The sequence below is a fragment of the Saccostrea echinata genome, unplaced genomic scaffold, assembly GCF_033153115.1.
Source record: "Saccostrea echinata isolate AGI-Se365-2 ecotype Australia unplaced genomic scaffold, CSIRO_AGI_Sech_v1 ptg000054l, whole genome shotgun sequence".
NCBI classification, from domain to species: Eukaryota; Metazoa; Mollusca; class Bivalvia; order Ostreida; family Ostreidae; genus Saccostrea; species Saccostrea echinata.
In genome coordinates, this window is record NW_026889803.1 from 65,231,405 (window position 1) to 65,303,493 (window position 72,089).

The 72,089-nt window shown below is 33.6% G+C and overlaps 4 protein-coding genes and 1 non-coding gene across 7 annotated transcripts in view; 2 read left to right on the forward strand and 3 right to left on the reverse strand.

The window, feature by feature from the left end:
• Nucleotides 1–1,938: 1,938 nt before the first annotated feature.
• Nucleotides 1,939–6,410, reverse strand: LOC133172657 (glyoxylate reductase/hydroxypyruvate reductase-like). The gene is made up of 3 exons (XM_061307596.1): nt 6,134–6,410; nt 2,792–2,962; nt 1,939–2,590 (listed from the first exon to the last, which is right to left on the reverse strand). Exons 1-3 carry the CDS (start codon nt 6,333–6,335, stop codon nt 1,980–1,982), a joined length of 984 nt encoding a protein of 327 aa, XP_061163580.1. The 5' UTR covers nt 6,336–6,410; the 3' UTR covers nt 1,939–1,979.
• A 3,129-nt stretch (nt 6,411–9,539) lies between these two features.
• Nucleotides 9,540–16,214, forward strand: LOC133205425 (gastrula zinc finger protein XlCGF49.1-like). Its single transcript, XM_061341244.1, is given in 3 exon segments — nt 9,540–9,625; nt 15,185–15,861; nt 15,863–16,214. Coding segments are annotated over 2 exon segments (750 nt in total). The 5' UTR covers nt 9,540–9,625; nt 15,185–15,198; the 3' UTR covers nt 15,950–16,214.
• A 4,471-nt stretch (nt 16,215–20,685) lies between these two features.
• LOC133205106 (lisH domain-containing protein ARMC9-like) lies at nt 20,686–40,702 on the forward strand. Its single transcript, XM_061340849.1, has 25 exons — nt 20,686–20,745; nt 21,391–21,516; nt 22,333–22,500; nt 22,678–22,827; nt 23,051–23,143; nt 23,331–23,358; nt 23,992–24,083; nt 25,873–25,947; nt 26,426–26,550; nt 26,795–26,909; nt 27,128–27,223; nt 27,526–27,616; nt 27,806–27,929; nt 29,315–29,454; nt 34,302–34,378; nt 34,514–34,588; nt 35,079–35,169; nt 35,552–35,604; nt 36,106–36,240; nt 36,381–36,466; nt 36,690–36,799; nt 37,120–37,177; nt 38,151–38,398; nt 38,507–38,524; nt 40,340–40,702. Exons 1-25 carry the CDS (start codon nt 20,686–20,688, stop codon nt 40,402–40,404), a joined length of 2,499 nt encoding a protein of 832 aa, XP_061196833.1. The 3' UTR covers nt 40,405–40,702.
• Nucleotides 34,643–34,771, reverse strand: LOC133172727 (U4atac minor spliceosomal RNA). Its single transcript, XR_009718963.1, has one exon. It is a non-coding gene; the product is annotated as a U4atac minor spliceosomal RNA (small nuclear RNA).
• Nucleotides 40,703–59,530: 18,828 nt separating the features above from the next.
• Nucleotides 59,531–72,089, reverse strand: part of LOC133205536 (centrosomal protein of 104 kDa-like) — a 32,788-nt gene continuing 20,229 nt past the window's right edge. For 2 of the 3 annotated variants that reach the window (XM_061341371.1, XM_061341369.1), the window contains 16 exons: nt 70,954–71,003; nt 70,507–70,589; nt 70,076–70,240; nt 69,636–69,697; nt 68,971–69,043; nt 67,565–67,630; nt 67,350–67,474; nt 66,957–67,191; nt 66,062–66,157; nt 64,875–64,919; nt 64,415–64,441; nt 63,368–63,450; nt 62,415–62,523; nt 60,980–61,118; nt 60,477–60,620; nt 59,531–60,366 (listed from right to left, as the gene is read on the reverse strand). In XM_061341371.1, coding sequence (XP_061197355.1) covers nt 60,323–60,366; nt 60,477–60,620; nt 60,980–61,118; nt 62,415–62,523; nt 63,368–63,450; nt 64,415–64,441; nt 64,875–64,919; nt 66,062–66,157; nt 66,957–67,191; nt 67,350–67,474; nt 67,565–67,630; nt 68,971–69,043; nt 69,636–69,697; nt 70,076–70,240; nt 70,507–70,589; nt 70,954–71,003 — 1,546 coding nt within the window. In that variant the 3' untranslated portion in view covers nt 59,531–60,322. The remainder of the gene's footprint in view (nt 60,367–60,476; nt 60,621–60,979; nt 61,119–62,414; nt 62,524–63,367; nt 63,451–64,414; nt 64,442–64,874; nt 64,920–66,061; nt 66,158–66,956; nt 67,192–67,349; nt 67,475–67,564; nt 67,631–68,970; nt 69,044–69,635; nt 69,698–70,075; nt 70,241–70,506; nt 70,590–70,953; nt 71,004–72,089) is intronic. The other variant, XM_061341370.1, reaches the window with a different exon arrangement.

Here is a 72,089-nt window from a genome sequence, read left to right on the forward strand (position 1 = left end):
AAAAAAAATTTAATCATTTTTTTCAAATGGAAGTAAACTGAAAGAAAATCCTAATTTTCAACCAGAACGTCACCATAGATAAAAATTTATACCAAAGGATGAAAAAAGCAAACTATATAACTTCAAATGCTTTTAGAACATACCACGCCAAAATTTAATTAAGTTGTGCCAATGGCAAACCTTATTATTCGGTAGTTTTCCGTATGTCAACTTTTGATGAAAGAAATACTTGGATGAAAGATGATATTAAATATTAAAATCACTATATTGATATCGAATATACATGTATATTACATGTATTTGGTAACTTTTTCTCCTGACTTGGCTAAGGCATACAGAAGTCATTTTTGTCGCGCCCGCGCCCAAGTATGAGACATCCATTCAGGTGGAGTACATTGAACTCTGAACAAAGCTGTCAGAGGCTTAGGCCTATTTATTTAGGGACTGGAAAACGACTTATATGGCGGACAAAGATAACTCTTCCTTTTACGAATCGTGTTCAGCTTTAAGACAAACCTTTTGATCTGAAAGTTTGTACATACATGTAGGTTCTCATGCGTACATTCATGTCTTCGTTGACTGTATTATGCATGGTGTTAGCCGAAGGCTCAAATGAGCTTTTCTGAACAAAATCTGTTCGTTGTCTGTGGCCGTTGTTGTTGTCGTAAATCTTTCACATTTTCAACTTCTTCTTAGCAACCACTGGGCCAATTTTAACCAATCTTGGCACAGAGTGTCCTTAGATGAAGGGATTAAAATTTCTCCAAACGAAGGACCGTGTCCTCTTTCAAGGGTAGATATATAAAGAAATAGTGAAAATTGGATGGGGCCATTTAAAAATCTTCTTCCCAAGAACTACTGGGCCAGAAAAGATGAAACTTAAATGAAAGCTTCCTTACATAGAGTAGATTCAAGTTTATTCAAATCATGACCCCTAAGGGTAGGGTGGGGCCACTATGGGCCATCAAAGTTTTATGTAGGAATACATAGAAAAAATCTTTAAACATCTTTTTCTCAAGGTAAGCAAACTGATAATGAGTCATATTTATATGGAAATATCCTCAGATAGCGTAGCTTCAAATTTGTTCAAATTATGACCCCCTGGGGGTAGGTGGGGCCACAATGGGTAATCAAAGTTTTACAGAGTGAATATACCAGAATTATTTTTAAAAATCCTCTTCTCAAGAGCAGCCATCATGGGTAACCCACTGGTGATTCATGTCGATTCTGTCTTTTGTGGACTCAAACTGTGGTTTGCGACGATGAAGAACAGCAAACCCATTAGTCATATTGATATGGAAGCATTCTCAGGTAGTGTAAATTCAAGTTTGTTCAAATCATGACCAATCATGGGGTAGGGTTGGGCCACAGTTTGTGATCTAAATTTTACATATTAAGAATATATAGGGAAAATAATCTTCTGATGAAGAACAGAAGGGTCAAAGTTATTCAGGTGAGCATTGTGACCCATGGGCCTCTTGTTTCTTATATTTTCTCTACAGATGAAAATTTTCACTTGTGATTCTTTCCTCTTTTCTAGACTAAACAATATCGTAAAAATAACAGAATAGAGCCATTTCCTTCATTTCTCACCGTATAATTTATTTCATGCTTAAAAGGCCTGTTTGTAACTTGAACATGTACTTGAACGGCAAAAGTAAACCCAGTAGGGGGACCATAAATTTCTACCGTAAATAGAGTTCGAAAGTAAATAAAACTGCCTCCCACCAAAGGCTTGTTTATTCAAACTCGAGTGAAAAGGAATAAAAAAGTTGATTTTACATTTTATTTTTTTGTGAAACTGCCTCGATGCTATATCAATAAAAGAATATATAATTGCTCTTTTGATATATAAATATAAGACATAGTATGCACGACATAACTATATACACTGTATATCTAAAAATTTAAAATAAAGCGATATAAAATAATCAGGTCTGTAATGTTCATTTGTTTAATTAACCAAGTTACTTATTTAGCTAAAATACAACTCTTCTAAGCACTTCCCCTTTAGGGTGGCCGTTGTTCAGTACAGTTATGACATTTTCTGCCGCAATTTCTGCCATCCGGTTTCTCGACTCCCACGTATTACTTCCCATGTGCGGAAGAATGACACAGTTATTTAGTGTGAGTAACGGGTGATCAACCGGAAGGGGTTCTGGATCCGTGACGTCAAGTCCCGCTGCTGCAATTTGGTTGGAAGTGAGAGCGTCAAAAAGATCAACATGGTTAATAACTCCGCCTCTTCCTGTATTGATAAGAATAGCGGAGTTTTTCATTATTTGAAACGTATCTTTGTTAAATAAATGCTTCGTTTGAGGATTTAGATTGCAACAAATACACAAAATGTCCGATTCTTTAGCTAAATCTTCAAATTCCACATACTCTCCTCCAAAGTCCGAGTCGTAGCTCAGTTTCTGAACATCGTGATAAACAATTCGTCCCACACCAAACGGTCTCATTCTCTTGGCCACCCCATAACCTATACGCCCCAGACCCATTATCCCCAGGGTTCTCTTCTTCATCTCCACGCCACATAACCACATAGGCCGCCACTTTCCCCAATTCCCATTCTTCACTGCGTACGCACCTGAGAAAATAATGTACTAGATGCCATTACAAAATAGTAAAAATGAGCCAGCCCATAGGTACCAAAATGTCAAAAAATTAAAACAGTTTGTCCATGTAAAGGAATAACTTTAGTTAGATGATTTAAAGAGTTTATACAGCTGCAACATCATCTCTTCTATATCCCATCATAATTATCATTATCCTCTTCCTCAGAAATTACCTTCTAAAAGTCGTCTAGCCGTGAGAAGGACTAACGCTACAGTCAGTTCCGCCACGCTGTCCGAGGACACATTAGGGGTATTGGTCACCGCTATCCCCTTGTCCTGGCAAGCCTTGAGGTCTATGTGCTCATACCCAACAGACATTGTGGACACCACTTGTAATTTTGGACCTGTTTCACAAAGACTTAAGAATGTAATCTTTAAGAGAAATCAAATAATTCCAGTTTTCCTATTCTGATTCCATGCATGTACAACAGCATTTTATATTTCGGGGATAATTTGCAATTAGAACCTCACAAGAAATTCAAATTATTAACGAATATTACCCCCTCAACCTCCCTTTCAAAAATCTGCTAGTACATGCAGAGGGTCTATTTAAGAAAAAATAATAAAATAAATAAATGAAAAATAATCAAAAGGAATTAGCTTCAATTTTACTTTAATGTTGATTGATTTAGCAATTTTAATTTAAAACTTGTTTGCAAACCCTCAAAGCTGCTGACCTTAGTTGATGGAAGAATTTCACATTTATCTAAATATTCATTTTATAAAAACTTAAGAAATATGTACAATTTATAAAGAAATATCTAAACTTAAAAGCTATTATTAGAAATGTTCTTAAATAACCTTACACATTACTTTTCAATGAGATATTTTATATTTTTAACATTCTTGTGTAAATGTAAAATGCAGTTTTCATGTTTATATATTAAAATCATAAAAGTCGACAATTATAGAGTAAAAACTGAACTGAGTGCAAGTTGCGCTTTCAGGCGCGTAGCCATCATGAAAGTAAAGTGTATTGTCCTCTACAAAAATTTAGAATTTTTCAATTTAAATTTGTATACAAATTTTAATCGAAAATTTTTTAATTTTTGTAGAGGACAAAACCATGTAGAAACTAGGAACGTCTTATTGCTCGCTTGAAGAACTTCTCTTTGAGTTCCCTTACGATGCCGCGCACGGATTCTGTCAGCCACGATTTGCGTTCCTTTCTAGCTATGAGTCTTATTAAACAGATACAAGACAAACTCCGACCGGCGTTTTAAACTTAACTGACAAATTTTGTTACAGGTCAGTGTACTTGGGACTACTGTCCGATTTCGACTGATCATCCAAACAAATTCAACAGTATATATAACAATTATGGTGTGACATGTGTAAAAATGACATTTGGAAATAAATAGATAAGATTTTGACACTTGAGTAAACCCTTAAAATAATTGAGGGCCAGATTATCGTCCTTTTGATGTTATTTTGCCTGAAGATGATTTAGCAATACCAAACGATGACAGGTGTTAAACCCAATTAACTTGGATTACCTGAAATCACCGATGTTTTAATTCAATAAAGACTAAGAGTCGTAAATGCAGTAAAGAAAATAATTTGAAAAGCTCAAGAATTTAGAAAGAGTTGTTCTAAAAACACAAAACAGAAACTTAATTTTAGAAACTAGAAAAACCTCTTATAACAGTAAAATTTTCATCGTGATAGTGTACCGACGAGAACGGGAGGCGGTCTAGCTGGACCGCCGTGTGCCCCCCCCCCCCCCCGAAGCTTCTGGGGTTTTACCAAATATTTTCCTGTCATTTTTCTACAAAAAATCATGCTTTCTCGGTTTTGTTTTGAACATATTTTATTGATTAAATCAAAAGGATTGGAAACAAGTTCTAAAATAACTTACTAGTTCCTCTCCTTATATAATACAATGTCATGCAAATTAAAGAAAAATAATACAAATGATACAAATAAAATTTAACATATCAACTAAGAAAATCTACATGTTTCATCAATAAATTTATGAACAGCAGCAAAAATACTGTTATTTATCTGTAAAGGCAAATTTTCATCACCACATAGAAATAGGTTTAAATCAATAGTGACCAATTCAAGCATGAACAAGCGATTGAAAAGAGTATTTCTAGCATTGGAATAATTTTTGCATGCAAAAAAGAAATGGTACACATCTTCGCGTTTTCCGCACGAACACGAAGGACTATTAATAATATTTCGTTTATATAAATCATAGTTTAGTATACAATAATGTCTTAGCTTAGTATGAATGATATTGGTATATCGCTTTCCATAAGAAAAGTATGATGGTGGATTTTTCAGTTTTCCTACCATGTTTTTTCGGAATGAATTAATTGAGATGGCTTCCCTAACCTCTATTTTTAGTAAATTCCATTGTTTTATAGCATCGGGTACGAAGGAATTCCTAAATAATTCTAATCTGCATCTTGGAACAACATAATCTTCTTTATTACGAGTATTGTACGTTGATACATGTTCGCGTTTATTGGGGACAATATTGTGCAAATATTCAGGTACTCTTCCCGTTTGGTTTTCGGTTTTCTTTAAAAAATTAAAGCCTTATAGTAATACATGTATTGTTTTAAACTAAAACTTCCATGGACACTTATTGTAGGTATATGTATATATTTAGTTAAGGCTGGACATTTTACTGATATTTTGGTATCGTTTTCTCTATCTTTAACGTTCAGAAACAAGTACATGTATAATAAATGTTATCAAAAAAAATAATATTGTATTTTAAATCATATATCATGTGCATATCATACCATTAACCAAAGTGATTGAAATTCATATTAATTACATAGAAATGAAAAATTTATTTGGATGCGGCAACTATTTAAGATTTGATAATATAGACATACATGTAATAATTATTATGGAATTTGAATAGAAAAATATTACATAAAATAAAATTGAAACTCAAATGTTGCTGTTTTTTTTTTTGGGGGGGGGGGGGGAATGACAGGGTAATGTGTATGCACTCACGTATTGGAATCTACATGCCTGGCTTTTATTTAATTCACCCCAAATCTCGACTGCTTGGGAATTCGTGGCATGTTATAGACTTAATAAACGAAATGTGTACAAATAATTGTGAAAATGAACTACTGCAATGCACAACTAGTCGTACTGTAGTGAGTAGTTTGTTTGAAGGGAATTCTGGAAATGTTGTTGACTGTGGCAAGACATCATTCTTTGTAATCCGGCCTGACTTACATCTGCTGACTATATGGATTGGAACTGCGGGATCGATCGAATTTAGAATATTGCGCTATATTTTACAATCGTCCTCTACGTGAACAAACAAGGTCAGAGCGTCTAGAACGGCTAAAGATGTTTAATACTTTGGAATTATTATTGATAAAATGTAGTTTATATGATTGTACTGGATAAATAAATACATTATTTTAAATAAATTCAGAGAAATTAATTGTATTCAAACTAATCCCAAACTTGTTCACGTTAGCACTGAGTACCTAAATTACAAGAGAAGCAACTCAGTTACATAAAAAAAAATTGTTTACCTGCATGTTCCAAAACTTCATCGTTAATTTTATCCGTCAGCATGCACAAGATTGCGTCCACTCCTTTCACGTTCTTCAAAAGCTCTTTTCGTGGAATCACGTCATCACTGTCCCAAAAAGTAACGTCACAGCAGGTGCCCAACAGCTTCGTCCCTGGGTCGGGGATTCGGCGTGTCACGTACACCTTGTATCTCTGGCTCATCTTGAAGCGCGGTGTAATGAGCAGGTCACGGAAGAGTGTGGATAACCTTGCTTCGCATAGAATTTTGCCACTCAGCTATTGGAAACTTCCAGGAACTTCAGCATTGATTATTTTGTCAAAGCATTCAACATATCGCTAATAAAATGTCGACTCTGTGGGAATTTTGTCAGGGGGCATGGGTTGGGAGGGCATAGACACTTGTTTCTGTATAAAAAAAAATATAGTCATTGTAGTGTAATTTTAACACTATGGAGGTAAACTTTTATTACATGTACAAAAACAAATGCCTGAAAGGGGGTGGGGATTAAACAAAGGATTTATGACCAGTCAGGAACTCTGAGGCAGTGTAGCCATAAAAAAATCAATGTTCTTAATTCATTCTACCCCCCCCCCCCCCCATATACACTCCGGGTCCAAGGATATTTAAATATTTATAAATAAAATTCTTCTAGCACATACTAGTATTTACAATGTATTCAACTTCCATTACTTATGTAGCAATATACCCTTATCATCTGCATGTTTTTTTTCTTCTCCCAGTTGATTCGATACACAAGAGCATGTTCTACGTACGAAAAATATCTATAACGAGACAAGCTATTGACAAACAAGTTGATGAAACAAGGATATCAACAGTCTCGTTTGAAGTCATCATTTTGCAAGTTTTATGGTCAATACAATGACCTTGTCAGCAAATACAATTTTTCATTAAGTCAAATGCTGACTGACGTTTTTCATACTTATTGTTAGGCCATTATTTACTGTACACACTGAATTGTCTACGGATTTTCCCGTTTTTTTCCCGATCATGACAAGAAGCACACGGCGGGTGTGACCGGTCTGCAGGGGATGCTCACTCCTCCATAGCACCTGATCCAACCTCTGCTGTTTTTGGAGGTCCGTGTTTGCTCTGCTCCCGATTTGCATTGTTTTAATGGACTTCGAGCTTGAATACTGTTTGTTATCTTCATATTTCATTCCATATGGAAATTCAAAATAATAACGTAGAATAAACTTTTATTTTAAAAAATCATACCCGCGGAATTATAATAATTTAATTTTTTTTAAATCCATTCTAACTCAACGTACAGTTATTGATACCATGCAGTATAATTAGTTTAAAACATCCGAAACCTGGGTGATCTGACCTGACCCGGCGAGCCAACGGCCTTAAATGAATAGATCTATATATACGTACACTGTACCTATATAGAAGATGAAATAATATTTTGTAGGCTTGATTGATTTCTATAATTATAGGTATTTCATTGTTTCTGTAATAAAAAAAAATTACTCCCATAATCAGATACATATTGTTATTCATGTCTCTGCTCATTGTTTAGTATATAACACAGGCATCTGACGTGTGGATAGTGTAACCCCCTCCCGCCCCCTTTTAAGACATTTTATTGGACACGAAAACTGATCAAAAATACCAAACCCAAATTCCTATACTTCTATACCTTATATCAATTTCCGATTTTGTTAAGTTTTAGAGATTAATTGTCCCTGTATAGTATATAATCAAATTAAGCACTGTTCATCATTGTTCTTTGATGTGTATGCATTGCAGTTTGGATTTCCTTATTGCTTGTGAAGCTCATATTTCATTGTGTGAATCATACCAATAATCTGTCAAGCTTAGAATATCTGCGATGCGAAGATCTGGACGTTTAATTGCTGAATGCAACCATTATTTGTTTGCTTCCTTAAATTGAAAGATTTTAGATGAATCACTGTTCATCTTAGGGGGAAAAATGATAAAAGTAAGTAAGTAAATTTTATTTAAAGTCGACACTTTGTACATAGTATGACAATGAACATATGAGCTCTGTAGAGCTGTTAAACCGACTATCACAGCTAAAAATATCACAGGAATAACATACAACATAATACGCTTTAAGCATGCATGCAAAAACAAATGCACATATATTACACACACGTGGTAAATAAAACAAAGAAGATGGGCGAACAAGCAAGCCAGGTGCCTATAGTGCAACAAACACGAAGGTAAAAAATTCATTCTCAATTATAACAAAATTTTCTTTGATATTTCATCTAACATTATATATAGTATACCACAATTTGCAAAAATCTCACAAAGATTGAATTATTTGTCTATGAAATAGCATACACACACTAAAGAGGGCAAAAGGGATCATTTTCGCATACTAGTACTATACATGTAACACAATATTTCGATATGAGTGGGTCTTCGCTCCATTTTTTTTTTTTTGTTTTTTGTTTTGAAAGTTTATCTTCAAAGTTTGCGTAAAAATATATATCTTTTGGTTGACAAAAAACATGGAGCAAAGACTTTCATGACACAGCATTGTTTTGCATCTTCCGAGAAATACTTGAAGTCCATTTAGTCAAGGGTCATATCACAAACTTAAAGTAAAATGATACTCAGGATTTTTATTGCTAGGGTTCGAACCCCACGAATACCACATTATTTTTTGATAATAGAATAATTTTTGCCGGGAAAATTTTCCTCGGAAAAGTTTTGTTTATCATAATTTCATGAATTTCAATAAAGAGAACTATACTCTAAATACTAAATTCACAAACTGAACATGATTTTCAAGTTACATGTACATATATCTGAAGCTATAGGGACTCTACACGCCTTGTTCATCCATCTCCACAAACCCAGTGATTAATAGAAAAGAAACGGAAAACTGTAATATAAAATGTTTCCATTAAAAGAGAAACAAAAATAAATAAAAAAAATTATCATAATAGCAAGTTAAATTAAGCACTACATTAAACACAAGAATCAGACTAAAAAGCACAAATTGTAGTAATAATGGAAAATAAAATAGATAGCTAACTGTAGAGATTATGTATTATATATACGAGTGGTACGATTTTTTAAACGTGGGTTTTCTTGTCTCAAAATGTCAGAATCTTTATTGTAACAACTTTTTAAGTGAATTTAAAGCAATTCAAAATTTTATTAATTTATTTTACATTTTACAATCCGGAAGACAAACCCTGACCTCTGACTCAAGGCGGCCTCGGTCCAGATCTCGCCCATTTGCTGATGCTGATCTTTTCAATGATTTATTCGGGAAAAAATGGGTTGCATTTGTTTTTTCGGATTTATAGTTTGAATACAACTTCCGGTATTACATAATCAGCTGTTTGATTCAATCTCTCTCGATTCATCACTGTCATGTAAGTGTAAAGTATGCTGTCAATCTGTCCATATTCTGAATAGAGGGTCTCGTAAGATAAGAAACCATAGTATTTTCTTTCTCAAGTGAAACCGAATTTCATAGATTGTTGTAAGTACAATCAAAGTTTATCAATGATATAAGCTGACTGGTCAGTTCATTGCAATTGACCAGTAATGGCTGTCGTGGGTGACAGCCAAACAGAGTGCATTCAATTTAACAGCTGTTCAAAGTGATAAACAATTCTTCTAAAAAATTTCCCTTCAAGAATGTGTTTTTGAACAGCTGTTGAACGGAATTATAAGCAGGTGTACGCTTGTTTATCAGGTGTAGTCAGTATTATATATATAGTTTGAATTAGCTATATAGCTTTCTTAAACTTAGTCTGTATCATACAGACGGAGGTAAACGCAAACGTCTGGATGATACAGACTTCTTCTTCTTCTTCCTTTAAATCACAAGCCACCTTCTGGTGTAATGTCGTGATTGTCACTATGTACACTTGCCCAAAGGGAAACAACGGTCTATTTACAGTACATAAAAACCATTCTGGTACTATTTACAATTAAAAATGTTGGAATTAGGTCATTCTGATTGCTCCAATGCTGTTCTTGAAACCCTCCAGGCTAGAGGAGTTGACAGCAGTAGATGGTAGATTGTTCCACAGTGTTATGGCAGATGGAAAGAAAGACTGCTGATGACCCTGAATTCTGGAATAAGGGAGCAGGAACCTGATATTATGACCCTGTGTTGTTAAGTTAGCTCCCCTTGGTACAAGGTAGTTTTGTGATGGTATTGCAACAAGATGGTGAACAATACTGTAAAGCATGATGACCTTTGCTTTATGTCTGCGCTCTTGTAGTGTTGGCCATTGCAGATCTTCGAGCATCCTGGTCACACTGCTAGTTGTTCTGTAATTTCCAGTAACAAAGCATGCTGCTCTCCTTTGCACCATTTCCAGTTCATAGATGTTTTTCTGTGTTACTGGGTCCCATATGATTGAAGTATACTCCACTATTGGTCTCACTAAGGTGGTGTAGCACTGCGCCTTGATAGTGCTAGGGCATGTGCTGATGTTGCGTCTCAGAAAAGCATTGATGTTGCTTGCTTTCTTTGTAATTGTTCCGATGTGCTGATTCCATGATAAGTTGCCACTGATGTTAAGACCTAGATATTTTGCAGACTTTACTGTGGCTAGGTTCTTTCCATGGATGGTGTAGTTTCTTATTATAGGTTTCTTTTGTTGGTCACATGCAGCACTTCACATTTATCTGGGTTGAATGACATTAACCAATCATTTTCCCATGACTGCAGTCTATCAAGGTTGGATGTAGTTGGTGTCTTCTTCTTTACTGATCTTTCTGTATAGTAAGCAGTCATCAGCAAAAAGACGGGCTGTTGATGTTACTCTTTCTGGAAGATCGTTGATGTAAATTAGGAAGAGAAGTGGGCCAAGCACCGTTCCCTGCGGCACCCCTGATGTGACTTCTGATGTTCTTGATGACTTCCCTTCTAGGATGACCTTCTGAGTACGACCATTCAGAAAATTATTAATCCACTCTAATGTCCTGCCTCTGATACCATAATAGTAGTATTTACTCAGGAGTCTTTGATGGGGCACCTTGTCAAAGGCTTTTGAGAAATCGAGTAGGATACAGTCCATTTGGTCTCCACTATTCAATCCATCGGCTAGCTCCTGGAGTGTTATGATGAGCTGGGATTCACAAGATCTTTGTTTATGAAACCCATGTTGGTAATCCGATAATATTCCATTTGCCTCAAGATGTGTGATGATATTGCTGTGTAATATATGTTCCATTAATTTGCAACAGATAGATGTTAGAGAGACTGGTCTATAATTAGAAGCCTTTCCTCTGTCTCCTTTCTTAAATAATGGTGTTATAAGTGCCTCTTTCCACTGATCAGGTATCTTTCCTTGCTGTATTGAAACATTGAATATGGTGGTGAGTATAGGTGACATTTCATTTGCTAGTTCTTTCAGTAATTTCCCTGGGATGTTGTCTGGACCAGTGGCCTTGTATGGGTTGATGTTGTGTAAGAGCTTCAGGACACCGGCCTGATGGACTGTGATGTCTGGGACAGGTGAGTAAGGACTCTTGGGTTTCTCAGGTAAGTTGGAGCTGTCCTCTTGCGTGAATACTGAAGTAAACTGTTCGTTCAAAATGTTGGCTTTTGTAGTGGTGTCACTATAAAGTATCCCCTCTTTACGTAATGGTGCCACTCCGGATGTTTCCATTCTCTTGCTTTTGATGAATCCCCAAAACCTTTTTGGATTGTTGGCATCATCCTCACTAAGCATATAAGAGATGTAGGAGTTGTATGTTTCTCTACATCTCCTCTGGGTTTCTTTCTTAATTTTCTTAAAGTCATCTCAATCCTGTTGTTTTCTGCTTCTCTTAGCTTTGTTGTAGCATCGCTTTTTCTTTTTTGATAGTCTTTTCATTTTCCTGTTGATCCATACTTGGTTGAACCTTTCACTAGTGAATTTTGATGGTATGTGTTTCTCCATTAAGGTAGCACACTTTTCTGTGAAGGTGTTCCATAGAATGTTTACATCTGTGGTTTCTAAGCAAACTGGCTCATAGCTGTTCGGAGGTTTGAGATATTTGCATTCTTCCAAATATATATCTTCCTGCGTGCTGGTTTCTGGTATTTAGCTTTACTGAGGGTTTCTATATATGTAATTGTGTCATGGTCACTTATACCTGGTATACCTACACACCTGTGAACTAGATTAGGACGATTTGTTAGAAAAATTTCTAAAGTTGCTTCGTCTCTAGTTGGAAAGTTGATAATTTGGTTCACTCACTGTCCTGTGTCCAATTTTGTGGCAATGAAATGCTCATTAATATCCTTTGGATATTTGTTACCAGTAATGGTGTCGTTTTCCCAGTTAATATCTGGTAGGTTTGCATCTCCACCTATCCATATTGTTGATGATTTGTATAAATCTGTAATCCGTCGGATATCATTGCAGATTATTTGAGTATGGGAATAGTCTCTGTTTGGTTGTCAATACAGTGAAGCAACCACAATGGATGATTTGTCTGTCCCTTCAATTTGCACTGCCACAATCTCACTGTTGAAGTCAATATCCACTTGGCTACTTATGTAAGTTGACTTAACAGCTATTAGTACCCCACCATATCCATCTGCTCTGTCATTTCGGAAGACTTCATATCCAGATGGGACAATTTCTTGGTTTGTGATAATTGGCTTTAACCAAGTCTCACATCCCAATACAATATCTGGTTGGCATGATTCCAGAAGGTTCCAGAATACCTCACGTTTGGCCTTTATGCTTTGAAAATTAATTGTAAGTATTTTCATTGGCTCTGCTTTAGCTTTTGATGTATTATGGTGACATTTTGGTGATGATGTAATGACAGGTTCGCCTATGTCACTATTCAATGAGGAAGTAGAAGTGTCAGATAATGAATCTTAGAAATTAGAAGTAGATATGTCCGCAGACTCAAAAAAGGAAGTACTAAAATTTGGAAGGCCGCATTGACAACAAATCCATGAAACGTCTGGCTTTGCAAAAGCTTGGTACATGTGGCTACCCATGTCTATGCACTTTATATGGTACCAACATTCACAATTATCACATGCTATTGCCTGTTGATTCCAACGGACTGCTTTAGTGCATACCATACATGGATATTTTGGAGTTTTAGGACCTGGATTTAGTTCACAATCTGCTGATTGTAGAAGTATAATAAAGCTAAGGTACAGTAAGTGATGATGTTTGCCAGTTTTCAGACATTGACTTAGAAGTTTAGGTCGTTTATATGCTGCTAATATGGCTTGATGGTAAACAGAATAATCAGAGTCATTAGGACATTTATCTGCTAGTACTGGTGTTAAGATCTCACTGCAATATAAACTGTTAATTTGAGATGACTCTCTATGATACATTGAGCATGTTGACAGGATCAAGTGTGCAACAATACATGGGAAAATAAACACATTTTGGTACATGCTGTTGGTTTTTGGGTGATTGGTTTTTGATATCGAACAGGGACGATTGTTTGTTTACTACCTGTACTCGGAACTTTTTCGGGACTATCTTAAACTATTCAAAATAACTTGATAAAGCTATTTATATGCAGTTTTTTTTTTCCACAAAAATGTTTTTTGTAAGAAATAGACAAAAAGTCGCAAGTATTTCCATCAATCCATGGCTGTAGGAACCAGGGGACCGTGACCCCCACCCCCCAATAATTTTGCCGATATATAGATTACTATAGGAAACATAGATACTATATGCTTGTGCCCCCTCAATAAAAACTTTTGGTAGTGCCCCCTCAACTGTCTACTGAAAATGTATGGCTCCCCCCCCCCCCCCCCCCAACTGAATTTGCTTCCTATGGGCCTGATTTCACTATTCATCATTTTATGTATGTACTATGGGGTATCAAGAAAGCAACCATAATCAAAGATTGTTTTAACATTGAAACTTTTGAATACTTTTATTAAGCAAAAGATGTATTTCCATTGTTTGGATAACTGTACTCCACCTTGTGTGCATTGAGACATGGATAAGTCTGATTGCTTCACATTGTGCTGAATTATCCAATCAATTTTCTTGTTGACCAGAATTGACCTCCTTTATAAATTCATTCAAGAGGTAACTGTGTGGTCACAAACCAAATACTTTACATTGCCCCAGAACTTTAAAACTGAATACAAAGTCTACGAAGGATATGCAGTTTGATGAAATTTTTTTTACATGCATTGTTTTCAGAACAGTTTAAGGTTGAACACTATCACTGCACCTAGGTGCAACTTTTTGTACATATATACCCAGGGATTTTTTTAAAAATAATGCATTGATTTCAGAATCATTGAACAAAATTGTCACAATTTGATAAATATTTAAATCAAGATAGAAATGTTAAAATACAAGTGTGATTGGGTTAAAATCTTTTAAGATCAGTAGAAGGATCATCTGCAACAGATGGTAATATAACAAGGAATTAGAACAATGGTGAAACATAACATATAAATGAATTAATGAATTCACGCTTCCCACAAAGTGATTTTCTTCTGTTAAGTTTTAAAACACATCATAAAATTCAGAAATAATTGTGTTTGCATTCAAAATTGTCACTTCACTACTGTGTGTTAATTTTACTGTGTATTAAAATATGACTAATAGGTTAAAATTAATAACAGCAATTCGTTTGTTATATAAATTGATGTCAAATTTAGGGTTGTATATCTCCTCCTTTTAAATCTGCTACAATCTAAATTTTCTTTTATAATATGGAAAAGGTCTAAATTGTGATGAGGTTTTGTTGTAAAAACTACAAACTATAGCATTAATGGGTTAATCCACTTGTTCACTTTCATGGTGAGTACCGGGTATTTCTAGATCACAAAAAATTAATTTGTATAAAATTATTTTAAAAAAAAAAAATATGGACTATATAGTTTACAGAGATACATGTAACTCTATTAAACCACTTGGAGAATAGTAAAAATAGGACTATTTAAATTAAAGTAACAGCGTTTGTGGGTTTTTTCTCCTAATTTTTATAATATCCCCCCACCCCACCCCAGATCACATTGATATGGGTTTTTTCTCCTAATTTTATAATGTTATATATAAAAAATAATTTTTTTTTCTGTTTTATATTGCTGCAGTAGCTTTTCTGAAGATGGAAGTTGCTGATCATGTGACCAAAGACATCCAAAAGGAACAAGATGAAAGAAGTAAGGAGACACCAATTCATGCTTGTGAAATCTGTGGGAAGACTTTTGTTTTACTACCTTCCTTAAGGGTCCACAGAAGAACCCACTCCGAAAACCGCCCATATAAATGTGAGGTTTGTGATAAAGCCTTCAAACAGCTGTGTGCCCTCCAACGACACAACAGAATTCACACTGGAGAAATGTTATATAAATGTGACTACTGCCAAAAAGAGTTTAATGATCAGTCGAGTATCCAGAGGCACATTAGAACACATACAGGAGAACGGCCCTTTGTCTGTGACCTGTGTGGAAGGGCCTTCGTAGAGAACCAGCAGTTAAGACGGCATGTACTCCGAATACATACAAATGAACGCCCGTATGTTTGTGAAACATGCGGAGCCCGATTTGCAGAGAAAGGAACACTGACCTGTCATTTGTTGATTCACACTGACGAGAAACCTCATGCCTGTGATAAATGCGACAAGGCTTACCGATCATCTAGCCATCTAAAACGACACAAAATGTGGGCACACGAAGGAGTCAAACGTATCCGCAATCCTCTGAATTTAACTTATACCTGTGAGGTGTGCTTAAAAGACTTTCACGACAAAAATGACTTCACAAGACACACAAGAACACACACGAAAGAAAAGCCTTACCAATGTTCTGTGTGTTCAAAGTGGTTCAGTGTTCAGTCAAACCGGAACAAACATATGAGATCAATGCATCCACAGGCATCAGCTTAATAAATTAAACAATTAATTATTTAAAATCTTTATTATTCCTTCTTATTTTCATTATGTAAGATACATCAGACATTTATCTAGAATTCCAATGATGCTGTCTTTAGATAAGTTCTAATGTGAATTAAACACAAAACACTGGACAGAGGTAATTGTAGTTGGCACTTCTATTCCCTCATTTAAAGACTCTGTTTTGAAGTGTAGATATATGGATGTTCTGATTGGTAAATTAGCTGAACATTTTTGGGGGGATTGGGTGGGGGGGTATATTTGCCCACCAAGTTATGACTTACTGAAATTGTTAAATTTGTTTATCCTCTCAAAATATGTGTAACTTTATCATCAGCAATACATAAGGTGAAAATGAGTATTATTTTTCTTTCTTTTTTTTTCACGTATGATTTAACAATATCAATGCTCTGTTACTGTAATGAAATGTAATAAGAAGGTGATACACTTACATTATTACAAGTTTATAGATGAAATGGGAATGTTTTGCTTACTGCTGTTGTATATTAAAGATGACCCTTTTGTTGGCCTTTATTTATACTTAGGTATTCAATGTATAACAAGCATATTTTGTACCTAATAAATGAATGGTCCGATATTTTAAATCAAGTTAGCATTTTGAAGATGTTATCAAATAAAAATACTCCACCAAAGGAATTTACAAAATTTTGATTATTGTCCAATTAATTGCACCTTGAATTTTACATTGAAGTCTATGGGCAGCGCATGTTTTATTTAGATATTGTAAATAAATACTAATATAAATAAAAATATGCATAAACTCTCTCTTTATCAAAATATGAAATAAAAAAAATCATCTACCACAGATATTTTGACAAAATTAAAATTTTCTACTTTTCACCAAGGGCAGATAACTCATGAAAAATGTTTAAGGTGCAAAATGGCCAGATTCTAAAATGTTATCAGTCTTGTGAATTGGCTCATTTTACCTTTATCATTATTTAGCAATACATATTTAACTAGTTTTGAATGATGTAAACTTGTTCAATATTCCTTCATTATACATTGAATACCTTAATTAATCAGTATTATTTACTTATCTAAGAAATAAATGTACATGTATTAATTCTTACATGGGCATTACATTTACCACAATTGCAGTGATATATTTATTTATTGTATTATTTATTCTCTTGTTTTAATTGTTGATCCTGTTTTCTCGTTTTGAAGTGTGTTACTGAGACTTTTATCAGACACTTTTATCTGTAGATTATAAGTGATGAAAATAAATTAAAAAAAAACAAACAAAAGCAACATCATTTTTCCTGTTTATAGATTGTATATAATTGCTTTAGGTCTATGATAAATGTTATAGTTCCTGGGGATGATTGTGACACTGCAACAGAGCCTTAATCACTTGTCAAAAAATGTATTCAATTCATTTCTGAAGGTTGGCAATCTATCTACACAAGTACTACTTTTTTCAATGGCAAAAGGTATATATATTATTATAGTTTATATAGTTAAAGGAATTTATTGTGGGAGGAAAGAGATCAGATCTCTCTCTTGAAGGAAGGAGATGATTGAAAGGGGAATCTCACTAACTTACAAGATGATATAGATCTAACGGTTCTATAAGCCAGAAACAAAAGTTAACCTTTGATCAAGACTCTGCCCACTTGTAACAATACTCCTTGAATGTTGAAAGCTGCATGTAGGATGGATATGACAGACAGTGCATTTTCTCTCTCTATCAGTTCATCCCACTTGCTACAATGTTGCATACTGACCATTTTCAAAGGTAGATCATATGTCATTGGAATAGTATTTTTTTTTTTTAAAAAGGGGGGGGGGGGTTGTTGTGTCAGAGTGACTTTTATAAAAGCTGAAGATAACTAACAGTAATCTCATAAATCCAGTAAAAACATGGACCCCTGGAAACACCAGAGATGGGATCAGGTGTCTAGAAGGAGTAAGCATCCCTTGTCAACTGGTTACACCTGCCGTGAGCCCTATGTATTCAGATCAGTTGATGGAGTATGCCATAGTCAAATTGAGTATAAAAGCAATGACCTTACAAATGGTATGAAACATGTCAGACAAATAGGACCCAATGAAAGGTTGAATTTACAAAACAACCATAGAATTGGCAAAAAGCTGACTTTCAATAGGGGTGTTTAAATCCTTGTTACATCTAATTATTTTTTAGTAGTTTGCCTCATTTTAAAAATTGATGGTATTCAGAGCATGCCCTTGTACAAGTAATGCTGGAATATTGCTACAGAAATAAGAGAAGTTGACAATGGAAAAGCTGAAGTCATATCCCTTCTGTCATAGAGTTTAGTTATTAGTAGGCCATTATCATCTTTGTACAATTAAACATCCGAATATGAAACAGATGTTTGCAGACTCTACAGTGTCTTTTATTTCAAGTTCACTGGGATCGATATTGAGTCGACATATGAATGAAAGTATACTGTAATTAATTGTTCATTGATAAAACGTTGTCAACATATCTAGTAGATGTTGAGTTGAAGACCACAGCAAGAGTTTTCTTCTCTTGAAGTGGTACTTGGATATATTCTGCTTCATAGGAATGTAAACAAAAAAAAAACAGGTGGCTAATAAAGGAGCACAATAAGTGCCCATCGAAATTCCAACAGAGTGTTGGAAGACCTTGCCCCGGGGCCATAAAACTTAGAAGAGCTCACTTTTGATCTCAGTCTCACTTTTCCTCTATTAATTCCTTTGGTAAAAGTGAGACTGAGATCAAAAGTAAGCTTTTCTAAGTTTTATGGCCCCGCAGCCTAGCTGGTCTCTGAAGACTATATAGAAATCTTATCAATGGGGAACATCGGCATCTTTTTTTAATATCAACTTCAGAGTACTTGTAAAATGTAGAATGAGAATAATTTTTAACAAAGTAATTATGTAGACGACAAATCACAAAGTATGAAAATTTATGGGTATACGTTCCATTTTTATTGAAGAAGCAGTTTTTTATGATCTCAAAAATTTATCGTGAGGGAATGGTCGTATAAAGTGTAGAAAAGTCATATATTTTGCATCCTCACAACGTCAGGGGTCCTGAGTCAACACGTTGACGTTGGACAACGGCAGCGTGTTGACTTAGGACCCCTGACATTGTGAGGGTGTATGTTTTGATGCTGAAAAGATTTTGATATTAATAATATTAATATAAATTTCCACAAGTTCTTTGGAGTTTTTCAGAATAAATCCACATCGGATTTATACACTTCTCAAATAGGTTGTCTGAAGTTTCTCCTTCACAGCAGAACTTTAATATTTTGGTGAGGAGAAAGGATTTAAAGGAATTTCAGCAAATGTTGATTTAAATTACAGACTAATAGAGGAAACATCTACAGAGGTCTCCTCTACTTCCCCAACAAAAAATATATTGATTATATTGGTAACGATGAAAACTAAAAAAAAAATGTTGGATTTAAAATTTGATTTCATGAAAATATATTGACTCTTAAAATTTATGCTTCAAATATTCTCAAGAAAGTCTGGGATGGGAAAATGCAAATTAGGATACTTCATTTAAAAAAAGCAAAAGAAAAGCCATAGGTATCTCCTTTCCGCAAAAGTTGTAGAAACTGAGGTGTAATAATGTTTGATGTACGAATTTTTTATGTACGACTTGTATTGTACCGATTTCTCAAACTTTTTTGTGACGTTGATTTATTTGTTTACTGCATGCCAATGGAGAAATTGATTAGTAAATGATATGATATATTCCCGAATGTATTTATCTTGAAGTAGCAGTTGTCTGGTAAATATCTTTCTTGTTCTATGTGGAATTATATATTGATATCTTAAGATAATGTTTGAAAATTGCAACAGTTCTTGATTACAATGTATTTGTTTGTAGAAAAACATATTTAATCCTTCCCGAATTTTCTCAAGTTTACAAATTGTACAATTATCTCCAAAAATTACGGAAGTCTGTTGAAAACACAAACTTTCATGAATTTCTTGAATAGTGAAATAAATATATTTTTTAATTAATGATATGTTTGATGATGGGACATTGGTGTACGGTGAGTGAAGTACACCTATTTGGCGCGACTGTTAGTGAGGGCAGAGGCATAAAGAGAGCATCTTTTTTCTACATTTTATTGTCTGATGCTGAAATATACATCAACACTGATCAACAGATCAATACAATACACATGGAACTGAGAATCTTATTGCAAATATCATGTTGGTGACAAGGTTCTGAGTTCCATAGGTATCATAGAGAAATATACTAAAGAATTCTATATATTTTATATTCATATGTGTTACCTAAAAGTATGAGAAAAGCTTCACTCTCACTGGCCCTTTGAGAGGGCTCTGCCCTCTATTACTATAGATAGTGGACCATGATATTTCAAACTTAGATCCACCTTTTCTAACCACACAATACATTTAGAAGGCTAAAGTCATTTGTATGTTATCTGTATTTCCATCTCACAGTCTACAAAGTGCAAATTTTTAACAAAGGGCATTTTATCTAACTGTTTGGGTAGCAAAAAATTTTATTGGATGAATGTGCAAACATTCTGACCAGGCATTGCTGTAAGAAATGCCTGTGTATGCCTGGCTTCTTGCTGCTTGATAGAGGCCTAGGGAAGAATGCTAGTACATGTACATGTATGTTATAAATTTATATTGATAAGTTAAAAAACTATTTCATTTCATTTTAGTGAACTTGGCTGAGTTAAATCATTGAGAATGTCTGGATCTCTTTCGGTGGTTTCCTTTGAAGGGGAACTGAATGCTGTTGTACAGGAGGCAAGTAGTTAAGAATCTATTAAAGAGTAGACCACAATTACCATGGAAGGTTACTGTGAAATGGCTTATTACAGAGAAGACTGCAGTTACCATGAAAGGTTACCGTGAAATGGCTTATTACAGAGTAGACCGCAGTTACCATGAAAAGTTACCGTGAAATGGCTTATTACAGAGTAGACCACAGTTACCATGAAAGGTTACCGTGAAATGGCTTATTACAGAGTAGACCGCAGTTACCATGAAAAGTTACCATGAAATGGCTAATTAATGGCGTGACAATAGGTCAATAAAAAAAGAATTTCAGATCATTTTCTTGGCATTAAAAGGCAAATGAGAATAAAATTACTTGACAAAATTCTGGGCATGTCAATAATTGTTTGGGCTAGTTTAATTAGCGAATACATATGCATGAAGGGCAACTGCTGGAAAAAAGATTTGGTGAAGACTGTATCATTTCCATGACAAATATTAAAAATATTGTAAACATGGTAAATGGAATGAATTTATCAGAATATTCATTTAGATTTTTTTTATGTGCTTATGTTTAGAGTAAAGATGCATTTTTGTGCTTAAATATTGATTAATATAAAGCATTGGTTAGTGTATTGTTTGAAAACTTAGTTTCAAAAGTATTGTTTTTTACAGTATCTAGAGTTTAGTGGCTTTGATAAATGTACCTCAGTATTCCTAAAGGAGTGCGAGCAGAAAAGCAAACCAATAGCAACTCACAGTATCAAGTCCAAATCCAACCAAAAATTAGTGGCAATACAGGTAATTTCTTACACAGTATCCAATCCAAGCTCCACCAAAAATGAATGACAGTACATGCAATTACTAACTATTTTTAAAAACCTACTGATTTACAGGTATGTATTGAATTGCAGGTATTTTGTGTATACTTGTATTGATTTACAGGTATTTTTTGTATACTTGTATTGATTTACAGGTATTTTGTATATACTTGTATTGATTTACAGGTATTTTGTGCTTGTATTGATTCTTTTGGTTTGCACAGTACACTTGCCTCTATTTCTGTTGGATACAGATAAAATCAATAAATGAAATGTGCTCCCTTCTTTAAAACTGTCTTTTGATAAATTTTATATTTGTCTGATTTTTTGATTGTGTGGTCTCATTACAAGAGTGATCAGCGTCTTCTACTAAAATAGAAGTTAGTCAGTGTTTACATCAAGATGCCAGGTTGAAAATTTTGCCAGAAACTGTTAATGAAGTTGTGTTTTTAGATTATTTTCTTGAATGAGAAAATTTGCTCATTTGGCAGTAAAGAAAATGTAACCAAATTTTGTAGTCTTCAAAGTTTTTTGTTTGTATTTGAATATTACAGATTTTATTATTGGTTATCTTCAGTTTTACCATCAGGAATCACCCACCTGAATATTAAAGCCAAAATTATCAACCATTCAAAATAACAAAATATACTTAAATGTTAAATTATTTTCATCAATTTGAATTGTTTTTGTAAACTTGATAGAAAAGTAGTCTTTTTGTGCAGAAATTAATGTACATTGACACTTATTTTCCCCAGTGTATATGTTATAGTGGAATTTTGTTTTCCTTGTTTGATAGAATGAATTAATGCAACACTTCCACAAAGGAAGGAGGGAAAAATTTTTCAAAGAATGGAATGACAGCCTCCATCCCTCTATCAGAGATGGGGATGCAGTGGCTAAAAAACTTGAGTTCTACCTGAACATTTACTTTGCAACCTTTCCCATAAAATTTGCCAGAGGACAGGTAAAACTTGCAACTTGTTTTCAGTCTTTTTTTTTTTTTTTTTAAATTTTTATCATATTAAAACATTTTGAATATTTAAGCATTTTTAAAGCTATAACAAAAGACAATTTTACATGAAAATCACTGACAATTTACTTTGGCTCAGTGAAATTTTAGATATTAGACTTGTTAATTCAGAGGGAAGCAGATAGAGCTATGGGAGACTTCAAGAAATATCTGGAGACCAGGGGTGCCTCCCTGAGTCAGACTACTGAGTTTCTGCCTTTTTATGCCTTACCATTTGTTCCAAATGCCAAAAGTCATCCATCTTACAAAGAAATCTTCACTGTAAGCCATTCATATCAGCACATAACACATTCAATTGATTTAATTAACATTTTATTTGGTATTCACTTTATTGGCCATTTGTTTTCCTTTCTGTGTGATTAAATTGTGGGACTATAAAGATGTTATGTACTAAGTACATGTACTCCCTAAATGAATGCAGTCTCATTTGTGGGGGAAAAATAGTTTTGTGATAATTCCTGATACTTAATGCATTTCTTTACAGGATTCTTGGGTAAAAGATCTGGAAGTTCGAGTGGAGAAATTTCTCACCCTGACACTAAAGTCAAGGCCACAGCCCAAACTGTTTGAACTTTATGTATCCTTGATTTAAAAAAAAGCTCAAGATTTGGCAATGTTCACACTCTTTCTCTCATAGGGCTCATCAAAATAATTTGATTTATGCTGTTGTAATATATGTTGTGTGTCACATTAATTCAAAAAGACAATCTAATTACCAGTATTGATTTGTTTAAAGGAAAAGTTCCCTTAACTCTTTATAATAGAGAGGAAGCAAAGATGGAGATGAAACAGGTAAGACTTGGACATGAACTGAAAGAAAAATCAATGTATCAATGGTCCAGATAAAAGTCAAGCAGAATGACTCATAATTAGGAGAAGCATGCACAAAGTTGAAAGTTAAGCATACTCTGTGTGGGTATACTTTAGAGGGACCCATAGTTTTGCCTTTTCTTGGCACAAGGATTACTGTACATTCCTAATTTTATGCGAGTACTTAATATCGCGAAATGGCCCAAGGGCATCAAATCGCGAGAACAATATTTCACGAATGGGTGATTTATCTATAGATTTTATATACATTTAAGCACCATAAAAATAAAAGCGAGTAATTTTATTTCGCGAGTTGTGCTTCTCGCGTAATTACGCGATAATTTATTCCTCGCGTATATTTAGGAATCCACAGTAATTGATGAAAACCAAGACTTGATTTCATATCAATTAAACATTAAAATACTGGTATTGCTAATGCACGATTGTGGAAAAGTACATTACCTACATTAAAATTGTGCTGAATTTTTAATAAAGCATTAAAAAAATTGCATACAAAATTATTGTATTTTTTAAACAATACTTCATTACCTCAATAGTATCACAGATTTAAAAAGCAATTGTTGATATCATTTTTGTTAATAATGATTTCTGCAGACCAGTTTCAACAAATATCTCGCCTGCAGCAACAACTGGTGGATTCGGAGCGTAAAACAATGTCTTATATAAAGCGACACAATCGAGTACAGGTAATGAAAAAAAATTGTCATTCACATGGCACAGAGCACTTTAGGCACCTGTTGTAAAAAGGAGGCATGTGAAGAAATCTGATGTTGGCCTGTCTCTGGATACTGTCTCTGTGCATTCACCCTGCATACTAATGTTTAGTTCAGAGTGGAGAAATTTAGCCCTTGTATGTTGTTATTTTGTTACTAACACGTTCTGTTCTTATTTCTGTCTGTCTGTGTTGGAAAACAGTCAGCTTTGGGGTAAGTAGACCATAGACAAGATATGCAAGAGTTCTTAATGTGTTTACTGAAAAAAAAAATATCCAGTTTCAAATACTGTCATGTGAAAAATATTTCTAAAATTCAGATTTTGTCTTTGGTGTCTATAGTTTGATCTTTAACTTTTTTGAACAGCACATTATTAGAGTGTTATAGAGTATTTTAGGCATATTCGCTATAATAGTTCCTAACTTCCTTCAATCCTTAGATACTCCATATAAAATTACAAACACAATTTTAAAGACAGACTTTATAGATGAAGTGTACTTTTTTCTTCTACTTATTTTATTATATTAAATCATATTTTTTTTATAGTTATTTTTATTTTATTTCATTATTTAATTTGACTTGGTTTTCTTGGGATAGACTTATTCCAAGTTTACTTAATATTGTACCTTGCCTAGATGTAGGATTTTTTTTAATCTTTGAATTTTGCTGACATTTCTTTATATCTAAAGGATTGTTTTAATGGTTGATCTGTCCATCATGTGCATTACAGGTTACAGTGGTTCACTGGGAATGATCAATTCTACAACAAATACTTAATTTTTTTTCATTACTAAAGCTATTTAAAGCTAAGATGATTGTAGAAACAGCAAATGCCCAAACCCTGAAAAAATTTCTCCAGCAGGACCCTAATGAGTTGAATTTATAAACAAATATCCCTATGTTAACAGTCAGGTTTGTTCAGATCATGGCTCCTGGAGCTAGGATGGGACCTCAGTAGGTGTCAGAATTTTTCAGTAGAAATATATAGAAAACTCCTCCTCTGCAGAACACCAGGACCACAATATTGGGCAAATTATCATGCAGGTATCCCCCATTGTAGATTTAATTTCATTCAAATCATATTCTTGGGCTAGGATAGGGCAACAATGAGGAGTCAAGTTTTACACAGAAATGGTTCTTTAAAAATCTAAGGAACAACCAAGCTGATGCAAATATCATATGATAATCACCATGTCTTCCTGTCTATCTGTCCATTCATCAACACTTTTATATATGTGATCAAATAACCTGAGTACTATTCAACCTGCAGACTTCATACTTAATATATGGATGAAGAGTAATATAGGAAGATGCCTATAATATTTGGGGTCTCTTGTTCAAAGGTCAAGGCTAAACTAAGGTCAAGATAATAATGCTATGGCTGTGACATTTATTTGACACAGTAAATGGTGTATTTTTAAACATGATACTCATATAATTATATTGAATTCACTGTTTGGATTGAGAATAGTGAGAGGAAGACATACATATTTAAGGTGACTTGGTCAAAGGTCAAGGTCAAAATGAAAATTATTGATATGACTGTGATGCAATAACTTTGGCATTTTGTATCACAGTCAGACTTATGTACATACATGTGGGTAGAGAATATCTTTCAAGAACTGAAAGCAAATTTGCAAATGATTACTATTGCTTCAACCAATTATCTTGATTAATGTTAAGCAAGTGACATATGCAGTAAATGCTATAGAATACTCTTGATGGTTCCTATACATTTTTTAATGGAGGAAAATATTTTCAGGCTGATTACCACAATTTGATTGGAATTACAGCAGATTTGGTTGATGCTCTAGAGTCCACCGTCCAAGGAAAGCCAGTAAGATTTCTTTATCATGTATAAAATGAGCTGATGTTCAATTACTTAATAAAGCTTCATCAGTACATGTATCTGATAGATTTTGTTGTTACAGATGTCTAATATCAAGATAATGTATTTATAGCACAATATTGGAAGCTTTGGCTTTTTTTGCACTGTGAACAGCTGTACATGTAATGTTAGTACAGACCCCTATTTCCTCATTAAATACTGTTATATATACAGTCAAACCTCATTATCTCGAACTCGATTGAACCGAGATAAAACTGAGAGATATCCAAGGGTTCAAAATATTGAGGGTAAAATACTTCAGAAATATGTGATTAGGACTTCCCAATCACTTCGACATATCCATGGTATTCGAGATATCGGTGTTCAAGATACCGAAGTTTAACTGTATATGATTACATGTATAAAATTTACCAGCTACTCAGTGGATAAGTTTAGGTAATTGTTTAAACCAATATGTATATTTCAGATAACTCCTGAGTATCTACAGGAGATTTGTTCACGTCTCTTTAGTCATCACGTCTCCGGTTCTGTTGATTTCACACGGCCAGGCACCGCTAGTCATTTTCTCAGGCAGTCCATTGCCCCACAAGTGTGAGTATAACTTATTGTTTTATGAAAAACATAAACATACTTCAAAGTAGCCTTGATAGTACACATACTTCTGAAATTCAGGCATCTGAAAAATTGAAAGATATGAATTGCTGATCTTGATATTTAAGAAACATTCTTCATTTGGCCTTTAATTCTCATGAAACTTGTTTCATTTAATGTACATGTACATGTATTTTTACACTATTTTCATTAATGAATTGAGATGATGATCTTTTGCTTACAGGCAGCCTCTACAGGAGCCAGATGCCTACCCACCCTTAGACTACACCAAGGTCAAGGATGATCTCGCTAACGGACAACATAAAAGAATAGCTCTACTCCTACAAGCCATCCGATGGGTAAGATTATCAGAAATAAAAGTGTATCAGTTGTTTATTTTGCGGAATCAGTACTCAATATTTTATGTTTGTGTAGTATAAATCAGAGGTATCTTTCAGCATAAACTCTCTAGAAAATGTCTTTCTGTTGAAAGCAAAAAGCAGATCTTATTAGAAAAGGGAAAAAAATATTTAAAAAGAAAGGGTAAAAAAATGGTTTGTTAAAAAAATCCTTACAGAGGCTGACCCAGTCCAATCCACAGCAGAGAGACACCACAATGACTGCGTACAGAGACAATGACCTGCTGGGGTGTGCTAAAGCTGGAGCTCATAGGGTAGGTCTGGCTACTCAGCTCTAATACAATGTACATGAATACTGTATACAGGGTTATTTTTGCCCCATGTTATTTTCGCCTTTTCACACTTGCTAACAATTTTGCCCTGTTTTAAATTTACCCAGTCAGAGTTCTGATTAAGAAATTATACTGTTTTCTTTGAATTCACCCCGTCTTAAATTCGCCCAGTTGTGTCTAGGGCAAAGGGGTGAAAATAAAACGGAGGCAAAAATTTCCCTGCATACAGTATCTTGTGAATAATCTCTAGAGAATTATAATTGATTGTGATATTGGAATTACAGACAGCAGTGCTGGGACTTCTTACTTCTTCTGATGAAATGGTAAAGCAGACAGCAGCTAGACTCTTCAATGCATTTGCTTCTCTCTGTGCAGGTCAGGAAATCACTTTATATTCTATCATACTTACCTACTAGTCAGGAATCATATTTTCTGCTTTGATTGTTAGCGGTATTTATTACATTATTAAGTAATATATCAGGTACAGGTTTCAGTATTTCGATCAGCAACTCTTTATTCTGTTAACACTGTCAGGATAAACATATATCGGTAAATACATTGCAGGAAGAACCTATCTTGCTCAGAACCAGGAATTGTTTAAGGCTTTGTTGGACAACCTCCATAGTGAGGAGAAGGAATCCATTACCAGGGAGATGGTGTTAGGGGCACTACAGAAACTCAGTCTCAGGTACATACATGTAATCATTAGATCTCAAGGTCATGTTAAAATTCAGTGTACAGTCAAACTTGTCATAGCGGTCACCTTTATCCAGCGGTCACCTGTCCTATGCGGTCATTTTATTTCCTCCCAATGAATTTTCCTATATAATGTAACTCTATTAAGCGGTCACCTGCGTAACGCGGTCAGCGGTCATCAAATTTCATGTAAAATCGCCTTTTTCCCTCGTATATAGCGGCCATTTTGTCCGATCACGTGACAAGATCTAAAGTCTGGTGACTGGCAATTTTTGTCACTAATGTAAATTGATCGTGTATAGCGAGATCATGAAAAAAATAATTGGCCTTATTAAAACCATTTAAAATATTGGATAATTTATTTATTCATTTAACAAAGCTAAACAAGGGTGCTAGTGGCCGAAAAGGTTATCGGGAAAACGGACTTACGAGAATCTTAATCTTATTGAATTGGAATCTGGTTAAAAAAAATTCTGAATGATACACAAGGCATCCTTATATTTATCTATTAATGGATACAATAATTAGGTGTTTCCTAATTATTAGTTCACCTTTGGCATGTCCATCTCCTATAGGTGTAATTGTGTACATGCATGACAGGCAGTTTTTAACACATAGGAAACGTATTATTTGTAGAAACCCTAATTAACTGTTTTGTTTACTCAAAGTGTCCTGATTATCTCGTGATTTTCAACTAGGTAAGACGACAGTTAGGATTAGTCACGCTTCATTGGTCACAACACCTGTGAATTTGATATCAATTTGTATTGTGCACTGCTTTGATAAACTGAGAATATTATGACTTGTCTGTTTATTACACTTCTATTTACATACAATTATCAGGACTAACTAAACTTGTATTTTTAGAGGCAGTTTAGATAAAAAAAATATATTGCATTTTATTCATGGCACAACATGATAATGTAATCTTATAATAAAAGAAAGTTTTGTTGTTGTTTGGAGGGAGGATAATGGCAGTGCCCTATTTTTGTTGGAGTCATCAAATTTATCTTGAACTTAATCTTGAGACTTTTTAAATTAAAAATACATCTGAGACCATCGATATCCAAAGCACATCTTTCTTTTATATTCTATGATGTAGTGTTTCAAAACACAGAACTTACATAAATTGGAAAAGAATTTTTCTTGAAAAAAGATGAACCTCTTTTCAAAGGTCACCTCTCTATAAAGGTCACTTTTAATGATTACCGCAGGTGACTGCTTAATACAGGTTTGACTGTATGTCAGCATATTCTGGGATTGATAGAAACAATTTGTGTAATTACTTTATGGCTCTTTCCAAACACATGGAGTCTGATTGAAAGAATCGGGATGTACAATCTCCGTGTAGTAGGATTTACAGCCATTCTCTTACAGACGTAACCTGCAGTCCTCTATGATTGATGCTGGGCTGATAGAGTGGCTTGTCAAAGTTCTGGAAGATAATGACAACCTGTCTGATTACACTTTAGAGTACTCTGTGGCTCTTCTCATGAACCTCTGTCTCAGAACTTCAGGTAAGTTATGCATTTATGTCTTTGTTGTAACATCCAGTAATGGTACTTATGAACCTCGGTCTCTGAACATTAAGCTGTTACTTTTGAACCCATGAACCTTTGACTCCAAAAATTTGTGTGCGTTACAAACCTCTGTCTCAGAATATCAGGTAATGTTACTTGAGAACCTTTGTCTCAAAGATTCAGATTATGAACCTATTCATCTATATATTAGAGGGACAAGGGATGGTCAGATAACTGAAAAAATAACTGATATTTCTAATTATCAGAAATTTTTAACTGACAAGAAAGATAGTAAGGTAAAATTTACTTTTGAATCATGGTTTAATTGAGGATAAAAGGGCAATTTATGATCAATCTTGCAAATAATCCTATGATTCATAAAATTAATGCAGAATAAAACTAGAAGTGGACACGATACTTAAACCTTGGAATATTATATTGTGTTAAAACCTAATTGTGATGTCACTCTTTTGTTTGAACACTCCATTACTTCTTAGAATGGAGAGTTGCAATTTACATTGAAAACAGTGTTTGTTATGTAAAAATTCTCCTTCCCATGCCTTTAATGGGGGAAGAACTAAGAAAATTTTATAAAGTTATATTTTCCTATTAAAGTTATATTTTCATAATAGAAAAAATGTAACACTTCTGGGAATCAAACTCGGTACCTTCCCTTTGGTAGTCGGACACTCATCTCACTACGCTAGCAAAGCTGTTGAAGAATTGGGGATTTAATAACTACATAACACTTTCTATGTCATACTCTCTCTCTATATAAATTAAAGCTGACATGAACTCTTAAAAATGTGATATTTTCATCCTTGTACGACTTATTTCATTCCCGTACTCCCTTTTCCGCCATATTTCTTTCAGATTCGCTCACTTATTTTACCGGCTATATAAACCCTGATGCCTTTTTTACACTTGAGTGATTTTCTAGCCTGGCTGTCGACATGTACACATCTCCGATAGCAAAGTTTTGGAACACGTCATGAACTGACCGAAAACGTAGGCCTGTACACATCTCCGATAAAGCAGTTTTGGAACACGCAATAAATCTAACAATCCTACCAAAACTAGGAATTTTACTGAAAACTGGAAAGGATATATAAATTTTGAATAATTTTGATGCATAGAAATCAAAACGGCAAATGCATGTTTGATATACATTACATATATATTTGAACAATAAAGAAGGTACCACATATATTTTTTTCCAAAAAAAACCACTGTACTGTTGAGCTTTATGCATGCTACATGGTATAAGCACATACTATGCAACTTACGCATTGAAGTTATACATGTACATGCATGCATGCATGCCGAGAAAACGCGTCGAACGCTTTATACTCATCTGCCTGAAATACAGAGCTCGCTACAAGGATGTGCACATGTTGAAAGAATTACTTCCTATTTTCCTTTTATTGAAATATGCATCACAGAAGAAATAACTCCATTTGTAACTCAACGGTAAACAAATTGTCACTAGCACTTGAACACACGTGGTCCCTGCCGATCAGCATTTTTGGTCAGGGAAAATATCGAAATGTGGAAATGACACTGATATTTGCCTGATTAGACAATGTAGTCACGCAAATAAAACATTTCAGAAATCGAACTAACTGTTGTCGGTACATGTAGTAAATATGTTCATGACTGTGGCTTTATTACAACAAATTTATTACATAAACATACATTCTTGTTACGGATCTTACATCTTTTAAAGAAAATGAAAGGGGGGGGGGTATGTAGAATACATTTTTCAATATATTTTAAACAAACGTCGAAAAAAGGTCGGATTTTCCTTGATCAAATATATTTAAATACTTGCAATGAACTGGCCTCAACTATTTCAGATATAAAACTGATATATCTTAAATTTACACACACTGAACAATTTTTTTGTGTAGACATTTTCAAATCAGGACCCTTTTAGGCGTCATAAATTACAAGCACGATTGATACACAGACATAATTATGTGTATATAAAATAATCTACAGTATATGTTTTTGTATATATTGAAGTTGAGTAAGTATTAAACTATTAGTATATGTCAAAGTAATATTGATAATTGAAATAGTTCTACCGTGTACCCAAATGTGAAGTGGTGTGATTCAACAATCTTCGCGCGCATTGCCAAAGATATCACGAGGCGATGCAAAAGTACTAATTATTACATTACATAAGTTTTTTTTAACAACTACACATATTTACACGTTTTAGATATTTAAAGAAATTTTGTGATGTGACTGAATGATTAAAATATGGTTGCGTGCATGTGTATTATTTCTTTAAATATTATATAATTTTAATTTTAAAATAGTCAAAGTTTATAGGAAAGGAAAACAATGTGCTCCTGACAGTGTCCACCCCCTCCACCCCCCCCCCCCCCACCCCCCCACACACAAAAGTTGTTTTTTTTTATTTTGATATTTTTTTTCTTGTCTAAAAAATTTCTGGTAGGAACCCTCTGTGCTCTTTGGAGGTATAAAGAAACAAAAAACTGAATTTGTTTCCTCTGGAAAGAACACGAGAAGGGTCCACATGTTTCCATTCCCGTGAAATATAGTTTTCACAATTGAATTGTTTTCTTCCCTTTTCGTTAGGGTATGTAGGTTTTTTTTTTCTTCTTTTCTTTTCCCTTTTTTGGGCTTGTCAAAAAAAGGAGACAATTTTTTTTCAGCAGGTTTGATCCACCCTGCCCCAGAAAAATTCCTCAATCTGCCCTTATAAAGACTATATCATTTCCCAAGATTTTTACTACATCGGATTTTATATGCATTATTACTCTTACATGTACATGTATGGATGCTTACACATAAAAAAGAGAGAGAGTATACTTGTATTGAAAATGCAAAAAATATTTATCTATAATCTTGCGGTTTAGATTTTAAGTAATCCTTAAACTATCTTTTAAGATTTTCTCAAAATACAAGAAATTGAATAGGTACCCAATTTTAGACTACCTGCGGAAACTCTCCAATCTGAAAAGACTTTCTATACATGCATATAAAACAGGCACGTAGCACCGTTTCTCAAAATGTGTGTATGCGAGGGGGAGCGGGGACAGTAAAATGATTGACAAGCAAAAGAAAAACTTTAGGCACTTAAAAACTGGGGGGAGTGAAGAAGGAAAACAGGCATTTAAAAAAATCGTAGTCAGGGGAGGGACAGATTCTCTTCATACTATCATTTTCGGCAGAAAAATATTTGAGTACAATGTACAATAATGTTGGATTAGAGTTGGGGGGGGGGGGGGGGCAGCCAGTCTTAAATTAAAAAAAATCCCTGTCGAACACGTGGGTGGGGGATGCCCCCCTTTTTCCGAGCATAATGTTTTACTGTTTAGTATGAAATACACACTCTAAGGCTGATCTCCTCCACTTTTTGTTGCACTATAGTCAAATCCTTGAAAAAGTTGCCCCCCCCCCCATTCTTAATTATTATTATTATTATTTTTATTATTAATTTTTTTTGCTTGTCAAAGATTTTTCAGGTAAAGTGTCAATTATTTCTTAGATATTACGTGCCTGAAAGACACTCTGAAAAAAGGGAGTACCCCTCCCCCCCCTCCCCCCCCCCCTCCACGTATGTGTATATTTGTTAATTTGTGTTCTGGTTAGCTCTCATGTCGTGTTCTAAATCATTTTTTACACCAAATTACTCAGTTTAGGTTTCAGATAATCAGCAATCAGCCTTTTTTTTTTTTTAGTGATTTCTTATTTTTTACCCAGTCGCGCTAATACTAATTCCCTTTTTTACTTGTGATATTTTCCCTGACCAAAATCTGATCAGCACGGACTAAGCGTATTCAAGTGCTAGGCTGTACGATGAAGTGACAATGTGTTTACTGTTGAGTATTTGTGGAGTTTATTACTTTTTGTGATGCATATTTCAATAAATGGAATACAAGGTGTAAATTATTCGGCATGTGCACATCTTCGAACGGGTACAGTGGTCTATTTCCAGGTATGAATAAGTTTACAGTGTTTGACGTGTTCTCTCGATATGCATCAGTTGGATTTGAATGCATATGGACATGCATAGGAAATACGCTGGTGAAGTGGTGGTTTGTTCCATTCTTAAGATAGATTATTGCAAATTGTTTGTACGAGTTTTACTGTATATTATTTCAAGTTTATTGTGCATATATATATTGGTATGCTTTTAAAAAACACGCGCAACTATGATTTTTCTTCCAAACTTGCATTTATGTTATTCAAAACGATAATTATTCATAATTATCATTATGACTGTTTTTATCTATTCTGGTTTTAAAATGTTTTCATCAATTCATGTGTTCCCAGATACTTTACTGTCGGAGATGTGCACGCCTCGATAGCCAAACCAAAAATTCACTCAAGTGTAACGAGAGCAATTGGGTATATATCGTTACAATAAGACAAGGTATCTGAAAGAAATATGGCGGAATAGTTGGTATGAAACAAGTCGTACATTGATGCAAATGTTGCGTTTTTAAGAATTCATGTCAGCTTTAAATACTACTAATACATTACATGTATATTATTAAATTATGTCCTTTTTACATATTGACAAACAGTAATTACAAGCATTTTAATCCAGATTTTAAGTGGGTCAATATACTCATAGCACTCCATTCCATAAAGCAATGGGCCTCAGTCCCTTCAGGGCTTAGGCTACATTTCTTTTAAGGAATAGAGCTCTACTTGTACATTATACCTTACTTCTTGTCACAAAGGAAAGGACCATGTCAGTTTTAAGAACTTGTTTCTGATCATTTTTTTTTAACATCTGGATATTAAAATATGATTAGAAGTGAAATTGGAAACAAAATATTTTTTTACAAGTTTATCTGTTGTAGGCAAAAAGCGTTGTGTGGGAAACGCACACCAGACCCTGAAAGTCCTGAGTGATCTCCTTGGACATGAGAATCAGGAAGTAAGACATGCTTACAGATTATCCCAATTTTTTGTGACAATTTTCAGAAAGATAATGTTGCATGACTTTTAATTTGAGAAGTAAGATATTTACACAAGATGTATCATTAATGATATACCCAATGCTAATTGACAGATCCGCCCTTATGTTAATGGTGCCTTGTACAGCATTCTAGCAATTCCATCCATCAGGGAGGAAGCAAAAGCAATGGTAAGACTGCTTGTTCCTTCTTAGCCTTGAATTGTGTGTTGTACCATGACTCATGGTTCCAAAAATTGCACCCAAACCCACATTTACATGCGAGCGGTGCGGATCTAGTTATGTGTTGGTGTTAGCAGGCATACTCTCTCTAAACGATCCTTGAGTGTGCTCACACCCCCAGATAAGGTCGGTTAAATATGTGATATGTTTCGACATGGTATTTAAACTTTTCCTACTTTTATAAATTTTAGTGTTTTTGAATTATTGCACATCAATTTGAGCATAAATGATGAAATAATAAATTAAAATATTATACAAGAATTTTAATTAGTGCATATGTATGAGATTTCTGAATGAAATATTCAATGAAATTGAAAGGAAAAAGTAAGATTTTCTTTTTAATGTTGATAAACAAATCTAATGTAAAATGGCTGCAATTTAAAAGGGAGGTAATTATAATCAGAGAAATTTGAGTTATCTTTCTTTTTATTTTTCCCAGGGTATGGAAGAAATTCTGCGATGTTTTATTAAAGACGATCAACCAGATATGAACAGACAAATTGAATTTATAATAAAACAGTTGAATTCAGGTATGTTATTCAGATAAAAAGGATGCTCCGGTCTGCTTGCAATACATGTACATTTAGTCGTTTTTAAAAAAGTGTTTAATTAGACTTTTGAATGTAGAAAAGCCTCGGGTTAAAAAATATACACATGATATTTTTGAAATAAATTTGTAATAGTCCTTATTTTTCTTGAAGTAATTTCATGGCAGTTGCTAATTATCATAATTTTTCTCGAAACTTAGCTGCCTATAATTAGCTCATTAACATTTAAACAATTATTGTTTTATCTGTATAAATAGAAATTGTAAACTGTTTTTGTAAATTCAAGATTTGTGTACAGAATATTTCATTCATTGATGTGAAAAAAAAGAGTTTGTTATTTATGTGTATCAATTTTGGGCCCCAGTGGAGACTGTGGACGAGTATGAATCAGATGACGAGGAAGATGATGAAGAAGAGGTTAGTATTAGATGACAGATTAGATGATAATTGATGACAGTACCGGTATTAGATTAGAGGATAATTCATGACAGTATTAGATAATTCATGACAGTATTAGATGATAATTCATGACAGTTTTAGATTAGATGATAATTGATGACAGTATTAGATTAGATGATAATTCTTGACAGTATTAGATTAGATGATAATTCATGACGGATTGAATTAAAAAGGTCATAGTTATAGTTTTATAAACTTCTTAAAAATCATTACTTTGAAATCACTAATTTTCATGGGGTTAGGAGACGAAAGAATTCATATCCCCCAGTAAATGTTAAAATTTCATACTGCAGTATAATGTTTCTTCTTTAACCAAAAAATTAAATCCCCTTGAACCAGTAACTTATCTTCTAACCACGGAAATTTGACTCCACAAAAATAAGTGATTTTACAGTAAATCAGAAAAAATTGCATGTACAAATGTAAAGTACAGGTATTTGACATGATTTTTTTTCGTAGGAGGACCAGGATGCTATGGAGTTAGATTTAGACAAAGACGAGGACATTCAGATTGATGATGGTGAACCCACAGGAGAGAAATTACTGACAGAGGAATACCAGGCTATAGCGGGCTCCGGCAAACCCAAGAAAAAGGTCAGGGTGATGAATACAAAGAAAGATAACTCCTGAAATTATACTATTTTATGGATGCAGTAATAGATGATTTTAGTGAAAGTTGGTGAATTTAAAGGATAATTATACTTAGTAAATTAAATATTTTTGAACCATTTTAGCACTTTGATGCAGTCATGCATGAACCTCTCCAGAGACCAATCACTCCTAGTCAGAGACGAGCTACAGAGCACCCATCCATCATCCAGTAAGTGAATATATAGCACAGAAACAATTAAATTAAAATTTAATTAAAGTTTTACAATATGTTTATTAAATTTTTTACTTAGAAATTTTATAAAACTCCTGAAAAAAGTGCCCTTAATTAATTTAAAAAATTGATATGAATTTTAATTTCATAAATTTATTGTCATACATTGTATGTAACAAAATGCAGTAAAAATAAGTAAGAAATAACTAATTATTATCAGGAGTCGTCCAACCTCCCAGCTGTCTCAAATTCCTGAGGGGAGGACTGACATGTCACGCCCCCCAACCAGAAGCGGCAGTCGTCCCAACACCCAAGAGGGGCACAGATCTGGTAAGTTTTGTGTGATTCATTGATTAATATATTTCAATCCTTAATGTGTTGTATTAGTGAGAATGATACATTTTTACCATATTGATTCTTCATGATCTTATCTGGATTTTTTAATAAATACATTGTATGTTATCAAATAATGTCTAATATAATTCAAGATAAATAAATGTTTGTTGTTTTTTATTGTTAAGATTGCTCAGTGGAACTTATTTGGCAAGAATTTTTAAAAGGAATGATTTTAAAAATGATATTCTGTATAGATTTATTCAATTAAGAAATAATCTTATGTGTTTTCACGATGTTTTTAATTTTGATTGCAGCATCCAGAGCAAGTCAGTTAAGTCAGGGAAGTGCCAGGGCTAGCCGAGATAATCCAGAGTAAGTAGCTACATGTAAGTCAGGGAAGTGTCAAGGCTAGCTGACATAATCCAGAGTAAGTAGCTAAATGTAAGTAAGGGAAATGTCAAGGCTAGCCAAGATAATCCAGAGTAAATAGCTACAAGTAAGTCTGGGAAGTGTCAGGGCTAGCTGAGAAAATCCAGAGTAAACAGCTACATGTAAGTCAGTGAAGTGCCAGAGCTAGCCGAGATAAACTAGAGTAAGCATGTAAGTCAGGGAAGTGCAAGGGCTAGCCGAGATAATCCAGAGTACATAGCTACATTTAAGTCATGGAAGTGCCAGGGCTAGCTGAGATAATCCAGAGTAAGCAGCTACATGTAAGTCAGTGAAGTGCCAGGGCTAGCCGAGATAAACTAGAGTAAGTAGCTACATGTAAGTCATGGAAGTGCCATGGCTAGCTGAGATAAACTAGAGTAAGTAGCTACATGTAAGTCAGTGAAGTGCCAGGGCTAGCCGAGATAAACTAGAGTAAGTAGCTACATGTAAGTCAGGGAAGTGTCAAGGCTAGCTGAGATAATCCAAAGTAAGTCAGCTAAGTCAGGGAAGTGCCAGGGCTAGCTGAGATAATCCAGAGTAAGTAGCTACATGTAAGTCAGGGAAGTGTCAAGACTAGCTGAGATAATCCAGAGTAAGTAGCTACATGTAAGTCAGGGAAGTTTCAAGGCTAGCTGAGATAAACTAGAGCAAGTGGGACCTTGAAAAAAAAAGAAATAGAAACTACTGATTTTTAATCTCAAAATACAATCCATAGTAGGTTCATAATTGTTATATTTAATGATATACATGTAATGACAAACTCTGGACCAGGAAAATGAATATTTATGATATGCATTTCCATGAAGTAAATAATACCTGTACATTTTATTTCATTTCTAATGCTAATGCAGTTATCCACTGGTTTTGATTAATGCAAAATCTGGCCATTATTTTAGCAAATACATGTGCATTGTAGGGTGAAAGAATACAATCAGGCCTTTGGTTCTCGACCTAAGATTCCCCGCACACCAGATGTATCAAGTCTGGGAAAAAACTCCAATCAAAGCCGAATGTCACAGCAGAGTCAGGGGAAAGTCAGTAAAGTGCCTCGTACCCCTGACTCTGGTAAGCGCCCCACCAGTCGGGGGTCCATCAGTGGAATGCCTCCCCCACAGCCTCAGTACTCGGAGTCAGGACCACGCCCAAGTTCTGCGGGGAAATCCGGTAAGTAAAATGGGTCAGCTTGTAATTAATTAATTATGGAGCACATTAATGAATAATTTTTCAGAATACATGTATTTACCTTCTGAATTGAATTTTATGCATTTTCAGTCTCTGGATCAGAAAATGGTAAATTGTAGAGAAAATCCTAAATCAGTGTTGTGATGAGGTGTAGTTGTTGGGTTATGGAACTTCTCTGTATTTTATGTTTTTCTGAATAGTAATGAAGTGTATTGATGGGTTTAACCTTTATGGAACTCCTCTGTATTTTATGTTAATCTTATTTTTTCAAAATAATGAATTCCTCTGAAATTATAAAAGCCAGATAATAACTTTAATTGTTTAGATGGTATATACTCTGTCAACTTTCTGTTTAATTAGCAGCAACCTAGAAAGTTGAGGATATAGGTGGGTAAAGTAACTAATGTCCCACTTAAATATGAGTGCTCCAGAATCACCAGAAAAAATAACTCCACTGTTAAACTGTCAGTATACCCTCCTCACTTAAATATGAGTGCTCCAGAATCACCAGAAAAAATAACTCCACTGTTAAACTGTCAGTATACCTTCCTCACTTATGGTAAATATGAGTACTCAAGAATCACCAGAAAATATAACTCCACTGTTAAACCGTCAGTATACCCTCCTCACTTAAATATGAGTGCTCCAGAATCACCAGAAAATATAACTCCACTGTTAAAATGTCAGTATACCCTTCTCACTTAAATATGAGTGCTCCAGAATCACCAGAAAAAATAACTCCACTGTTAAACTGTCAGTATACCCTCCTCACTTAAATATGAGTGCTCCAGAATCACCAGAAGAAATAACTCCACTGTTAAACTGTCAGTATACCCTCCTCACTTAAATATGAGTGCTCCAGAATCACCAGAAGAAATAACTCCACTGTTAAACTGTCAGTATACCCTCCACACTTAAATATGAGTGCTCCAGAATCACCAGAAAAAATAACTCTACTGTTAAACTGTCAGTATACCCTCCTCACTTAAATATGAGTGCTCCAGAATCACCAGAAAAAATAACTCCACTGTTAAACTGTCAGTATACCCTCCACACTTAAATATGAGTGCTCCAGAATCACCAGAAAAAATAACTCCACTGTTAAACTGTCAGTATACCCTCTTTCTTTTCCACTTTATAAAAATAGTTTCATACAATTTAAGACTCAAAACATTTATTTCATTGATGTGACAGTGATATATTTTGATTGTGGTTACTTGATTATAAAAATATATTATTGTACATTGTATAAAAGTGTATTAAAATAACAAGTCTTAAATCCTCCAAAATCGAAATGATTATTTTGTGTCGACAATAATTCTGTAGGCACAAGTCTTCTATCTGTTCTGTGTAGTCTCAGTGACAGCAGTGAATATCAAACCAGTACAGACTCGGGTATCATGTGTATATTCACTTGTACTTCAGATTTATTTCAAAATATTTCTTAGTTTTCTGTTTCTTGTGTTACAAACTTTGCCAAGGCGTTGATACTAAAAAAAAAAATGATAATAATACATGTAGTAATAAAAAGGAAAAAAAAGGTTTATTATATTAAAAATATATTAAGATTTTGTGAATTCTTTGAAAACAATTGTGCACTCATCTCATTCACTTGGACTTTGTGACTTTGTTTTGTTGGTGTTTTGCTGTACATTCTTTAAAAACTTTGTTTTAATTTTGGTTTCTAATTAAAATTGTGTTGCATTTACTTATAAAATTTGCCGGTAGTCATCAGTACATTTTGTCTGATATGTTTGTTTTCTGAGCATTAATTTTTCCATCAGGTAACATTAATACATACATATAATGGTAAGTTAAAGATGTTTTTACAGGGTAATATTAAAATGATATGACTACCAGTATATGTAATCTCTGCTAGTGAGAATGCCTTCATTGCACTAAAAATGTTTTCTTGTTGTTTAGCTCCACCCTCGAGGAAAGGATCTGTTGCTAGTCAGAGAGAGGTGCCGAAGTCTCCAGAGCCATAGTTATATACAGAGTTAATGTTCCTGACCACTTATATACAGAGTTACTGTTCCTGACCACTTATATACAGAGTTACTGTTCCTGACCACTCCTTCTATCTGCTTTCCTACATGAAATACTCTAACATTCTCATCAGTAACTGATACATATCTGTGTAAATGAAATTCCAGTGTTGTAGACTGAAGATAATTTAGTATATTCTTGCTTGACTTCCTTTGAGAAGGTTGAAAGTTCACTTTATTTGCTGAATTGTACTGACAATAGGTCCTTAGTTTGTGAAATTATTTAGAGAATAATAGTGCTAGGATTTTAAGTTGATTCTCTAAATTTGATAATTTTTATTTCAACTCTAATTATTTATTTATTTATTACAAATGTATTATGAAAATACATGTAGATTTTTAAAGATTTTTTCAATTGAATATTTAATTTTCTTTAAATTGAGCAGAATATATAAAATTTGCAATATCTACATGTAACCAAGTTGTATCTCAGGTAGTTGTTGGAAAATTTAAAAATATTTTTGAGGAATACATATACATGTATTTCCACTTTTTTGAAAGGATGAATCTCTAATATCCTTTTGTAGAAATGGTTGTATTTTACCTTAAAATTTATTCCGTCTGTTTTATAATTATTTCACTGACATGTATTTATGTAGATATTTTAATGTGGATCTCCTATAGACTGTGATATCAGTGATATTCCTACCAGTTATCATTAACTTCAAAAGAATATTGCATGTACGTGAGCAAATATTTATTTGCTGTCACCTGCTAAGCAGAGCCATCTTTGTGATCATTTTTCCAGCCTGTCTGTCCATACATCACCTCCTGTATCTTTTGAAACATGAGAGATAGGACCGACTGACCTCATGACACTGAACTATAACATTTTTTAAATATTCCTATCCTTTACTGCACCAGTTTAAATCTGGGTTTTAACTTATATTTTATTTATTGAAAAAAAGGGGCGTAAATTGATCTACTAAATGATCTAAATAATTTGAAAGTCACATGAACCATAAGGTTTTGGCAAAAACATTTTTCTATGATGATAAAAAAGGTATGGATTGAAGTATTCATAAGTTTTCATTAGGAAAGGCAACCTGAGACATATAAAAAATAAAAGGTTACTTCTGTTCATATGTCACAACATTACATGTGAAAGTGCCAGATTTTCAAATAAATCATTGACACAAGAAGAAAAAGAGTGATGGACTAGATATTGGACAATTGAATAAGTAACTAATAATTTAAATAAATGGAAAAAGTCACATGAAGTATATTTGTTTTAATTGATATGCATGCAGTACCTTTCTATAATGATAAAAATATGTCCTATTTTCTCATTATTTCTCTCCTTTAACATAGCATCTGAAAACAAATTGTTTAAAAGTACATAGTAGCTACATAAAATTAAGGTACATTTGAAGATCTAAATAAATTTTAACTATAAAGATTGGCTATTATAATGAAGGTTAAAATAGTGAGTATATAGAATTTTTTTTAAAATTTGGTTATGAAAAAGCAGTCAATTATTATTATGCATGACGGTATATCTACATTACATTGGTGATATAAAAATAATAATAAAAATAACTTATTGTAAATAATTAACATTTCCCAGCGAAAAGCGAAAATGGGAAAGATTACCAGTATACATGTATGAATGAGAAAAAAAAGTAATTCATGTTCACAGAATTTTTCACCTTAAAATAATTATGTGAAATCACTGTGCAATGATAAAATTGTGTTAAACATTGTTTAACAGTACTGCATGGAACCTCATATTCAAATAATCTTGTTGTCTTTAATGAATAAGGCAGCACTTCTTTCTCTAATATTTTTACAGATGTTTAAAACATATATACTTTATCAAGATTAAGAAGTAGATTAATCTCCCTTTAAGAGCTGGCCAGTGACCCCCTCTTTTCATTTACCTGTCAATTCCTTGCACAATTCATGCTCACAAGAGATGCAGATTTACTTATTATAAATCAGGTCATGTTTAGCAAAGTCATGTATTTTGCAACCATAGTTGATTCCTAGAGACAGGTATTCCCTGCAGTTTCTTTGCAAGCAATATACTCATGTAACTGTCAAAGTTCATGTAATTTTTCCCGAATTTCATTTTCCTCAAGAGTTGACAGAACTGCAACAAGATCTTCATCATTTAAATTGTCAGTTGAGGTTATATGTCCCCTTCTTGAAGCAAAGGCTAATTTAGAAAAGTATGAAGCAATCTGTGAAGGCTGAAGATATTCCTCCGGTCTGAAGCTCTTTGAGCCATCGTCATCTCTGCAATTTTTCAGCTTCAAAGCAGCCTCTGCAGGAGTTATTTTATTTCCTGATGTTTGGCCTATGCTAAAGAGAGTGTTCAAATATTCTTTAACCTTTTCGGAATGCCGCACTACTTTTCTGTTTTTCTTCAAAGCCCATCCAATCTCCAGCCTTTGCCTTACACCTTCTGCTGTGGATGTTTCTCTGGATTTTTCGACTTTCCTTAAAGATATGTTGATATTTTTACAAACCTCTGCCCATTTTAACTTTATTTCATCATATGTGGACATTCTCTCTAACTTGTAGACATGACGCCCATACTGTAGATGGCTTTCTAATGCCGAAAATGTCTGGTAGCGCTTCATACATCCAACTTCTGGGCATATGTGAATATGAGGGCTTGATTTTATATCCTGCATAGGATGTTCTTCTAAATTCACAAACACCTCCGATGTCTGTTCTTCTTGTTCTTTTTTCCTTGGCTTTGAAACCTGTCCAGCTTGTAAATTTTCTCCGAAATCATCGTGTATTAACAAATTGGTTGGACCTTGGGCACAAGACATTTTTTTCACCTGAAAATAATATTGAAATTAAGGAAATTTTGAATTTATGAATATTAATTTGCTCTTCGTGGACTTCATCTTTATTTCAGCCATGAAAATATGATTTTTCTAATTGACAAAAACAAAGGTCCATGGGCCACAATGCTCACATGAGTAATATTGCCCCTGTTGTTGTTGCAATTGAGGAATGTTTTAGTAATGCTGACCCCTTTGTTCCTAAAAGAGACTTCACAGGTGATTCTTGAAAAGAATGTTTGTAATATATCCCACCAATGTCTCACTTAATTTCTTGTTATTTATTCCTGATTAATTAAAAAAGAATAAAGATCTGCTTCTTTGTGGGAAGTTTACTAGATACAGTGTAATGACCTATGTAATGATTCTTGGAAAAAGTTTGCAAGTACACACTATGGATGCTGTTTAATTAGATAAGCTTAGCTTAATTAGTCCCCTACCGGTGAAACCGGAGGGGTCTATAGGTTTCCTCCGAGTCTGTCTGTCTCTCTGTCCATCTGTCTAGCTGTCTGTCTGTCTGTCAGTCTGTCCCACTTGGTTTTCCTAAACGCTTGCAGATATTGAGCTGATTTTTTTGTATGTAAGTGTATCTTGATGAGTTACAGATCAAGTTTCCATTTCATTCCGCTTCATTGATTTTTGAGGGAATTATGGCATTTTCAATTCTTAACAGGAACCAGATTACACTTGTCCGTAGGGGACTAGTATTGTTAATGCAATACTCTCAGAATGCTTGTTACAATTTAGTCCTTTCAAATAAATGAGCTAAAAATATCAATTGAATATTCTAGTTTTTCTTTAAAATATTATTTACCTCTGAAGTTGGTACATTCCTTCCAGTACCAATATTGTAGGCTCTGTAAGTTGCGACTCCATCTTTACTAAATTTTAGATTCGAGATGGCTTGGACTCCTTTCCATTTGTGCGAGAAAATTTGCTGGTTGATGGTATTAATTTCTACTACTGCTGCATTACACCCTACAACACCTTTTCCACTAAGTATAGCTTGTTTCATATGCATAGGTGTTTCAATATCATTTCCAGAGGCAACAAACATCCTCATTTTGCAACGCATGTGAGCAATTTTGGCATCACAGTACGACTTTCCTGACTGTGCCTCACTATAATCATACCTGGAAATGAATATTCCTACAAGCAAAAAAAAAAAAAAAAAAATGATGATACAGAAAAGATTACCTATGTTGGCATTTTGTAGTAGGATGCTGATGATGCTCCCATGGGGATATCAGTAAGGAATATAATTTTTTACAGCATGCTTCAAATATTATAAAAGATACCATAATCCTTATATCAATCATATGATCAAAATAAAATTCACAATTGATCCATATACTATATACTTTATGTAAGTAAAAGTTTAAATTGACAGTATTTTCTGGCATAAAAATAGATTGAAAAATTGCATAGCACAACAAGACTTAGGCAATCATTGTGTTGTGAGTATAAAGCTAAGCAGTTTGGATTATAATACTTTAACTAGACAAAATCAATACAAAAATATTTCTATCTTGGGGATGCTAATAAAATCAATTTTACAAAGATTAATGCATGTGATGGAAAGTCCAGAAATTTTGACAGTGTAATAAATTTACCTGTGCGATTACTGATTCCCTCAATGGCCTGCCACATATGCCCACAATGATAACAGGCAGCATTATCTGACCGTAAATATGCTTCTGTAATATTTGGCATTCTCAAATGTATCTTTTCCAAAGTGTGTTCCAGTACGGAAGCAACAGCAAACCAATCTTGTTTAACAGACTGGAAAAGGTGAGCAAAAGTTTCATGCTGTAATAAAAAATGGAAATTAAAATGAAACGTTAAGCTCTATGGTCAGTCTGTAATAACTCATGTGAATTGAAATTTAAAAGAATTAATGCTATAAAATTTTTAGGGGTTGACTTACTTTTAATGTACCGTCAGCCCCTTTAAAAATACACACAGACACATGCCAGCTGAAGCCTTTTTGTCCATAGAAATCGGACTGTTTTTCTCTGAAATAGGAGGGCAAAAACTTCATTGCCCAGTCCATTACTATTACTATCTGGCTGTCGGTCAAATTCTCTAAATTCTGTATTCTAGCTGTATTGTAAATATAAAAAATTGAGATTCTAAACATTGTAAGTAGTTTTACCTCAAGCTTCTATAAATTACAATACTATCATCCGTATAAATCCTAAACATATCTATTATTTTGTCATTACCAAAAAACACAGTCAAGATTCCAGAAATTTATCATTTTGGTTTAAACAATATTCCGAGTTTTGCCAATCTTTGATTTTTCAATTAAGATACACCAGAATATACTGATCGAAGCATTTGTTGTCTTCATTTTGTACAGAAATTTATCAACAATAATAATTCTTGTTTTTTGTTTAGTACTTAATATTTGAATGCAAAACTGAGAAAAAATCTTGAAAAGTCCTTACTATGATAGTAGCTGTATAATGTACTGTAAATTTTGAGGAAAACCGAGATCAATGAAACACTTAGTTGTATGTTTCTTTATATGAGATTTTTACAGACATTATTTATGTTTACATTCTTAGTATTTCCCATTCAACAACCTCTTACCTTCATCTTGATTTATGGTTCTTAAAATGTGGCTTTTCCAGTCAACTATTTTGTTTTCAACTATTTCTATTTCTTTCAATGCTCCTCTTTTCTTCTCTTCATCATACACTGAAAATTATGCAATATTATCTGTATGAAATGTTCCATCTGGAAAACAGACGTAATCAAGACTGGAATTCTGAATCAAATTACTGGCAAAATAGAAAACCAAACAAGATGTGTTTGTGAAACACTGATGCCCCTGTATGGCAGCTTATGGCAAAGATTGAAGTTTTTCAAATGCAAGTCAAAATCCAAGGTCAAGGTCAAGAGGTCCAAATTGTTGGTATCCAGACAAAGGTCTTGTCACAACGAATACACCTATTAAACATGAAAACCCTAGTACTAACTGTTCAAAAGTTATGGCCTAGGTTAAAGTTTTTAAAAAGTGGGTTAAACTCTGAGGTCAAGGTCAAAAGTCAAAAATATTTATACCCATTGAAAGGTCTTTTCACAATGAATATCCATATGAAGTATGAAAGCCCTATAACCAACTGTTAAAAAGTTATGACCAAGGTTAAAGTTTGATATTTTTTTGTGAAAGTGGGTCAAACTCCAAGGTCAAGGTCAAGAGGTCAAATTTGGTGGTACCTACAGAAAGGTTATGTCACAAGGAATACACCTGTGAAATATGAAAGCCATAGCCCCATGCATTGAAAAGTTATGGGCAAGGTTAAAGTTTTTGTGGACAAACAGACAGACAGCTAGACAGACAGACGGACAGGGCAAAAACTACATAACCCCGAATTTTCAATTACAGGGGCATAAAAATAAACAAACTATGACTACTATTAATTAAGCCAATTTAAGAGGAATTTTTACCAAGCAGTTGTTTGAAGAAAAAATTCAGTGAAATAATTGCAAATTAGCTTTGCCTGGAAATTGGATATAGATTCTGTCTAAACTGACCAAGTTATATCACCTAGACCCACAAACTGATTGTTTTGTCTAATCATATTTGTTAAAAATATTTTTAAATGAACAAAAATTTAATACTTACCATTTGTGGTCAATATCTTTTGCCTTAAAGCCAATATAAGGTCAGGGAAAAGGTCACATCTGTCACAATTTATGCTATGGACATGATCACAGGGATTTTTCAACAAAGGATGTGTTGGATCGCTTAATGCCCAATTGATGCAGTGATCTGCACATTCATCATTCTGTTTTATATGAAGCTTAAAGTCTGTCTTCATGTACAGTTTGGATGATTTAATCTTCAACAGGATTTCATCAATTTCATCTTTGTCCAGCACTGAATTCTGTGCAAGGTCTTTTGCAATGGATGTAAGCTCATCATACGCAGCCACACCATCTGCAGCGGTGTTGTCCAACCCCCTCAAATTTATTTTATTTGAAGCTAGACATGCTGATAATATTTTGTAGAGAGTGGAAGTGCATAGAGGGACAAAATCATTTTCTGTACAGTAGCTTTGGTATAAGTTGATCAAGTTTGAATTGCAGGTTGACCTCACCACTTCTGGGATTATTATGTTGCTTCCAGATTCTAATTTAAGGTTCCGCGTTCCACTAGATGAAATCTGTATGAACTGAGGATCAAAAAAGAAACTCAAAGCATGTTCGAGTTTCACAGAGTCCATTTTAAGTCTATGTAAGCTATTAGACGGGTTCCTCATGACTGTACCTGGCCCATATTCTCTAGCATATTGCCTTGCCTGGTCTATTTTGTATGTAGTTAGTCCTGAAATCTTATCCTGTAGTTCTCTTTTTGAGTGCTTTGTAGCAATCATAGATAAAAGTTGAAGTTTTTCTCCATTACTCTCCGACTCATTAAAGAGACTAACTATCAATTCAGTTAATTCAGAGTCCTGAATTTTCTCTTCTGATTCTTCAGGTCCATTGAATATCAACTTCTTTAGCTCTGTAACTTGGCCAGGTGCCAGACAGTCTAATATTTGATCAACAGACTCTGATGCTTTTCTTTTTATATATCTCAGTGTGCTGTCTTTGACAGTTTTCAATGGTTTTGAAAGCTGAAATTTTACTGGACTCACTGATCCTTTGCTGATTGTTTTTAAAGCAGTGTTGAGATCAAATAGAGATACCTGGTTAGTATCACTCCAATTTGATGCTTGGGAGCTGGCTGCATCATCAGTATCCTCCTTAAAAAAAATGGTGAATTTATATTTCATATTAAATAGTGCTCACATTTTATTGAAAATTAAGTATAATCATAAACTAGTTCCATGCTCCTGACCCAGGGACCATGTCAGAAATTTACAATTTGGGAAGAGACAACCTTCCTTATCATAATTATGTACATGGTTCACTGGTTTGATATCCAGGAGCAGAGGAGAAGATTTTCAAAGAATTAATGCATTTCCACTATATAATCAATAGAGCCCCGCCCTAACACCAGAACCCCTGACCCAGGGGCCATAAAATTCACAATTCTTGAAGAACCACCCTGGCTCATCATAACTAGGCACATATTTTGTCAGCTTAATACCAAGGAGCAGAGGAGAAGATTTTCAAAGAATTAATGCATTTCCACTATATAATCAATAGAGCCCCGTCCTAATACCAGAACCCCTGACCCAGGGGTCATGAAATTCACAACTTGGGAAGAGGCACTCTTCCTCATCATAACAGTAAACTATGTACATAGTTCATCGGCTTAATACCAGGAGTGGAGAAGATTTTCGCAGAAATAATGCATTTTCACTATATATTCAACAAAGCCCCACCCTAGCACCAGAACCCCTGACCCTTGAGCCATGAATTTCACAATTTTTGTAGAGGACTCAATGCTTATTACAATCATGCCAACAGTTTGACTGCGATGTCCAGGAGTAAAGAAGAAGATTTTTAAAGATTGCATTAAGTTTGGTGGTTTTAGCCCCACCCCTCAGGCCCCAGGGGGCAGAGGCCATGAATTTCACAATTTTTTTTGTTCCCCTTCACCCATATAGCTATATGCCAAAATTGGTTGAAATTGGTTCAGTGGTTCCAGAGAAGAAGCTGAAAATGTTCAAAAGTTTACTACTGATTGACGACGAATGGCGACAGACAAAAACAGATAGCAATAGGTCACCTGAGTAACTCAGGTGACCTAAAAAACCAAGAATCCCACCTTTTTAGCATGTAATCTAAATTCCTTTTAAAAAATCTAAGGATATGCTTGAATTTTTCTAAATTTTGACCAATACTGACTTCTACCCATTAATAGGAGATTTTAAATATATTTACTTACATGTGATGCAAAATCATTAAATGATTTTTCCCTCTGTCTCAAATTATATGACTGAGTCACCAAACTTTCCTGTGAAAATGTTTGACTAAATTCTTCATTCTGAAATTCAAACAAATTCTTATCTAATTATAAATTACATAAATGGTAGCTCAATGAAGTTGGATTCCTTTTCTTTATGACCATGAGATTAACTTTAAAATTTACCTGGTAAGGCCATCTTTTAAATAATATTTGCTTGCCCTCTCCCAACTCCGGGTAAAATTATTTGGTCGGTTAAGAAGGTGGGAAAATCTTTTTTTCCAGAAAATTTCAACGTATTTTTTGACAAGATAAACATGAAAAGAGGAATAAAAAGAAAAAAAATATTGTGTCCTGGAATGTAAAAAAAAAAGTTTCGAGTCAGTCCATTTTAGTCAGTTGGCCGAGAGAGGGCATTCAAAACTTTTTTTAAATGGCCTCACAAGTTAACATCAAATAATGCAAGCTTAATACAATAGTCCATTCAATAAAACATCAAACTAATTAGGACACATTTTTTTTTTATTATAAACATGATGAATAAGATCTAAATGTATAATAAAAGTGTAAATAAATCTAAGAAATTACAAATTAATTAATGGTGCAAAATTACTTTGATATTCAGGGAAGTATATTTTGCTAAGTTAATTGCTTGGACTGGCATGCAATACATATATTGCTAGCTAGAGCAAGATTATGAGTGTAGACTCTCTTTTAGAATAAATAAATGCATTTTTCTAATCTTGTTTTATGTATATATTTGCACTGATTTATTACTGAACTTTTTTAAAACTTAAAAAAAAGATTTCAATGCCTACATCACAATATTCTGTTTCTGCAGTTTCATCTTGGTTGAAAAAACATCTTTGGAAAATGGATGTGTCTGGAACATCATTTTTGAAAATGTCATAACATTTGCTGCAAATCCCTGGAATGAAAAGAAAATACAGTGCAAAAAAAGTTACATAATCATTTTTATAAAAGTTCAAACAATTTCTATTTTGACTTTTGATTGTCTGTCATGTTAATATTTATTTCTCCACACACCCACATCCACACACATACCCCCCCCCCCCCCCAAACACACACACAAATTTAAAAATTATTGTATGAATGAGTTTATTTTCACTATTGAATTCTTGGTATTGGCCCCTTTTATGATGACATCTTTACTATATTATACACATTTATATTTTTTTGTTTATACCTTGATAGGCTTTTGCTAAGACATGCTTCAGTAAATTTACTTGGGCACAATTTGATCATTAGAGCTTATAAATCTTTTCATTATCTAATTATTAAAGGTTTAGCCTCATCATGACATACATGTAAACTAAGGCCTATTAAGTAAAAGTTTTCTCATGACTGTACGAATTAAACTAGTTCTGATAACATGTAAGCAGCAAGTAATAATGATCAACACTAGAATGAAATGGAAATAAAATTATTACCTGATCCAACTGGAACCAGCTGTGTCTTTGTAGACCATAAAGCACAGCTAATCAGGCTGCTGACTGCTCTAACAGGCTTACATTTGCCTTTATGACTTGGGAACTGGCAAGTCTTTTTTGGTCTCCAATACAACCCTAGGTCATATCTATGTCTTGGGCATACACTTAAACTACCATTAAAGGCAAACAACCCAGCGCGCCTGCTGATTAAATGCCCTTCGGAAGGCACATTACACTCAGTCTGATTTTGACCACTGCCAAGTTTTAGTGACAATAAATGACTTGAAACATCCTTCTTACATTGTATCAATTGTACTAGATGCTCTTCGTTAGGGTAATGGCTGGATATTCCACAAGGTGTCCTAACAATTGCACCAATGTTACACACGGGAAACATTTAGACGAATAATGCCGCCATCTTTGCTAAGATAAACAAATAGTCTCAAACCAAAAGTTGGAAAAAGACAGTTTCTATTTATAATATATTGGGTCAAATGTCCCGAAATATTTTTCAAGAAAAAGTTCTTAAAAATCATTCCATAAACTAAGCTCACATATAAAAAGTGTAAATTCTTTTATAAATAGAGTTAGAGAACTTCAAGATTAATAAATAAAGGGAAGATAACCCCGATAGCTTTTTGGAGGGAAATTCAAATTTTTTATTTTCATGAAAATTCTAAAAATTGAGAAGAAAAACACTAAAGTTTGAGAACAGGAAATGACCAAATCTAAAAATATGACTACATTTATGCATTAATAATTTCAGATGAAAGAACAATAGAAGAAAGGTTCCATCAACATGAATAACTTAATTTTTTTAATAATTTCAACAATTGACCCCTATAGGATGCAGTATCATAATTTACCTATATCTAGGATTATTTCCACAACATATTTTTTGAAAATATCTAAAATAACAACAAATACAGCCATTCTTCTACCCAATATAGGTTTATACATATAATTATGTTTACTCCGTGCTTAGATTTTTAATTTACAATGTTCTTCATATAAGGGAATTCTCTGTTGCCATGGAAATAATACATTGTACAATAGTCATTAGCTTGTAAAGAAGTCATAAATACTACTTTCCTTATTTAAAAACTTTTTTAAAATACAATTTATTCAATTTATTCGATTTATAATGTCAAAAATTTACATTTTCCCTCTTTTTATTTATCAAAACACCTATTTTTGTTGCTAGGCAACAGGTAGGAATGAAAAAAAATTATACGCTTCTGAATTCAAATTCCAAAATAAAAAATCCTCTAATTTAATGTAAGTCATACATAATGTCTGTATCAGGTCCATCATTTGAGAAATAAGACTTTGAAAAGTGCCAAAATTAAGTAAAATGCTGAATCAGCAAAAAACGCAAAACATGTATATATATTCAAGTCTATATCAGACTTATCTTTGAATTTAATCTCTATGTTTTGCATTGTCGAAACACATAAGATTACTATCTTTTAAACCATTGTAAATAAAAAAAAATCTTTTTAGTATTCTCATTTAATTCCAGCCTGAAAGATAAGAGATTTTTTTGTCCATTCAAGTTGAAAATTGGCTGGTTGCTAAGGAAATTTCTTTACCCTCGTTTCCATAGTAACCACGAATCAAATCATTTTTCATTTTGCATACATGGTTCATAGTGCAAGAGAAAACTATGTGTGAAAAATCATCAAATTCTGTGAACCCTCATATATCACCTACATGCCTATTTTGCATGATTTTTACACGGACCTGTACTTAAAACAAAATTGGTTATACATGTAGCGAATTTACAAATATGTTTTTTTGTGATCCCCGACAAAATTCGTAACAATTCCTTTTTGAAATTTTAAAATGAAATCAACTCTGGTGAATTTATGGATATAGCTGATTTTGTGTCCTGTAGAGGTTAAAAATAACAAAATTTACATCTTTTATAACAAATTTTTGAAGATCTCAAAATATAAAATATTGAGTATTAAAACTATTTTCTGTAACTTTTTCTAATTTTAAATTCAGGAAGACTTTGCTATAACTGAGTTTTACTGTATTTAGTGTTTCTTATAACTTAAATGTTGCGTACATTGGCAACATGTTTCATAGGAACACTCTTACTTTTAAACTTTGTATTGTATTTAAACAAAATAAATTCAATGTACTAATGACAAATTTCATTGTCACAAGCCACAAGTTTTAATCTCTTACCTCGATCTTTACACACACGTTTGTAGAAGTGGTTGTAGAATAAAAATCCATGGCTTCTTTTGATAAAAATATTCATCAAGCTTCAGCATCAAGTGCTAGGGGGGAGGGGGGACAAAGGAAAAAACATTCAACAATCATTCAGCAAAATGAGCTATATGTAACTCTCCAAATTTACCAAGCTTTTATTGTCCCATTCAGAGCTAAGTTAATTATTTATTTGTATATGCATTTATTAGTACATTGTATTGTAAAAATACTGTCAGTTGTAACTGGTAGTTTCTTCATTGAGTCTGTGAGTTTTCCATGTGATTCTATGTAATACTTACATGTATTTTCTTGTCTGCATCTCGTACAGACTAAGCATTAATGCCTAACATAGAACAAATGTGTATTTTTATGAATTTATTAGAAATAAACTCTTACAATGATACAGCATGTATAATTATTGAAGAATTTTACTTTTTGCCATTTAACACCCCACAAAGTTTAAACTGCACCAGGAAATTCAAAGAGGACTAATAGATGATTGAATTTCAAAACATAAACACCTCAACTAATAACTAGCAGCAAAAGAAAAAAAAAAACATAAGAGATTCAAACCTTGTTTGATATCCGAGGATTTGAGGCTTACATGTATCAAGGGTAAAATACTTCAAGAATAAGTAGTTGGGACTTCCAAATCACTTCAACATATCCATGGTATTCGAGATATCAGTGTTCCACAAAATAACAATTTCTGTTCAATCTGTGGGAGGTAAATTATACAGATTTCTTGGACTTCCATTATATTTTTGTAGATGCACTTTAAATATGCTGTGATAAATTTCCACAGAAGATTTTGTGACCACATACATACATAGGCACTACCTAGCTTAATTGCTAAAAAATGTATTTACTATACTATAAATATGGTAAAGTATAGTTAAGTAGATACAGTGTATATATATTTTTTTAACAGTTAAGCTGGGGAGTGCCTATTAATACATAGGGCAAGTTAATCCCACAAGTACGTATACAGTATATGTACCTGAAGATTGTTTATTAGCTAAAATAAAATTACGAAAAAAGTTTCTTCCAACACAATCTCATTGGAGAAAGATTTTAGTTTATATCATCCTTAATACCAAAAAAATTTCACCATTCATGGTAGCTCAGTCGGTAGAGTGCTCGCTCCGTGATTGGAAGGTCGTGAGTTCCAATCTTGGCCGAGACTGACCTAAGTCGATAAAAAATGGGTAGCAACTGTTCCTTCGCCATGCGCTCGGCACTTTGAAGTGAAAGTTGCAGTTCCTTCGGATGAGACCTTAAAAATTGAGGCCCCATGTCACGGCAGGCGTTGGCACGATAAAGATCCCTCACTGCTCAATGGCCCTGAGTGTCGAGTAAAGGTCAAAATTTGAAGCCCTTCACCGGTATATGGTGACGTCTCTATATGAGTGAAAATTCTCGAATGGGACGTAAAACAACATACAATCAATCAAACCAATAAAATTTCAAGAAAAAATCTACATGTATTGCACTATTATCAAAGAAAATTCTTAATACTGTATTTTTAGGTCACCTGAGTCACTCAGGTGACCTATTGCTATCTCTTTTTGTCCGTCGTCGTGCGTCGTCCGTCGGTTGTAAACTTTTGAACATTTTCAGCTTCCTCTCTGAAACCAGCAAACCAATTTCAACCAATTCTGGCATATAGCATCTATGGGTGAAGGGAAACAAAAATTGTGAAATTTGTGGCCCCTACCCCCCTGGGGCCTGAGGAGTGGGGCCAAAACCATCAAAATTAATGCAATCTTTAAAAATCTTCTTCTTTACTCCTGGACATCAAGCAGTCAAACTGTTGGCATGATTGTAATAAGCATTGAGCCCTCTACCAAAATTTGAAATTCATGGCCCCAGGGTCAGGGGTTCTGGTGCTAGGGTGGGGCTATATAGATCATATAGTGAAAGTGCATTATTTCTTTGAAAATCTTCTTCGACCCTACTCCTGGGTATTTTTGAAACAAATTGAATACAAAGTTATGATAAGCAAGGGTGACTCTACCAAAATTGTGAAATTCATGACCCCAGGGTCAAGGGTTCTGATGCTAGGGTGGGGCTATATAGATCATATAGTGAAAGTGCATTATTTCTTTCAAAATCTTCTTCTCTACTCCTGGGTATTATTGAAACAAATTGAATACATAGTTATGATAAGCAAGAGTGACTCTACCAAAATTGTGAAATTCATGGCCCCAGGGTCAGGGGTTCTGGTGCTAGGGCAGGGCTATTTAGATCATAGAATGAAAGTGCATTATTTCTTTGAAAATTTTCTTCTCTACTCCTGGGTATTGAAACAAATTAAATACATAGTTATGATAAGCAAGGGTGACTCTACCAAAATTGTGAAATTCATGGCCCCAGGGTCAGGGGTTCTGGTGCTAGGGCAGGGCTTTATAGATCATATAATGAAAGTGCATTATTTCTTTGAAAATCTTCTTCTCTACTCCTGGGTATTATTTAAACAAATTAAATACATAGTTATGATAAGCAAGGGTGACTCTACCAAAATTGTGAAATTCATGACCCCAGGGTCAAGGGTTCTGATGCTAGGGTGGGGCTATATAGATCATATAGTGAAAGTGCATTATTTCTTTCAAAATCTTCTTCTCTACTCCTGGGTATTATTGAAACAAATTGAATACATAGTTATGATAAGCAAGAGTGACTCTACCAAAATTGTGAAATTCATGGCCCCAGGGTCAGGGGTTCTGGTGCTAGGGCAGGGCTATTTAGATCATAGAATGAAAGTGCATTATTTCTTTGAAAATTTTCTTCTCTACTCCTGGGTATTGAAACAAATTAAATACATAGTTATGATAAGCAAGGGTGACTCTACCAAAATTGTGAAATTCAGGGTCAGGGGTTCTGGTGCTAGGGCAGGGCTTTATAGATCATATAATGAAAGTGCATTATTTCTTTGAAAATCTTCTTCTCTACTCCTGGGTATTATTTAAACAAATTAAATACATAGTTATGATAAGCAAGGGTGACTCTACCAAAATTGTGAAATTCATGACCCCAGGGTCAGGGGTTCTGGTGCTAGGGTGGGGCTATATAGATCGTATGATGAAAGTGCATTAGTTCTTTGAAAATCTTCTTCTATTCTCCTGGGTATTATTTAAACAAATACATGGTTCTGATAAGCAAGGATGCCTCTTCCAAAATTGTGAATTTCATGACCCCTGGATCAGAGGTTCTGATGTTAGGGCGGAGCTCTATTTATTATATAGTGAAAATGCATTAATGCTTTAAAAATCTTCTCTGCACCTGGCATATCAGAGGCAAAAAGATTAAAAGTTTTAATAAGGAAGGGTATTTTTACCAGATTTTTGAACATCAAAACATCAGAACCATTTGGTCAAGTGTTCTGGTCCAGGCCAGAGCTCTATTAATTCTACTGAGAGGAGTAATCCCCTTTGCCATTTATCACTGTAAATAATGTACTTGAAAGGTTAATAGAATAAGAGAATTATGCAAGAATTTTTATTGTATAATACAAAAAGTACTTTAATAGTTTTAATAATCAGGTAGACTTGTAAGTAATAGATAAATAAAAACGAGACAAAAATAACTTGTCTTATTAAATGTTCATCAAAGACCAAGAGATGCCAATGTAAGAGATATTTCAACAAGGAAATAAAAGAGTACAGAAGCACTGATAGTTTGATTATATACTGTCTGGTGAGAGTGGGGAACAGATTAGAACCTAATTTATGAACTGTTAATGAATACTAGACTAATTATTTTGTTGATCCTGATCACCCTATTTTTCTTGCTTTTGGGCAACAAAGTTTCACCTTTCAGTTCATTTTATACTCTATGGATCCTCTAAATTGTTGTATTATACTCAGGTGACAATTAAGGCCCTTGGGCCTCTTGTTAAGTATACTGTCTTTGAACATTTAATGTACAAAGATAAGGTATTTTTGTCTCATTTTTTTTTTCAAGTCTACCCTGATCATTAAAACATATGAAAGTACTTTTTGTATTATTAAATGCATAAAAAATTCTTGTATATATGTAACTCTTTTATTCAATATACCTATCAGAAACATTATTTACAGTGATTAATTATCATAGGTGAATAGAAAAGAGGAATAACTTCTATCAGTTCAATATAGATTTCACTACATCAATAGAACCCTACCCAGCACCAGAACACTTGACCCAGTGGTCCAGAATTTCACAAATCTGGTAAAAATACCATTGCTAAATACAATTTTGTACTCTATTTCCCTCCTAGATGCCATGAACACAGAAGAGGATTTTTAAAACATTAATAAATTACAAAAGTAGACACAGGGGCCATGAATTTCACAATTTTGGAAAAAACATCCTTGGTCATCATAACTATACACTTACTTTGTTTGCTCAATACCCTGGAACAAAGAAGATTTTCAAAGAATTAATGCATTTTTTTCTATATAATCAATTAGAGCCCCACCCTAACCCAGGGGCCATGAATTTCCCAATTTTGGAATAGGCACTCATCATAACCATGCGCTTAGTTTGTGAGCTAATTATACAGGGGTAGAGGAAAAGATTTTCAAAGAATCAATGCGTTTTCACTATATGTTCAATAGAGCCCCATCCTAACTCCAGAACTCCTGACCTGGGGCCATGAATTTCACAATTTAGATAAAGGACTCATTACTTGATATAATCATGCCAAAAGTTTGACTCCTTGATGTCCAGGAGTAAAGAAGAATATGTCTGAAAATTGCATTAAGTTTGATGGTTTTTGCCCAACCCCTCAGGCCCCAGGGACCATGAAATTCATAATATTTGTTCCCCTTTGCCCATAGATGCTCTACACCAAAATTGGTTGAAATTGATTCAGCAGTTTATGAGAAAAAGCTGAAAATGTTCAAAAGTTTATGACTGCTGGACGACGAACGGCGACAGACAAATTTAAAACAGATAGCAATTGGTCACCTGAGAACGCATGCTAGATTAAAGATAAGTTTTTCTCTAATTATTTTGACAGACTTTTTTGGGGAGTTTATCTACCTTCTATTAGAAATGGTTGCATACAGGAAGTGAAAACAGTCCCCTTGCCCCCCCCCCCCCCCCACTTTCCCTAAAGCTTTTTAAAGTTCATCAGAGGTATACAATGTAGATGTGGAAAAAATAATTCTGTTTTAGTTCAGAGGTGAAGACTTTGTATTCTGTGCAATTTAATACATGTACATGCAAGTGCATGTATTCTATTATGAAGTATGAAAATTTGTTTGTTTACAATCTACCTCACAGTTAGGATAGTCAAAATTTTACACAAGAGAACTGTACAAGGATATATTAATTTACATCCACTGAATATTCTTTCTCCTTTATTTCTAAAGAAAACCATTGCCTTTTAACAGTTCATGAACAACACTAGGCATATCACCTGTACAGATTTCTTGATCAGTGGCTGTTCCATCAATGAAACGTACTATGAAGTACATATCAATAATACAATAATTAATCTTTTTAATCCTACTTTTAAGGATTATTTATACAGATATAAATTCAAACAATAAAATTCTGTTAGTACGGGAATTAATGTCACAGCTATTGCAGAAGAAATTTACATAAGTGGGTTATGTATTTTTTCTGCAACAGCTGCGACATTAATTCCTGTACTAACAACCAAAGAAAGCATTTTATTGTTTAAATAAAATTTAGCCTATTCGTTTTACCACAAATGTATTTGCTGTTGGTGCAAAAAGATTTTGGTGAAAGTAAATGTCCCTCTTAAGAATTAAGCACTATTTCTTCACCATAAGATAGAAAATGTTTGATCCACCATGTTTTTTGAGTAGATAGCCATTCATGCATTGAAGAATTGAGTTTTACTCATGTGTGAGGTTATAAAGGTCACCTGTATAACACAAGTACAGATCTGTAATTATACTGGAGGAATTTCATCATAATTAACTTGCTTAAAGTTGAACACGACTCGTAAATAGCCATACTCAATGTATAAGTTTCCCTATCCCTGATATCAGCGGGGGTATACACCTGATTGCTCTCTGGCTGCTTGCATGGAATGGACAAAACATAGCTTACGTTTCCTTTGCAACTATGAAACTGATGTCATATTTCTTTGGTAACCTTTTCTGATTGCCTACAGTCTCTCAAAAATTATAATTTATGATCTTTTCTTTAAAATACTGTATACAGGGCTATTTTTGCCCAGTCCTGTTTTTGCCCTTTCACAATTGCAAACAATTTTGCCCCTTAGATTCAAGCAGACACTGTTGTGTGTAAGAGATGATGCCCATTACTTTGAATTCACCCTGTTTAAAATTTGCCCACTTGCAATAAGAGCAAAAGGGGCTAAAATAAAACGGGGGTGAAAATTTCCCAGTATTTATAATATTAAATTGAATATAGGTATTACGATTACTTCTGACATGATTTCCATTTAAATGCTGTGAAAATGTTTCATTTTCTCCTTTAAAGTACAGGAAAAAGTGAAACCAAAAAGACTTTACCAATCATTTACTACACCTTGATCTTAATGCAAGTCTTAGCTTATTCCAGTGTGGAATTTTTTCTCAAGAACAGGTGGGCCACAGCTATTCAAATAAGTAGCAAGTGTCCTTGTGTAAAGTGTGGATTCAAGTTGTTAAAAACCATGCTTTATTACCATGGTGCATATACCAGTTCCATCACTGAAGAAAACTTCCTCCTTTCCTGTTGCATTTGAAATAAGACAAAACAATAAATACCTATAATATGCTTTAATTCCTGCCTCTCATTTTCCTAAACTTGATAAAACTTGCTTTCCCATAAAAAATGCATACTAGCATCTACACAACTGGAACTACACAGTAGTACACAGTCTTGTACTTGCAGATCAAATTGACAAAACTAGCCGACAGGGAAAATTTAAGACAATGATTGTTTTTTTTCTGGGAGCATTTTAAAATGAACATTTTGATTAGTTTCAGAACCTGATGGAAGATTAATTAAAAACTTTGAGGTAAGATGGTAGTAACAAAGAATCACGAGAAAAAAGAGAGAATTTACAGACCTACATATACATGTAAGACTGTGCATGACGATTAAAAGTCACATACAAAACTAAGACCTCAAAATCCCACTTAAGAAAACAAATAAACAAAACGGTTCCCTTGATTGCATTCACCAAAACACACAACATAAACAAATTTTACGAGAGTGTGTTACATGAACAATCCCGAGATTCTGAATTTCCTCAGCACATCTTTTTATAATAAAGTTATTGGCACTAGGGGCAGCAGAATTGTGCAGCATCAACATTTTGTAACATTTTCTTATGAAAATTTGGATGTATATCAGCACTATATAAAACTATGCATAAAGTTTACATAAAATAATATACAGTATATATGTAGCTATTCTACATATTGCATCCATTTCTGAAAATGTCTAACTCGATGTTCTAAGGGTTGGAATCTGATTGGGTTAAATCATGAACTATAATCCAGAATAATATCACAGAGAAGCACGTAAATAAAATCCAAATGTCCTGGAATTTATCGTGGAGTTTTCTTGCCCTTTGGTGCAGCTTTCGATTTCCCTAAGAACAGAAAATAATTCATGTAATTCTTTTCAAAAGTTGATGGAAAGAAACTGCATTTCTACTATATTAATTCTTTTTCCAATATTATCTACCTTGATTGTACTGACCTGCTGCTGGTTTATTGAGGGCCAGGAGTCTTCTGGGGTTCTGTTTACACCCTTCCCTGCTCATTAAGTGGGATTTCCATCCTTCCTCTCCACCCCCTATATTCTGGTGACACAGTGGACAGTGGTTAAAGCCTTGCTTGGAAGCTGGAAATTAAAGGTTCAAGTTGAAACTAGAGGTAATGCAAGCAGTGAGCTCACAAAATGATACCCCCTGCTCCCATATGATTATTATGGCAAAGACAATTTTTTTGCTATGAGGAAGCCCAGCTATCTGTCCAATGAAAATTTAAAGTAGGAGGTGCACAATAGCACTATGTAATAAAAATTCTGTGAAAGTATCATTATATTTTATTCAGTGGTATAGGAGGAGTTGTGGATATATCTTAAGAGTAAGGCAAAACTACTCATATTTCAGATATATGCTGAACTCATATTTACAGCTTTAAGCAGCTACATCATTAAAATGTTACTCAAGGATAACCTCAGGTTAGGGATGTACTTACGATTACAGCTTTTTGCAGCTACATGTTCATCAAAGTCTGACTTAGGAATAGCCTCTGAACATCGCGGACACTTGGAGTAGTTAGATTTAGCCTCGCACTCCGTCAGTAAATGTTCTGTGTAGCTGGCTATCTCCACAACCTGACACAAAAAGTCATTAAATGACATTGATTTGTTTGAACTTGGACCTCTAAAATGACTGCTTTTACCCAGGTACATTGTATATTATTACACCTCTACTGTTATTACTCTATATAAAATGAATACCATAAAACTGTCTATTTCCCTGGGAAGGCACTACTTCCCCCATCTGAGGACTACTCCCTGTAAAATCAGAGCTACTCCCTGGGACTACTCTTGGTCAGATTCAGTTTGAGATAACAAGGTTTGACTGTATCAGGTAAATCATTTTCTTGTGAATATTGCTAGAATTCTAATTTTCACTGTGGCTTTCTCAAGGCCACGTGAACTAATGAGACTCACAACTGTTTCCAGCAAGTACACTTCTTTAATAATGTCCATATATAGTTTACTGATGTTTACACTGAATACACTACAAATGGTACACTATTTGCTGATCTTTTTTTTTTTACATCACTTAATATAGGACAGTGCCTACTAACATGTTAGGTTTATATACCTCTTTTTATAATGGATGGTGCTTACTGACACCTATACAGGAATTTATCTTTTTCTTTTACTGAATATTGCTCAAACTAATTTTTCTCTCAAGTTTGTACACCTTTTTAACATTGTTTACTGACCTGTTTACAGTTTGTATCTCTTTAATACTGTACAATGTTTATGATCTGTTTACGGTTTTTACATCTCATTAACATATTGTACAATGTTTACTGACCTGTTTACAGTTAGTACATCTCTTTAACATAGGGCAATGTTTACTGACCTGTTTACAGTAAGTGCATCTCTTTAACATAGGGCAATGTTTAATGACCTGTTTACAGTTAGTACATCTCTTTAACACAGGGCAATTTTTACTGACCTGTTTACAGTTAGTACATATCTTTAACATAGGGCAATGTTTACTGATCTGTTTACAGTTAGTACATCTCTTTAACATAGGGCAATGTTTACTGACTTGTTAACAGTTTGTACATCTCTTTAACATATTGTACAATGTTTACTGACCTGTTTACAGTATGTGCATCTCTTTAACATAGGGCAATGTTTACTGACCTGTTTACAGTTAGTACATCTCTTTAACATAGGGCAATGTTTACTGACCTGTTTACAGTTAGTACATCTCTTTAACATAGGGCAATGTTTACTGACCTGTTTACAGTTAGTACATCTCTTTAACATAGGGCAATGTTTACTGACCTGTTAACAGTTTGTACATCTCTTTAACATAGGGCAATGTTTACTTACCTGTTTACAGTTAGTACATCTCTCTAACATAGGGCAATGTTTACTGACCTGTTTACAGTTAGTACATCTCTTTAACATAGGGCAATGTTTCCAATAATGCAGATCTAATCCTTCCTCTGTAAAGCTCTCATTTCTCTCTCCACAGAAAATACAGATGCTGGAAATATATTACATACTCAGTCAGTACAAATAAAGAACCCAAACACAATCAGCTGTGACTACATGTAATAAGATGAGATCGTACGTGTCCATATTGTACATGTAATAAGATGAGACCGTACTTGTCCATATTGTACATGTAATAAGATGAGACCGTACTTGTCCATATTGTACATGTAATAAGATGAGACCGTACTTGTCCATATTGTACATGTAATAAGATCATATTTGTCCATATTGTACATGTAATAAGATGAGATCGTACTTGTCCATATTGTATGTGTAATAAGATAAGATCGTACTTGTCCATATTGTACATGTAATAAGATAAGACCATACTTGTCCATATTGTACATATAATAAGATTGTACTTGTCCATATTGTACATGTAATAAGATCATATTTGTCCATATTGTACATATAATAAGATAAGATCGTACTTGTCCATATTGTACATGTAATAAGATCGTACTTGTTCATATTGTACATGTAATAAGATTGTATTTGACCATATTGTACATGTAATAAGATAAGATCGTACTTGTCCATATTGTACATGTAATAAGATAAGACCATACTTGTCCATATTGTACATATAATAAGATCGTACTTGTCCATACTGTACATGTAATAAGATTGTATTTGACCATATTGTACATGTAATAAGATAAGATCGTACTTGTCCATATTGCACATGTAATAAGATCATACTTGTCCATATTGTACATGTAATAAGATTGTATTTGTCCATATTGTACGTGTAATAAGATAAGATCGTACTTGTCCATATTGTACATGTAATAAGATAAGATCGTACTTATTGTATGTGTAATAAGACCTACTTGTCCATATTGTACATGGAAACATCGTCATCATCCTTCTGCTTCTTTTTATCATTCTTTTTCTTTGGATCAGGTTTCTGGCCCTGGAAAAAGAAAATGAAACAGAAATTAACAATTATCATGCAGTTTAATTACATTGCAAATCTGTGTATAACAGTTAACATACAGTGGTATTTTACAGGTTTCTGATATTCTTTCACAGATGTCAGAAAAATTGGAAAGGATCTTTACACTGAGTCAATAATATCAAACTGAATAATCAAAATCATGACTGTTAAAGAATACTTTAATCAAATTCTCGATCTCATCTTCCCTGATAATGGTATGAGATTAAATCTTTCAAAACATTTTGTTGATAATCTAAATGGACAGTCAAATTCATAGATTATTAGTTAAGTGTACATAAAATTATATTGAAAATAATGTCTGGAAAAAAAAAACGATCAAATTTGAAAAATTGCTGCAGGAATGAGGGAATGCTGAACAGACATTATATTCAAAGATAACAATAAGGTCATAGGTCAAAGGTGAAAAGCAATAAAGATTAATGTCAACAAAAAACAAAATTTATATGCAGAAAAGGAATCTGTAAGTATTAAAAATAAATAAACTAAAGTTAACATGCAGTAAATTTAGATATTTATTTTTCTAAAATCTTGCTGATTTAATCAAAACTTTCTTCCCTAAAAAGCATTTGTCTTGATCACCAAGGTGATAATTTTTAATGTAAACTCTTTCTATGCAGTGCTGTCATTTTATTTAAAGTCTAAAAGCAGAAATAGTTGGATTAGTGTCCTTCAGTAAATATTGATATCAAGCAGATATTCTTCCATTTTAGTCTGAAATATTACTTTCTCTTTCTTGTAACTACCAATTACTAATTTTTAAAATTCTCTGATTAGAATTATTCTAAAAACTGTGTATCTTTATTTTTCACTGGCAGTGATTTCTACTGAAGCTTAACAAAAATAAAATCATTTAAAAAAAAGGAACAGCTTCTAATGAAAAAAAAAAAATAAGGAATTAGGGGTGCAAATTTGTACCAACCATCTTCTTTGATGCAACACTAGGTCTCTGAATAATTGAACTGAGCAGTGAGTATACATGTTTCTTATTTTATTAAAATTCAATAAATATACACAGCAATTAAATAACAATATAAAATTCAATAAATATACACAGCAATTAAACAACAATATAAAATTCAATAAATATACACAGCAATTAAGCAACAATATAAAATTCAATTAATATACACTGGTAATTTTTGATTCAAAGCACATATTTAATTGTTTTTATATTACGATATACAGTACTACAAGTCTACATTTTCTTAACATTTAACAAGGACCTTAATATCTGAGCAGAAAATAGCAAAAAGCTTGCTGATCTTGCATGAAGCAAGGTTTAACAATGTATCTTTTTTTTAAAAATAAAGATATTTAGAGTGTTTAATTTCCAAAGACTGCAAGATTCAGAAAATGACAAAACACAATTCAATACTTACCCTAGGGGCTGGTTTCTTGGATTCTACCAAAGACTCATCAATTGGCTACAGAAAGTAAACAATCTATAAATGTCACTAGCTATTGTCCAGGGTATTTCCACATACTTAAAGCAATCATTTACAAAGACAAAACATTCAAAATGACAACTTTAAAATAGGTCAGAAGAGATACAATGCTCACGTTTTTTCTACTACATGTAAATAATACATGTAAAGTTTTGTTTTTATTTTAATAAATTTAATTTCTTCATTTGATTTGTTTTTCATTTGATATAAATGCAAAGGTTATATTGATCTCTTTTCAACTGAAGTAATTTCTGCTGGATAAGCTGGAATAATAAAAATCCCTTCAATCCAGGTTTGGCGTTTTATCTCTTTCTTTAATTAAATACATTTTTATTTCTAGAGAGTAGCACAAAATCTACAAAGAATAGAATTATGCAACATACAGTATTTCCCCAAAAGTACACGTAAATCTAGCTCAAAACATTTACCACACAGAATTGACATCTACATAAAAGTAAGTGTATATTACAAAAAGAAATATGAAAATTTTGAGGAGCTCTATACACAGTAACAAACACAACAGCATTCTATGGGGTACCTTGAGTTTGGATTTGTGTTTTTTAGGCCTAGGTGAGGGTTGGTAATCCTAAAGGTATCATACAAAAAGTGTAATCAAATAACATCAAAATTCCCTATAATTACTATGATCTGGTGAGAAAGATCACACAAAAATCACTGTGTACACATAGTAGTCCAGGAGGTGTTCACAAGCACCTTGTATACATATAATAAAACAGCAATTTTGGAAGGATAAAAAAAAAAACAGTTATCAAAATTAATACAATGCCATGCCTGGTGCACATGAAATGCTATATAAAAAAAGCCTTATAATTGTTCTGTTGCCTGATTATTAACATGTTGTCTTACCTGTTTATTTAAATGTTCTCTTATCTACCGGTATTTACTTACACATTCTCTTACCTATTTATTTACACGTTTTTCTTACTTGATTATTTATATGTTCTTATATGTTTCTCCTACCTGTTTATTTAAATGTTCTCTTATTTATTTACACATTCTCTTACCTATTTATTTACGTTTTCTTGTTGATTATTTACACATTCTTTCACCTGTTAATTACAATGTTTTTTTTTTACCTGTTTATTTAAATGTTGTCTTACCTGTTTACCAGAAGCCATATCTTTCAGTTGTTGCAGTTGCTGTTGTAACATGTCAATTTCCTGCTGTTTCTTTTTCTCCTCGTCTGCCCTCTTTTTCTAAAATTGTACGACTCTTTTAAAATTCATGCAACATATATTACAAAATATTAAACACTGTATGCATTTTGTATTGACAAAAATTTGAAATATTTTGTATTGACACAAATTTGAAATATTTTGCAACATCACATTTTCATATTCCATAACTAGACATTAAATTTCAAAGGGTGAAGATGACCTCAATATTGCACAGGACATCACGTTAAAGAAGACATAAGCATGACAAAAACGTGTCATGTTTATATTTCTCCAATATGGGAAAAACCAACTATGATGTCACACGAAAGCAAAATAAGCGAAATAAGATATACCTACATAAGATTTCCGTCATCAGCCATGCAAAAATAATTTTTGTGTTTCTGTTCCTCAAAATATTTCATCATATACTGATTATGACCTGTTTTTGAATAATAATACTGCCCCTGTATTCACTGAATATGTTCTTGCTGTACTAAAAGATCATGTATGACATCATTAACTTGTTAGTTTAAGGAAACAGAGGAGGGGATCAATCTTTTTCATAATTTGTTAATGTTTACAAGATGTTAAAACTTTCTTTTTTTATATAAGATGGTAAATGAAGGGGGAAAAAATGGTCAAAATTGTCAAAAATTTATGCAAGAACATGTTTTGCACTTATATAAATGGAGACTATGACGTAATTAAACAGAGTCATGTGACCATGCGTCCTTCATCCCTTAAAGGAAATAGTATTTTATCAGTAAATCTGAAACAACTATTTGGTATGGCACAGATACCCTAGTATCGGTGTCCAACAGTTATAGCTTTTACCAACCTTTATATCTCCTTTACTAGGTTTTCCATCCACTTTGTCGAAGTATTCAAACAACTGCCTGTAGAGTGTAATTTTACGATTTTTTTCGTTGTCGGGTGGGAGGTAGTCCTTGACAGGATCTTTTACTTCCCTATATAGATCTTTTATGATGCGCTCTGCTACATCCCTCACCTCCCCTGCATGATGACCAAGTGCTGTCACACAGAACTGCATCAGGTTTTCTAATGTCAAGCCACTGAAAATACCATTAACTGTGTATAGCGGGGACTAGTTTCAAAGTAATCAAAATAGCTAAAATTCACATTAAAATTAAAAAATTATATGATTTTGTCCTAAACAGATGACATAATATCCTTATCTTCTTTTCGTATTGCTCTGAATTGAACTACTGACGTGTTGGATTTGATTCCGAGCTTTTTGTACAAGGCCTCCACTATTTCACACTGTGATTGAGCTTGCCGAGGAGCCAGTGTTAACTTAAATGGCTTCACACACTCATGGGGGACTATATTGGTTGGCTGCAATTCAAAAGTGAAATAGATAAATGTACAGTATTTTTGCATTAATATTTTGAAAATGAAATCTTAGAAAAAGTACAAACAGCTTACCTTAACATCAGTAAAGCTAGCTTCATCCAACACAAAGTTCTTTGCATCTTCACGACATCTTGCCGCCTAAAGTGTTAAAATATCTTTCATTTTTTTGGGTCCAAATATGAATTTTCCACTTGTACACATGTACATATACAAGTTTATTTTTTAAAGGAACAAAAAAGAATATCTCTCCATAAATTATGTTATACATGAATCTTCTTCACACTGCTATACATAAATGTTTATGCATAAAGATGTATGTATAGCCAGCCAAACCTTGTTATTTCAAACATAATGAAGCCAAGAAAAACTTTGAGATATCAGAGGCTTCAAGATATTGAGGTTAAAATACATAAGGAAAAAGTGTTTGGGATGTCTAAATCACTTCAGCATATCCATAGTATTTGAGATACTGATGTTAGTGATGTTCCAAGATGCTGAAGTTCAACTGTATATTGTCTGATGCATTGTATCCTGATTCAGGTGTTAGTAAAACCTCTCACAGTATCCTTGTGTAGAGTGTTTGAGTTTTAATTGCTTATATTATCTTATTTGGTATTATTTCAATGATTTATAGTTACTGTATTCACTTTCTTGTGTACTACTTCTGGGATAGTTAGGGACTTGTATCTCTGTTCTTGTGTAGAAGTTTGGAGATTGTTACCAGTGACATCCCCCTTCTGTTTAGAGAACTTGGGACTCTTTTCAATGACACATTATCTCCCCCTTCAGGTGGAAGCTTTGAGACTTTATAAAATGGCTTACATTATCTCATTCCTTGTGCAGAGTGCTTGAGATTATCAGAATGACTGCCTTACAGTTTTCTCCTCTGTGTAGAATTGTTTTGATGACTAAAGTTAACCAGGTACACATATCTTCTCCCTGTGCAATGTTTGGAATAGTGAAAGGTGCCCCCTCCCTGTGTAGAAGGTCTGGAGTTGTTTCAATGATACTCTATCCTCAATGTACAGAATTGGACTTCAACTATATAGATGGTTTGGTATTGTTTTGATATATAAAAAAGTTTTGGGAGTGTTAATTTTGAAGTAAAAAGTTCAGGACTTTTCTGTTTTTGATGTAGTAGGTTGGGGATTGTTTTGATGTAAATGGTTTTGGATAGTTTTTATGCAGAAGATGTGGGATTGTTTTGATTGGAAAGATTTGGGATTGTTTTAATGACTTACAGCATCTCCTGCCTTATGTAAAAGATTTAGGAAATGGGATTGTCTTTATGTAGGTTTGGGATTGTTTTAATGACTTAAAGTATCTCCTGCCTTATGTAGAAAATTTGGGAAATGGGATCGTTTTTATGTAGGTTTGGGATTATTTAGATGACTTACAGTATCTCCTGCCTTATGTAAAAGATTTAGGAAATGGGATTGTCTTTATGTAGAGGGTTTGGGATTGTTTAGATGACTTACAGTATCTCCTGCCTTATGTAGAAGATTTGGGATTGTTTTCTCCACTGCATAAATAGTGTCCTGTTTTTGTAATCTGTAAAATAAACATTTTCTTTAGTTAACTTAAACTTCCACCTAAAAATGGAAAAAGATCATCCCAAAAAAGATAATGATACTGTAAACTGATTTATCAAACACACTGTAATTGTGAAAATCTCACTGGGACTATATACAGTAAATTTAAGGTGGACAGTGACTTGTTAGTAACCTATTCCCTTTTGACTAGCCAACTGTTTCTCCTCATAAACTTCTGGCCCAAGTAACATAAAATAATCAGGATTGTTTATGTAGTATAGTCTTGAAGCTTACTTTTACACTGACAGACCCTTGTAATGTAGACAAACATGTCATCAGACAAAACAAATTCACCTGTAAATTGTTTTCTCTTCAATTGTTAGAAACAGAATCCAAACGTTGATCTCAATGATATTAAGAAGAATAAGTTGGCATCTATGTTCTTGCATATTTCTATCAATTATGATTGATAATGGTGACACTGTAACATAACCTTCCATTAACTGTGCAGGTACTAGATTTGTTATCCAGTAGTACATGCATCTGTAGCTACAATCTCCTAACTTTTCCGACCCATCAGTGTGTTAGCTGAGTGTTGTTTACAGACTTACTTGTGTTGGGGAATGAATTCAGTCAGGATCATTTTCAGCAGATGTAAACCAGCCTTGAACACCTGAAAACAAACAAAATATCATTATAACATTTTAAAAAACAGAATTTTTAACATTTAACACATATGATCAGAAGTCTATTGAGAGACTGTCGCTCTAGTGTTTGGTTTAAATTAATAATAGTTGATGTCAACTTATGTACAAAGTTTTATTAAAATCAGACCAAAGCTGTAGAAAGAGTAGCATTTTGTAAGAATTTCAGATACAATTCTAATGAGATAAAGAGAAATTTGTATTTCTGTACATTAAATTTTATTGAAATTGGGCTAAGACTGTTGGAGGATAAGGGCTTTGAAAAAAAATGTTCACAGGCAAACAATCGGCATCTTAACTCTGGCCAGTAGAGCTAAAAGACTTGCAAACATGCCAACACGACTTACAGCATAGACCTTGTCGTCAATGGCTCTCTTGACTAGGAAGATGGCTGCCCTGAGTATATTCCTACACTCCTCTTTTCCAGACACGCTGGTCTCCTGGATCTGTTTGTACACAGCTAATAGGGCATCCTCCCTGTAGGACCATGTCTTACTGTAAGCTTTAGAGACCTATAGCAGCAAAGAAAGATAACTATCATATCAATATCGGTAGTGATTATGTTAATAAGGAAGTGATAATTGAAAGTTTTCATTTGCTGCTAAAGTGACAGCTGAAATATTTGTACCAGTATTCTGTAGTTAAAATTTGTAGATCACACCTCATTTCTAGTCAGTTTTTTAAAAAACATTTTGGTTTAACTTTGAATGAATCATGTCAAGAATTGTATAAGTAAATGAATACCAAAACAAAAATTCAAGTAAGCATAGGAACAAACCAAAGGTTCTCCAAACACGTCAATGGCGTAGGAGGCCTCTCTCAATTCCTTTTCTGACATTGGCTCAGGTTCTCCCGTGATTCCTACAACAAACTCATCAGGTTACTAAAATATCCTCTGTGTTTGATTTTTACATCAGGTAAAATGACAAATTAAGCATCTATGTAACAGCAAACAGAAAACCAAAATTTTAAAAAAGTGATCACATCTACAAATCACAAGGTTGCTTCCGTTTTACAGGACTTTAGATTAATGTGTCTGTCATTGTGCATATACCTGGTATTTAGTATGGAATATGATATATATATATACATGTATATTATAAAAAGTTTCTGAATAAATGAACTTGATCATAATACACATTTTCATATACATGATAAGTTATTTCGGGTCAAGATAAATGCATTACTAGTCGCCTGAGATGATGTTTTTATCTAAGCCACACACCTGCACTACTCTCTGGAGGGGGATCTTCTTCCTCTGGGACAGATGGGGGTCTGGAAAATGGATATAGATGTATGTTACATAATCTATAATATATCCTGTAAAATTAAGACATATTATTTAATAAATATTCAAGAACTGTATGTGGTAAAATAGATGTGCCCGATTTTTTATGACCATACATGTACAATACACTGTAGATCAATTAAGAAATATGAAAATGACTGAGATTTTAGCTATATACATGAACTTTAATGATTGAAATGAAGGATATTGGATTCTAAGATTTACAATCAAAATAATTCAGAGAAAGAAGTAATATGACAGAGAGAAATGAAGTTCACATAGCTCTGGATACAAACCACTACATATCTGATCAATTTTCTTTTTTTACAGCTTTCAACAGGTTGATGCATGATTTTACAACACACATTTTTGGTCTGCTTTTCAGAATTCAGTATTATTTTTATTATTTTTATTTTCTGTTCTTTATTATTACTTTAACAGCTATTAAAGAGTATTTCCCATTTTACATTGATAAGAAATTTAGTACATACTTAAATCACTTTACAACATGTACAATCCACAGTAAAGCAGGTTATTTTAATAGTTTACAGTTTCATTCAAAATCCAATTGCAGATACAAAATCACTTTCAGGAAGCAAACCAGGAACTGAATTCTAATCTGACCTTGGGCTTGTAAAGCTTTTTTGAGCTGATATGAAATCATAGAAAAGAATTTATCAAGAATATAGAAATTCATGCAAACATTTATGACTTGTAATGCATAATATATTATTAAAGCCAGCTTTGCCATCTAAAAGCAATTTTGAAATGACAAAAACACTCAAGCTAAAAGCTGCTGTATTCTTAATCTAAACAACAGTGAGTACGTACATAAACTCTTTTGCCAGATCAGTTGGTTTGACATAACGCTTTGTAAAGCTTGTAAAATTGCAAGGATATATTATACTATACATGCTGTACAACATGTGCCTGTGTTATAGATGTGTGCAATAATATAATACAACCAAGTCTTCAAACAATCACAGCTCTCTCATTACTCACAAACAACATCAATTTGACCTTGTCCACATTCGTTACCATAAGATGAAATCCAAATTTAAGGACTGATTTTA

What these genes read in the sequence shown, in the direction of transcription:
- LOC133172657 (XM_061307596.1), bottom strand. Translation starts at nt 6,335, where the DNA reads ATGAGCCAGAGATACAAGGTGTACGTGACACGCCGAATCCCCGACCCA. An exon ending in TGAAGTTTTGGAACATGCAG is followed by an intron (nt 2,963 to 6,133) that starts GTAAACAATTTT and finishes TTTGTGAAACAG; the next exon opens with GTCCAAAATTACAAGTGGTG. An exon ending in GGCTAGACGACTTTTAGAAG is followed by an intron (nt 2,591 to 2,791) that starts GTAATTTCTGAG and finishes TTATTTTCTCAG; the next exon opens with GTGCGTACGCAGTGAAGAAT.
- LOC133205106 (XM_061340849.1), top strand. Translation starts at nt 20,686, where the DNA reads ATGTCTGGATCTCTTTCGGTGGTTTCCTTTGAAGGGGAACTGAATGCT. An exon ending in TCCTACAAGCCATCCGATGG is followed by an intron (nt 26,910 to 27,127) that starts GTAAGATTATCA and finishes AAATCCTTACAG; the next exon opens with AGGCTGACCCAGTCCAATCC. An exon ending in TTGGACATGAGAATCAGGAA is followed by an intron (nt 34,379 to 34,513) that starts GTAAGACATGCT and finishes GCTAATTGACAG; the next exon opens with ATCCGCCCTTATGTTAATGG.